The sequence below is a fragment of the Ptiloglossa arizonensis genome, chromosome 7 (genome assembly GCF_051014685.1).
Source record: "Ptiloglossa arizonensis isolate GNS036 chromosome 7, iyPtiAriz1_principal, whole genome shotgun sequence".
NCBI classification, from domain to species: Eukaryota; Metazoa; Arthropoda; class Insecta; order Hymenoptera; family Colletidae; genus Ptiloglossa; species Ptiloglossa arizonensis.
This window is the reverse complement of record NC_135054.1, coordinates 19,619,796-19,680,743: the sequence shown is the minus strand read 5'-3', so window position 1 is coordinate 19,680,743 and position 60,948 is coordinate 19,619,796. Positions and strand designations below refer to the sequence as shown.

Genomic DNA, 60,948 nt, shown 5'->3' with positions numbered 1-60,948 from the left:
AACGATGGTGTCCCTAAACGAGTCACTTTAGATATTATCTCGCAAACGGCCAACTAATTTCGCAAATGTCTTGGAAAGCGAACTAGAAAACTAGGAAATACTCTCTTGCTTCGATAATTATCCTACGCCGTTTACCATGATTTAGAGACTCCACGGAGGAGGCGTTTCTGTCAGTGGAAAAATAAGCGTTCCGAACAAACCGTCGAATCGGCTATTAAACGACTTGTAAAAATTTACGATCGCCGCTGCGTCGATCTTAATTCGTACCGAGAACTTTCCCAATTGAGCCAATTAGCCAATTGCGATAATTAACGCGGCGCACGATGAGATGCGAGTTCGAGCTGGAATTCCGGTTTCTTCCCGGGTAGTGCACGGGACGTTGTTCGATGCTTCGCGGAATAAAATTGAAACTTCGTTGAAAAAAGTGAAACGAGAGGAAAATAGTATTCTCCGAATTGCAGGAATTTTTTTAATCGATCTTCCTGGAACGAACAAATTTTTAAGCGCTTCGAAACAAGTACACGTCCCGAGACCTCGATAGTTGCACGGAAATCGGGCCCAATGTATCCGCAAGTATCGAGGTTAGTACCGTTTCCTCGTTAACGAGGCATCCCACGAATCGGATACGAGTTCGAATAAATAAAAATATCTTCAAATTGTTATCCGCTGGTTCGAGGCTCGGGAAAGGGTCGAAGAGAAGGATCATTTCGAAAAGAACACTCGCTGCTGTACGTTCAATATAATGAAATTTTATTTTTCATCGTATTTCATTCAAAAATAAAATTATTCGTAAAAAAAGATTCTTCCGCTCTCGTCGGTAGACAATACATATATATGTATATGTATACATACATACATACATACATACATACATACATACATACATATATATACACACATACATATATATACATATATATATATATATATATATATAATATTACATTATAATAGCAATATTTACTCTCATGTATAGGGTTATATATAACTCTATATATGCTGCGCTTATCGTCGTTTCGTTATCACTGTACCAACTATATATATATATACACATATATATACATATACATATACATACACGCGTATTACATATATACGTATACATATACATAGATAGATACTCTAATGGGGTTTTCACTTACTGACTAAATCACATTGTGGTTTTCTTTACTTTCATACGTTTTCTGTGCCACCGCTTTTCTCGCTCGTTTCCTAACTGGCATTTATACTTTTATATTCATTTAATCGTAACAACGAGAATTCGATCACTTTTTCGCAATTTATATCGTCGTCTTGGCCGCTAAACGGTCCGGGTGTACAATTACACGTTCGACGATTCGTTCGTTCCACTCGTGCGCACAATTTTCTCAGTTTTCAAAGAAAACGAATTAGACAATAGGGAAAGTGAAAGAGAGACAAAGAAAGACGCGCGAGTGGTCGTCCGAATCGTCGACGTTTGCGGTTTTATTACTTCGCGAAGAAGGCACGCAGTACGTGATGGCCGATTCGCGAGACAAATTTGTGTCCCTCGACTCCTAATTTCCATTCGACTTCGGTCGCGGTCCCATCACGAAAAATGGAAAAAGACAATCGCGCAACAGAGACGACGAAAAGGGGAACAGAAACTTCCGCGCGAACTTTCAAAAAGTCCACGCGGACCCCTTCTCACCGTCTCGTTGAAAAAAAAAAAAAAAAAAAACACCCGAGCGAACTCTTCCATCGAGGGAACGGCGACATGGGGGACGATGGTGGTGTGTGATCGTTGCGATGAATTTTCGAAGAGAAAAAAAAAAATACAAAACAAAACGAAGCACGAGAAAACAACGCACGCTTAACTTATTAAGAGAAAATAAATTACAAGGTTAAAAATTGTCAAGTTATGTGTGCCGAAAGTCGCGCGTGAATAGTCACGAAGGCGTAGGGAACCGGGGGTTGCAGAAATTATTTCGATTTGCCAGGCGCGTTCGGAGTTTCCCTCCGATTCGAAACTACTCGGAAGAAGAAGAAGAAAAGAAGATGAAAGAAAGAAAGAAAGAAAGAAAGAAAAAGTAGCGACTCGAAAAAGCTCGTTCTTTTGCGCGTGAAAGAGTGAACGAGATAGAAACATCGTTTCAACGACCTCGTAATACGTGTGTTATCTAAAATATATAATATATATATTTATATATATATAAACGAATTTTCTTTTCCTTCCTCGAATTGCAATCTCCCGATGGCAAATCTCGCGAGTTCGCCCTATATTGTACGCCACTTACGATTAAACCTACACCTCGTGCTGAACGAGTTCGTGACCAACGGAACCCGGAGTATCGCAACGATTCGCGGAATTTCTAGAGGTTTTTTTTTTAATTCTTTATTTTATTTATTTCTTTCGTTTTTCGTTACGTTTCTAGATCTTTCCTTTTCCTTTCGTTCCGAAGGAACGAGAGAGATCGTACGGGTCGTTTCCTCGTCGAGAACTGGACTATCGTTAACCAAAGCTCCGACTATTCGTGGCACGTTATCGGTCGCGCGCACCGTGAATTCAGATTCTTCGAAGCCGAGCGTTACGTAACGCGTGTTTAACAACACGCGCCGCAACGAAAAGAGGAAAAACCTCGCGGGCGACGATTTCGATGGAATCCTTGCGAAAAGTTCCATTATCTCGACGAGAGAAAAGTGTACGGTGATTATTGCTCGTGAACGTGTACTCGAAAGAGAGAAAATAAAAAAGAAAAAAAAAAACACACCGCGAACGTTGGATTATTATTGCGGATACACGATCGCCCATCGAATTGGGCCCGAAGCGTTGCGACACTCCGAGAGGGAAAACCTTTTCTTTTTCATCAGCGATTCCTTGCGTAATGGCACAACGTAGGTAACGCTGCGCGATTCTGTTACCACGTGCTCTCGTCGCGATCGTGAGAAGGAGAACAAAAAAAAAAAAAAAAAAACAAAAAAAAATATGAAAACCTCTTGGAAAGTGTTTCACACGCTTTCCGGTTTTTCCGTTTCACTTTTAGCGGCGAACGATCGATTCTCTCTTCTTCGGTTCGCGTTACACGTTCCCTACGAATACAGTGTGTTCGCCGCCACCGCCGCCGCCCGTGGTAACACAATCGATGCCTGTGCACTTGTGTGTATATTTTATGCAGATCCGCGCGTAGCACGCGGTGCGCATAATTTACGAGGGCATACTGGACAAGACTAGATGCACATATGACGAAACAAAAGAGGCTCCACGGCAACCGTTCGGATGCCGCGGAACCGTGGTGGACGCGACTCGTTACACACCAGTCTCCGGCTTAAAAGCTAAAAAGGAAAGATTCTCGGGGCTTTGCTTCGCGGAGAGTTGTGCAGCCTGGATACGACGCGTTGAACAATTCTTAAGTGTTCGATCCTACGGGTGGTACCGTTACGGTAACGATCGTCTCGCGAACGATCGAGGATCGTTTGTTTCTTTTTGTTTTTTTCTTTCCCCCGAACAATTCGCAACCGTGGATCGTGAACAGCGGGGAGGAGCGTCGAATCCAAACGCGACAAGAAGATGGTCTCTGACGGTGATTTCAACGCCGGCAACTACTCCCGACACCTATTCTATTTGTACAGCCTTAAAACAATGGTAGTACTCTCTTAAACAGTGGGGTTAAACGATCGAGGTCGAGAAATCGTCGGTCGAAGGTATCGAAGAATCCCGTAAGCTCGCGGTTCTTCAATCGTGGAAACGAAAAACAAACAAACAAAACTGAATAATCCGCATAGAATTATCGTGCCCGATCGCGGACACGGTGTACACGCGTCAAAATTTTTTTACAGCACCGTGGTTTACCGCTACCATAACAACGATCGGCGTATCGTCTCCGATTTTCGCGTATACGCACCAAAGATTCCGATCGTAGAAAGCACTACGTTTTTCATTTTCTTTTACCTCTCTTTGTTATTCTTTCCGTTACTTACACGTACGTTCGACACATTCGTCCCTCCCAATGGAACGAAAAAAAAAAAAAAAAAAGAACGAATCCTTACAGACTATTAATTGTTACTCTGCGCGTGAATACGTATATAGCGTTATATACATCCTACGAATCTTCGAAAGAAGCTTATTTTGATTGAATAAAATCGACGTTTATTCAGAATGAAGAGAGAGAGAGAGAAAAGCGCGCGCGATCGCTCCTAAAGATGCGCGTCGCGGGAGTATAAAAAGTTCGCCGAAAAAAGAAGAAGAAAAAAAAAGAAGAAGAAGGAAAAAAAAAACTTCTCCGATCGCGTGATTGCCACGAAATCCCGGACCATACGAGGATCGTTCTCGATCGCTCGAGAATTGAAACTCCTAAGAAGAGAAACGGAAAGCGATTCGGAAGATTCCGCGGTAACGACAAGTTAGTCGGGGTCCTACTCGCTAGGTAAGCGCGCACGCGCGCTCGTTAGAAAAAAAAAACGACGCAAAAACCGATCGCACAATCTCCGTGGATCGAGTACAAAGAACGCAAAGAGGTATTGTTCTCCGATGCGGAGGGAAACTCGAGTAGGGAACGGAGAATCGCGGCGCGAACGAGAATTGTTTAAAAAAAAAAAAAACAAATGAAAAGACAAGGGCGAACAGAGGACGGCGATCGAGAATCGGAGAGAAAAAGAACCCGCGTGTCGGGACTCGATGAACCGTGGTCTCGTCGCCAATGTCCGAGTTTCCCTGGTCGATTCTAATAAATGTGGAAAATTTCTATCGCCGGGAGATTCGAATCTCCCGCCGTTACTCGCGGTTCTCCAAAATGGCCGCGCGGCGCGAGGTCCCTCTCTTTCTTCTCCGTCAAGTCCCACCCACTCTCCTTTTTCTCCATCAGCGGTCGCCTCTTCCTCGCGTCCCCACTCCGCTCGTCCTCTCTCCGGTAGGCAGCAGAGTGTACCGCTCGAAGCTCCCCTTCTCCTTTCTCCGCGGCGCAGCCCGCGGCGGCCGCTCACGGCCGCTCACGGCCGTGAGCGTTCGTTCGTTCGTGCAGCAGCGGTTGGCCGTTTCACGTGCGTACGAGCGAAAGAACCGCGCGCCGAGATGCGGACGATAATCTCTCATAATCGTCGTCGTCGTCCCGTGTCCGTTCGGGGAATCGAGTCTGTCCCCCGGTGCGGCACACCAAGGCACTCCCTTTCTTATCACGGCGTGTAACACTTCACCGTCCCCTTTCTCCCGCAAACAACGAAGAAAACGGAGCAACGAAAACGACGTATCTTGGTGGGCGTAAACGGCCCAACGGTGGTTCCCATGGAAGCTTCCTCCGGCCGTGGTACCGTCACCGTATTCACAGAAGCTGCACGGCCAGTCACCAGACGAAACACGCGTCAGAGAGTCTCGTCCGGGCCGTCGGCTCAGAATTGACCGGATACGGCCATGATCTGGCAACCCGAATGCACGTGGTCCATCACCTGCTCCTTCAGCCGGCACACGTGCTCCTTCAGCCTGTGCACCACGGCGCTGAGCTCGGTGTTCTCGCCCTTGAGCAGCTTAACCTTGTCCTCGAGCCTGGAAATCCGCTCGAGCTTGCGCCTGCGGCACTTGGACGCCGCGACACGGTTCCTTTGACGTTTCCTCTCCAGCTTGATTCTCTCCTGGTTCTCCATGTCGATCGGTGACATCGGCGGAGAACTGGAGACGCTGGGGACCGTTTGCGGCTCGTCCTTGATCTGTACCAAACCCTGGCTCACCGATGATTCCGTGCTCTGCACGCTGCTCGGTGGCTCCAATGTCGTATAGGTTGCCCCATGAATGCTTCCCGGCTCCTGGGAGCTGTCCGAGTGGTGAAGCTCGTTCAGAGCATCGACGAAACCACGAGCGTAGAGTTCCTGGGCTTCGGTGACCCCCTTCGGGAACAAAATCTGCGTGGGCGTTGGTAAATTCGTCACGAGGGTCTCCTGTTGAGAGATGATAAACTTCTCCAGTTCGGGCGAGCCGAGCTTCAGCATGTTTAAGTCTGGCGAGCTCAAAATAGGTGTCATGTTGTTCAACGCCGGTGGCAGTGGCCCCAGACGCGGCCTCTTCGCTTGCGGGCCCTGTCTCTGACATCCGTTCAGGTCTAACGTGAGATTACGTTTCAGCTGGCCCACGTTGTTCTCGCGATTCACGACCCCGTAGACGCTCGTCTCCTCGTAGAACGTCTGCTCCATCGTCGAACTCCGCACCATCGATGCCGCCGGACTGACTGCCTGCCTGCCAATCGAAAGTCCTTTACTTGTCTCGTGTACGAAAGGACCGTCGCGCGACTGGAGCAGTTTGCTGCTGACTCCGCCGTCGCTCGTTGCACCGTAGTTAGAAGAGCGCGATGATCGGTTACGTTCGATGATCGATCGCACCGTCGTTTCGTTCCCGTACGTCCGTTTTTCCACCGTGCACACCCGTCTCTACTTTTTCACCGTGGTTACATAACCGTGCAGTTCGGTTCGGAATTATTCACTGACCGCGGCTCCTTTTTGCGTCACGGCTCCTCCGGATCGTCCGTTTCCCGTCACCAGATGCGAGCTCTTCGATCCGCACTCGGGACAACGTTCACGTATCACCTCGTTCGTTCGCGGCACTCGCGGCGTATGTTATCGCGCCTCGCGATATCGGTCCGAAACTTGAGACGCAAAAGGTGTGTTTCGTCCGCTTACTACGCGGCTACGAAACGCGTCGCGAGAAATGCGAGCCTCGTCCGTCTGACTCCGTTTCAGCGGCCGACGGTGACACGAGGACCGACCTGATTCAACTGTCAACACAACAATGACTCACGACACGCAATCCGACAAACGTGATGTTCTGCGCGTGTGCACCTCTAGAACAGTCTGCAACAGTACGTCGAACACGGATGTCACTCAGCCGCACGGCACGATGTCTCGACAACTTGTGAACACCCAACTAAATGTACTGCCTTATATCCCGTGACTCACGTCCACTAAAAATAGCTTCGTCGCCATCGGCGCATCGACCGATTGGCCGACGGTGTCGTCATTGGGCGACACCCATTGGCCGGACAATCGGCACTACTAGGAAATGGCCGACGCATGCGCAACGGCGCAATCTTGTTCCCGTGGAGGGAGAGTTTGAACGCCGGTGCGCGCGTTAAAGAGGCGACAACTTTTACTTGTTGAAATTCGCTTGTTATTTTCGAGCCCCGTTAATAACGGCGCTCTATAATGCGCGTAAATAATACGATCGCCACCGAACGCAAAATTCGCGAAAATATCGCTGTTGCGCACACCGTCCGAGATTTAACACTCGGTCCGAATTGCAGCGCGTTAGTTCGCTTCTGCTTTTCATTTTTCTTTTTTTCTTTTAAATTCACCTTTCCACTCCCACGCCCGTTGATGTTTTTACGTTTTCGCAGCGCGCGCCCCGCGACAACCTCGTTTCGCGTTACGCGTTTCAAAACGTCGAAATTTATAAACCGACGCAACGTTTCGGTTCTTATTTAAGCGGCGATACTTCATACGAAGGAAATCGAACAAAAAATACGAAAGAGAATTAATAAATCGATCGATCTATGCTTCGGTATCCGGGCTGAAATTATATTATACTTGCGCGTGCGAATGCGCTAATGCTAACATCCATTACGTAAACCCGTATCAACGAGCTATAAAGTCAATACACAAATCATGATTGTTTCGCGCTATCTCGCGTTCGCCGCACGATGCTTGTAATTGACTGCTTGCATCTTGGACAAAGTGTTCCGCAATCTTAATTGATGGCAGTTCGTTGGAATTTTACAATTCGATTTCAAAAATTCAACACGTGCTTGAATAAATTTCGAGTTCGAAAACATTCGTCGCTTTGTAATACATATTTCAATATCGTAAATATAAAACTAAATTACTTTGGAACGTTTCACGGAAAATGGAAACTCAATTGTTGTTAAATGCTTGTTTACGTTCAAGTTGTTTTATTTTTCTATCCATGTGTATTTGAGGGATTATTTTCAAATGTTTTTCTCGTTGTCGAAAAATACGTTTCGGTCGATTTAAGATAAATTGCTTTATTATCGTGAACAGGAAATTTACCTTGTTTACAGGTACATAGAAAATCGGTAATATAAATGCTACTTACCGATAGGATAATTCTACTGTTTGTCTGAGCTTTATGTCCGGCCGGCTGGTTCAGGTAAAATGTTTGTTTCCGCGTGCACCCGGTTTCTCATTAATCTTCGGGTAACATGTTTACCAATTATGAAATCAGCTGCAGCTCAAAAGCATCGGTATTAATCGATTGTGACTCTGTTTCTCTAGTCGAAAAAATATTTCGTAATTCGTGCAAAGGGGAATATATGACAAACTGATAGAGGAAAGTAGGATAGTTTACGAAGAAAAATTTTTTAAACAATCTACAATCTACGATGCTGCGTGTATTTTTAAATATTTATTTTTATTTTCATTTGTTGATTAGAAATCGAACAAACAACCAGAAAATACAATACGAATACAAGAAAAATTTCGTAACGTGTATCTGCCGTGAAAAATAATCGTTGACATCAAGTTTAAACTTTAAGAAACAGAAAGTTCCGCGTGCGTACGCCCACACATTGCGATTATGACCAGGTAGCGGTTCAATTAATTTACAGTGGCAAATTACTTCCCTCATTGACCACCGTGTCGCACCGAAGTATCGCATTTTTTTAAAGTCACGTGACATCGTTAAATCGTGAGTAACATTTTTTTTTATTTCTATTTCAATGTCATCGGTTTGCACAAAATTGTGCAATTCTATGAAAAATATCGAACTCGCAACTGAAAATCGAACGTAACAATCCAGTTGTAATTTGAAGAAAACAAATTTATTTCGAAAAATTTGTTTTTATCAAATTGTTAACGTTAATTATTTCTTACAATTAAAGAAATAAATAACAGACAAAATAATTCCTTCTTCTTGAGTATTTTTCTTTTAATAATAACGTTAAACGATTGCATTGTGAAATAAGAAATGAAATAGCGTACGGAAAACCTCCAAACCATCGTTGTTTCTTATTATAGACTTTCCTAAAATTTTATATTCATATTTTTATATTTTTATAAAATTTTATATTTTAATCGTTTTAGGCTCGCATCTATAGTATCGTTCGTAATTGTTCCAACGTATCTGCTTGTTACAAGTTTAAAAAATAATCGTACGATTGGATACAGGTTGGAATAAATTACTATTTGGATAACAACGAACGCTACTGCTCGATATCCTTTGTTAAACAGTACGTTCGATCGAATAATTTGTATGTCAATTGCTTTCGAAAGAACATATTGAATAGATAAACCAAACGAACAAAATCACGCGTCGGTTGCTTGCCTGTGTGGGCGAGGCATTGCCAGCTGCTTTTCCCATCACGAAATTAAACAAACATAATTAATTTCCGTCTCTACACCGGTTGCTTTATAGACATACTAGCTTTCAGTCTGGAAATAAGGAAGGTTAAATCCATTATACATAACACTTCTTGCTCGAGACATAACTTTTTATTTACGCGCTACAGCGACCTCTCTGAACGCGACCAATAAGACTGATCAATTTTCAAATCGTTCTATCGATCGTTAAGTGTCTTAAGAATGGTGATTATTCGTTAAAGTCGTTCAAGTATATAAAATATTCGGATGGCTAGAATTTCAAACCGAGAGAAGTTGTTGAGCCAAGTTTCGTGCTGATTCATTTAATCAATAGTTCGAGTAACTCGAATAATCGTGCTATTCGAATTCATTTGAAATACTTCAAACTTTCGAGGTACTCGAAAAGAGCGCCAGCTTTCGTTCATATTATATTATATATGATCATTATTTTAATACTTCAAATTACTTGATTTACATTGAATAACATTCAAAACTGTTAATAAACGTCTGTATTCTTATCTTTGTGTAAAGAATTGCAGACTCGTTTAAAAATAAAATGCACTAAAAATATAAACTCTCGCGATTACGTTCTGACCTTCTTCACCGAGCGCGTTTGAACGAATAACGATTTATTTCGATTTGACTATCGAAATCAGCAGAAATTGTGAACTTTATAATATATATATATATATTATAAATTATCGATGAACAACGCTTAATCAACAAAATAATATATTTTGGACGATTCGGAAAAGAAATCATGAAGCGTTAGTTTTGAATTGCAAAATAATGATTAATAAATACGAAAAAATATTTCTCTATCGAAGAGGATAAAAACTGAGGTAATTAAATACATTGTAAATGAAATTCTATTTTCAAATGTATGAACATAAATGAATATCAACAATGATCTAAACGTATGAATAAACTTTAAATTTGTATTTTATATAATTACTGTTGATAAATTTTATTATATCATATAGTATTAATTTAGCCGTATACGATAATATAGTAAAAGAGTAAAACATTTTTAAATATTTAATATTTATTTCTTGCAACATTAGATAATGGTACAAAAAGTACAACTTACAAACAACTCTACAAGGAAGCCAAATTATCGAAGGCATAGTGATTTTCTGTAAATAATTAAGAGTGATTGATCTAACAAAGGTGTGCGTAGCAATGGAAGCAGAACGATTTAAAATGTAAACGATTGATGTGCAATTAAATTATTTTAATTTCTATCCTTTTCAAAAGATTATTCAACAAATTTATCATACGCATCAATACTTATTTACATCGTCGTGGCAGAAATAAATCCGTCGATACTCAAGAAACGAATAATAAAGTACACTATTACGTATACAATAATATGTTTTGTTATTCGTATCTCGAATATCGACGAATATCATATATTTATATTAACGATTTCTTCGTAATTTCCTGAAACAAAATTTAATTACAATTTTTTATATAATTACACACAATGTGTATTAAATCTTAAAGAGAATCTTAGAAAAAAATATTTACTTTTTTAAATTGGGTTCCTGAAAATTTACCGGAGCTCTTCTCCGTCTGGGACGATTTAAAATGTGAATGCTGTTTGTACTTTCACTACTGCTGTCAGAATCGCTAAAATTTTCCGCACGCGAAGAAACAGGACTTCTGCAAATATGTTTCAAAATTATAATCTATATATCTACATAATATGTTGATACAGGTCTATTGTACGTACAGCGATTGGTTGCAATCGTGAGAAATCTCTTCGAGAGAGGGTGTCCTCGACTTGACATCAGAATCGTTCAATTTTTGCAATACTACTTTAACAGAACTTGGGTCTTTACTACGAGGCTTATCCTTCTTCTTTTGGTTACTAATCTTATTTAATGTTGGTGTAGCATCAATAAATTCGGTACAATTGTTTACAGATACCCTCTTTACTTTTCTCTTCCGTGATAAAAATTCCGACCCATTTTTAAATGGTGTTAGATCCTTATTGTCGTAATCATTATTCGTAAGTAGTGGCAGTTTTACTGTGGATTGATTAAACGTCGATTCGTCCAGACTATTATTCGAAATAGATGGAATGGGACAAATTTGGGATATCTTTCGAAGAGTAGTGGTTACTTCTGGTTCCGGCTCGGCTGGAACTATTGGTTTTAGTGCAGACTCTTCTAAAACGGGTAACTTCAAATCGTTTATGTCAAAATGCATATTACGCGGTTGCCGTACAAACATCAGAGTGAAATCATCGTCGTCGTCTTCACTTTCAAAGTAATCTCGTCTTTGCGTAACGAAATTTTCTAAATTCATCGTAGATTCTCTCTCAATTTTATGTCCATTTCCAATTGCATCCTTTAAAGCTGTTGATATAGACGTATTGCACAACATCTCATCATTTGCATTCTGCTGATTAACTGTGCTTTCATTTTTATGTGTTTCTTTATCTTTTTTGTAATTGTGCGCTTGATCCTTATGTTTGTTTAACATTGGCAATGGAGAAATTAATTCCATACATTCTTCGTTATCCGACACATCACTCACGTCTGTTGCTTTTACAGTTATACACATGCTATCATTGGTAGAAACATTTACATCATCAGTCTTCTTCTTATTTATGAAACAAGGCACAGTTTGAAAATTGTTGAACATCCAACTTGGTCCTTCAAGAGGATCTTCCCAACTTGATGTACAATTTTGTACTTCATTAGAATGTCTTTCCGTTTGTTCATTCGTACTATCTAATTCATTATCAACCTGTTTATTCTCATTTTCAACAGTCTTATCATTGCTATCTTCTAGAGCATCAGAGGGTGGTGTTTCTGGTATTGTAATATTTTCTTGAGAATCTTCTTGATTTACATTGTTACTATTTTCTGAACTAAGAATTCTTTGATCATTTCGATTTTCTGTTAACTACAAAAACATAAACCTTATTAAATTATGGAAAATATTATACAAGGAGGAAAAAGCTGATTGAAAACACAAACCATGCGAATGTTAATACTCTGAGAATTTTGCAGTAACTTTGACACGTCGTTAAGTTTCACTCTGGGACTTCCTATATATTCGAAATTTTCAATACTAGATCGAGTGTTGTTACTCCCAGAAAGTCTACCTGACTTTTGTCTTGAACGTCTCCCTGATATTTTTCCAGAATGTCTGCTCCTTCTTCTGCTTAACCTTCGTTCATTTTCCTCTATAAATAAATGTTAAAATCACATAACTAATTTATACCAAATATATCAATACAGTGTGTCATATTAATACAATATACCATTACTTCTTGGGGAACTAATAGTTAGTCTCTGAGGCATTCTACATGTATGATCATTATCCTATAACATTCAATATAATTTTATTCAGCAAAATGTATAATTTAAATTTGAAATTTAAAAAAAAAATACATACATATCTGTGTTGTGTCACAGGAACAACAGAAGACATTGGACTGTTTAAATTTTGATTTCTGGGTGATGTTGTTGCTGCCTCTTCTATTATACTTAAGTTGGATGGATTATTAATATGTTGTACATTAATTCTACTTAAATTAACTGTGGGTTTTGTTATTGTGTGCCCGCTCACCATAGGCTTTACCACTCCTTTAGTTGGAGATTTTGTAGACAATCTCCTATGGGAATCCCTTCCTAAAATAATATTCTAAGCTATTAAAATATAACTATAATAATAGCAACAGAAATACATAAAAAAATCTTACTTCCAGCAGAACTACAAGACATTCGTAAATTTATAGTAGAAGACCTTGCATATTCTTGACACGATGAAATTGTATTGGTCAAATAACCAGTCACTGTTACCAACATTTTAAGCATTTCTTTTGCATTCTTCAAAATATTTACTATTGCATCCTAAATATATATATATATATATATGTACATACATTTATGCAATGATTATTGTAGTCATATATTATTGTTACATTTATACAAATTTTACTTACATCGCGCTTATTACATGCCAAACCTAAATCTTGAACCTCTGCCCTTAACGCAACATTTTGTGAAAATAAAAACTGGCTCTCTTGTTTCTCTTTAGATAATGCTTTTGCCAATGAATTGTTATTATTTTTTAATTTTTCGCATACTGTAATGAATTGAATTTTATGTTATTAGTTTTAAAGAGAGTGTTAATTATATCACAAATTATACTATTATAAAAACTCACATGGTTTGTAAGATTTATTTCTAGGAAAGTTTCTTAAACATTGTGATCTTTTAATGAGCACTGTAGCTCTTTTAATTTTACGATGTTTCTGTATTTGAGGCATTTTCCATTGATTATCTTTCCTAAAAGAGAAGAGATAGTTATTGTACTACGTATAGTTACAATAAGAACAAAATAAAACAAATATTAGAAGAAAAATTATCTCGTGGATGCTTTGTAATCAGTTATGATTTTTAACAAATATTAATTTAGTCTACATACGAAAAAGATGGAGCTATGGAAACAGTATGAAATAAGTTAAAGATACCCAGAAACAAATTGTGTCGTTTGAAATCTCTACAAAGCATAAAAGTTAATACTAAAGTGAATGAAAACGTGCGACACTAATGTATACGGTTTTATACCTGTTAATACGATAAGGTTTCCCTAGATCTTCCAATTTGTAAAAATGTTACTGAAAATCTATTCTTACTTGTTTAGTGCAATGATAATTTATTTATTGTGCTTCAAACTTGTGTAATCGTATCACTTATACCGTTCCAAATGGAAAAATACATTCCTACCATTATAAAAGCATGAACTTCATAATCAGAGCCTGGATTGAACGCTCTCGCTAAAAAACGGGGTCACAACTTGTTTCTGTGGTCTAGGCATAAATGGCGCTGATGTTGTCTTTACAACCTGCCATCTGTTGTCTTTGGCAAACTTTGGCAACAGAACAAGCGGACGATGTTAACGTTTTTAAAAAATTCATTCATTATTCCTACACTATTATTATTATACTATTTATTATTACTATACTATTATTATCACCTAATACTTAATTTATTAGTTATCAAATTGTGAATATTAAATTTTATTAAGTATTCATTATCTATTCGTATAAATAATGTCATTGTTAAAAAATGATAGCAGCCTTTTAAACAATTGGACTTGTTGCTGGTTACTTGTAATCTCGTGTATGGAAATACTTATGTTGGGACTATCTAGTTCATGGCTCAAACACCGATGGCGCTGTAAAACACATCATTAAAACTCGGAGATATATCTACCTCTGTCTACCACTGGTAACACCCGAAGTATCAGTCCACGTCAGTCTATATGACTTCTGTAACATAACCCTAAATTTGCAATCCAGTATCCAGTCTTGCCAATGAATAAGACGTTTGCTTACATGTCAATTTTTGTGTACATCCCTTAACGTAAACAAGGTATTTGAAAAATCTTTTCGTGTTTTGTTACTTTTATGACTTTACCATCTAATGTAATTTCTACGGACATAAGACACATATTATAAATCCAATATATTTTAAATATGTAATGAATGTGTGTGCATCCATTGTTTGTAGAATAGTAATACAAAATGAATTGGACTTTGTGGCTGTTTATAATCGGATCTTTCGGCTGTAAATATATACATGCTCAGGTACAAAGAGTTCCACCAGGTGTGTCACCTCAACATTATCAACAAGTAAGTTTTATCTTCAAGATGGTTAAACATATGGTTACTAGTATTGTTCAAATTTCTTCAGTTTTTTGTGGAACAGTATCGGGATATATTGAAATAGTATTTTAGATTGCATAAAATTGATGTTTTTAATGGTTGTTTAAGTCATGGACCAGTATATATTCAATTTCTTTTAGCCTCCTCAACCAATACATCATATACCACAACAAATTCCGCAACAACAGGTAGATTTATATAGTAGTACAAGAGATTTACTACTGCTTAACTATTAATTATAACTTAAAATGTAATATACCACATTATATTGCATTGCACATTATGCACGTTTGAATGAAACCATAATATCATTTTCTATTAGATTATTACATATTTTCATTAAAAAATATATAAAGTTTCAGCAAGCACCAGGACAGTTGCCTATTCATCAGGTTCCAGCTCAACAAGTACCTGTACAACAACATATGCCAATGCATCAAGTACCGCCTCAACAAAGACAAGGTCATGAACATCCACAACAATTACTTAATCCTGCCAACATAGTTCAGGAGAAAGCGTACGTTAAAATGACTTAAATATATTCTAAACTTATGTACTTTAAAGTTTCTATTATTTAAAAAATATTTCAAAATTGTTTTCTCTGTATAGCCATATTGCCGAGCATATGGAAGTACCATTAGATACTAGTAAAATGACAGACCAGGAATTGCAGTTTCATTATTTCAAAATGCATGATGCAGACAACAATAATCAATTAGATGGTTGTGAACTTATAAAGTCGCTAATTCATTGGCATGGTATGTATTTACCAATCGCTTATTAATTAAAACATAATTTTTAATACTGTGACAAGTGTATGTGTAAGTATTATTTTATATTCAGAACATGGTGAGAATAAGATGGGTGATCCCAATCCTAAGGAAAAATTATTCAACGATGAGGAGCTGGTTGTTTTAATAGATCCAATACTTTCTACAGATGATACTGATAATGATGGGTATATCAATTACGCAGAATTTATACAAGCACAGCGAAATGCAGCAGCTACCAGCCGTCAGTAATTGCATACAGCAGTGTAATGTGACATGTAATTAAACAATATTTTAATTTTGTTTCGAACAAACATACAGTTCCATTTATAAACATCTCACAATTTTCACTTGTTACAGTATAAGTAATGATACTGACATCACTATTTACATATATCAAAATTATTTTAATTCTACTCTTTTTTTTTAAATAAAAATAAATTAAATACATTTTTTAATAATTATATATAAAATCATTTGTTTCATAAAATACGAACAAATTTATTTTTTGTATTTCTAATTACAATTTTTTCTGACATACATTATTTGTGCCTGAAAAAATTGTACTGTAATATATATATATATATATATATATATACACACACACACACACACACATATATAGGAAAGATAAGTGGAATAATTATTGAATAAAGCAATTATTAACATTTGTAATTGATAAGTGGTATGTTAAGGGTATTCTAAAAAAAATCCTGTCTCTTAATTTACTCCAGTAAAGTTTACTATACATGTGCTATACATTAAAAGTAACTGACCGTTAAATAATGCAAGACTGGGAGTTTAGTAACAAATAATTACTTTTTAAGATAAAAACTTGTAATAAATCAATTAAATTGTAGAAGCATTTTAAAATATCTTTCTTCGAATAAAGCTGCAAAACCCTTTCTAAAGTTTTAGATAAATTATTGATTTGGTACTGTTAATAAGAATAAAATATTTGTGTATGCATAATACAATTGAAATAGCAGTTTCAAAATAATCTGAACACTTCCATTATTTTATCCATATTTCACAAAAATTACTGGATGAAATAGAGCTTCATAATATTGTGGCCTTTAAAAGTAAAACATTATCAAGTATCCAAAATCTTGCATATATAATACAAATAAAATATTATAAGAATTTTATGTTTGCACTGTGTCTAATAGATTAAATTTATATGGATTAAATTTTTTAACTAGAAACAATCATATAAAGTAAACGTTATTTGTCATATAATCATACCACCACAAACTAAAATATAATAGAAAGTGCTTGGTATAATGATTCTGTTATTCAGAAATATCAACTATATGTATTATATGGTTGTAAAAAAATGATATATAAATATAGTTTTATTACAAATTTTCCATTTCTTTTTTGTAAGCAAGGCCGTGTAAATTATACACGTATTTATATTTCCTTATATCAAGACAAGATCTTTATTGTGCCAAAACCTACTTAAATTATAATGTGGAATTTTTATATTGAATATTATATTACATGTTACGCTATTCAAAAATGTTTAAATTTATATTTCTGTTTGTATTGTCAACATGTTTTAAACTCGACTCTAATGTACAAATGAAAATATCAATTTGAAAAATGTAAATTATTCAAACAAGAATTGATTTTATGAAATATTTTAATATTTTTTATGAATGTATAAATTTAACAGAATATATAAATTTTATAGTACATTCACAAATTCACTACAATTATGCTTACATAAAATATATTGTATTTAGAATAACACCTTTGGTAAATACGAAATATCATCTATATCAAGTATAAATCGAAATACTTCTTCCAAATCATATTAAAATCAAATTACTACAATGAGAGCATTTTTTATTACGTTATTGTTTAAAGTAGTATGAAAATATTATTAAACTCCATTGGCTAAACAAATTCGTACTTACTTAAAGGTACATTCCATTAACTAAATAATCCGCATCATGAGCGTATGGTCCATGACGTCTTCCACGTCTTCGAACTACTCGTAAACGGCAAGTTATTAATGTAGCTGTAATAGCTGTTATTGTTAGTCCTAAAGCCAATGATATAACTGCTCCTCTAGGTCTTAAAACTTCATTTTCATTTGCTTGTTTCAAATGTTCTGCCATTAAAGTATTCCTTCCATGCTCTCTGCTATGATCTTTAATAACTATTAAACTTTTATGCTCTGTATTAAAGAAATATTTATATAAAATAATCATAAATAAATTTCTAAAAAGAAGTAATATTAATTAACATACCATTTGGCTCTTTTACTAGAATGTGATTAAATTTTGCAACTTCGTTTTTTAATGTATTTTGTTTGATATTATTTTGATTAATTTCTTTTTCATGAACTGCGATTTTTTCTCCTTGCTGAGTAACTTTGCTAATTTCTTTTGTTTTCATTGGTACATCTGTTTGTTCATGTGATACCTGAATTCATTCACTGTATCAATAGTACAATACAATTTTTCAAATTATTAGATAGAAATAAACTTACATCGCAAGGAGGTGTTGTTGTACTAACAACCCTTTTTTCTGCTTCATTAATCTGTTTGTGTGGTATGTTTGGTATTGGAGATGGAGAAGGAAAAACTTGAGTATTTTGCCATGGACCTCTATTTGGTGGTACAAAATGTGACGTATATGGATGCCTTAAATCTAAATATGCATCACTGGCAGAAAATTATTAATAATTTGAATTATATTAGAAATTTGATATTTCGTTTATTATTTAATGTTACTGTATTGAAATATCTTACGTGTCTCCTTCTTTTTCTCCTATAACACTAGATCCTTTGTGATTGAAAATATGTGATTGATCCTCTGAAAATAGGAAATGCAATGTACTTACTATTGACAATACATATATTTATTTGTAATCATAGTTACAGATTACTTACGTTCATAAGGATTTAAATTGCTTTGTTCATGAAAAGAGTTAACAGGATTGTAAACGTCTTTGTTTTGTTCATACATGGATTGATAATCCCATTGATATCCAGGGGCAAAATTTTTATGTACCTGAGGTACTTCCACTTGTTGTGCCGGATATAAAAGAGGCTGTTGTTGTGGAATAATTTGATGAGCTAAATTAGATAGTTCCCATGGTTTAGGATTAACTTCTGGGACACGAGCATACAATGGAGCAAGGGATTTGTGTTGATCAATCATTTGCTGATATTTTATAATATTAACAGGTAGAAGTGGTGGAGGTGGTTGAGGTCCTTGTATCATAGAAGGAGTAATTGTAGATTTTTCTGTAGGACATATAAGATCTGCTGCTTCATCAGATCCATCTGCACATTGAGGAATACCATCACACACGTTATATACTGCTATGCAATCTCCAGATGAACGGCATTCGTATTGATTGCGACTACAAGCTAATGTATAAAATAATGTTAGTACTTCTGTACTTTATAATATTATATGATTATCGAATTAGTAAATACCTTGCTTAACAGGTGGTGGTGTTGTTAATAATAATTTTGGTGTCAAAGTTGGAGTTAATTTTATAGGATGTTCTGTGAAAGAATATTCTGCTTGTGCTGGGTCTGCCAATTTCCTACACACAAAACATTTGACCATTTAATTACATTCAAAATATTAATACGATTACTTACCTAAGAGATTTTAATTCATGTTCTTGTTGGGAAATTCGAATTTCTTCTTCCAATTGTGTATTGCTTTGTGTATCGTAATTGGTACGCACTGCACTACTGTAATTAGCATGACTAGTGAATTTACATTTAAAATCATGTAGAGGCCCACATTGAAAAAGATAACAATTTCCAGGTTTCTATATGACATACAATCAATTTATCATTATTGAAATGTAAATAATAAAATAATTAACTTAAAATATTAAAATAGACGTACCTTTTCCTCAAAAATAAATACGTCGCAACCCTCCGTATCACAGCAAAATTTTAGACATTCGTCCTTCGAAACAACATCATTTTCGTTTAAATACTTGGCTCCCATGTCACGGGATTCGTTCGTTCGAATAATTTTATCTCTGTGAATATCAAAGCTGTCGAGACACATTTGATAATTGCTTCTAATGCCGATCCGTTTTTCATTTTTTTTCGTTAGCGTTTTACCGGTTACACAATAAAAGATCGTAAAAAAATGGAAAAAGATTCGCAATGCTCCGTAAAACATCATGCTCTACGATTTACAAGAAAGCCGCGCATGCTTTCCGGAGTTCCGAGTTTAATCAATAACTATACACGTTATCTTATTAACACGTTGACTACCGCGTGTGTTTCCAATGAAATCTCCGTCAGGCTACGAATACCGCTGCATCAAACGTGAGAATTTTATTGAGAAAACACATAATTCCGAAAGAAGCATTAGACGCGCATGCAAACTTTGTTACGCGAATAAAAGACGTCGAACGGACCGATCAAATGTTCGAGACGATTTAAAGAAAACAACAACTTATTGTCCAAATTGTCCTGACCGACCTCAACTTTGTACAGAATTCTTTCAAGTTTTACATTCTAAATAATTTTTCAAAATAAACCATCTTCCAGTAGTACCTAAGACAATCCGAAAATGCACTTAATGCAGTAGAAAAAGTACAAAGATATTAAGATAGGGTTAAAAATATTATAAATAATATATATTAAACTTTACAAAATATATTCTAAACTTTCCAAACAATAACAAATTCTACCTTTTAATTAAAAATACATCTTACATCAGATCCTAAAGTATTGCGTAAATAAATTTAACAAACGTTGAAAACGTTTATTTTTTGGGATTATTAGATTTTGAAATTTTTCGATAGAAAATATTTACACATTGCTCGATGACCTTGAACAACCAAAATCTTTTACCCCAATATATGTAGCAATACCTCAAAAGATGTTTCCTTTTTAACCTTGACATTTGTTACATAAAGGATACCTTCACTGTATAACTACTCAAAGATAACTCGATCTCTCAGGCATAATTTACATTGAAATTAAAATGAGATTGTTACAGATAACTTATTTTTCACATCCCATACACGTAAATCGTACAATTCTCTCTCTCTCTCTCTCTTACATTTTCTCACACATCCTTACACTAATTCCTTCCAATCACGCACACCATTCACTCTACTACTCATTCTGTTTTTATTTATTAACATCGCTTTTGTTCATAATAGCCTTTCAGGTATTGTACATGTAATCTAATAAAATCTGGTTCTTGTTCGGACCATCGCGTCAGATTTTTGAATGCTTTTTTCATATCTTCTTCGTTGGGTAGTGTATCTGATTTCGATAACGATGACGACTCATCTTCGGAGAAATTGTTTTCCGCTTCCGCGCATCTTGATAAAAATTCATTGACGCTTTCTTCACATACTTGTTCCCCAGTGATTACGCCAATGATGTCCTGCAAATTAGGTTCCAATGGATCCCCTGGCTCTTCTTTTATTGTACTTTCTTCGGGGATATGCTTAATGACTTTTTTCCACGCATTTCGGATATTCGTAACACTTATTTCTGTCCATGCATCGTACAATAAATCAATGCAGTCTTTAAGATCGTAGTCGAAATAAAATTCTCGTGCCCCACCAGGAAAACTCAATACACGGTGCAACATTTTGTGACGAAAGGATTTTTTCGTGCTTTCAATTACCCCCTGGTTCATGGGTTGAAGGGAACGAGGAACATTAGGGGGTAAGAGTATGATTTGAAACTGATTATCCTGCTGGAATTCTTCAGCTAATTGTAGATGGTGCCGATAGTTATCTAAGAGCAGGAAAACTTTCCCGCAGGTACCAGTCTCCAATTGACGTGTCCTCACAGCTGGTATAAAATGGTTTCGATACCAGTCGGTAAATATTTCTTGGTCCATCCAAGCTCGTGATTGCGCTTTGAAAACCACGGGCAAATTATCTTTGATGTGTTTCAACTCCTTTGGATTTTTTAATTTATGAATAAATAAAGGTGAAAGCTTGTGACTTCCTGTAGCATTTACACATAAGCCTACGGTTACTCGATCCTCTTCTAATTTTGTTCCTTCGATCTTTTTCTGCCCGCTATGTGTCAAAATTTTCGTAGGAAGAGCTTTCCACAAAAGTGCAGTCACATCCATGTTGTAAATGTTCTTGTACTCAATTCCTTCTTGCTCTATTCGTCGAGCGAAATCCTCTACAAATTGTTGCGCGGTTACCGCATCCGCATCTTCTTTTTTATTGGCGTTGTTTAATAAACGAATTCCATGACGATTTTTGAACTTCCATAGCCAGCCTTTACTTGCTTTGAAGATAGGCTTCGATGGTCCTCCGCATTCTCTGTTAAATTCTATTGCTTTTTCCAGCAACAATAAATTCGTGATCGGCTTCCCAAGTGCTTTTCGTTCTAAATACCACATGTACATTCGGTTGTCCAATTCTTCGTTTGCCGGTTTCCTTATATTTTTTCGTTTCCTCATTTCGACCCCTTGTTTTGCAAATTGATACACAGCTGCTGCATTTTGTCGAATGCGGCGAATAGTGGTGGGGTGAACATCATATTTAGCAGCTAATCTTCTGGCAGATGCACCACTTTTTAGTTGTTGCACAATTTCAAATCTCTGTTGTATCGAGAATGCAGATTTGTTATTTCTTCTGCTAGTCGCCATCTTCGTAGTAAACTCTTGGCGCACGCCGACCGAATAACAGTTGATGTCCAAAGGCTCGTTAAAGAATGTCCGGTTTCCTTTCATGCAAGTCTTTTATACAGTAGTGCCCCGAAAGATGTCGCCTGCGAGACCCCCAACTTGCTCATCGCTATCCCCACCAATTCTAGCAACTGTTAGGAACGAGCGACCCTTCGGACTACTAGCAGCCGGCGCGCGAAAACGATAAGGTACGCACGCGCTAAACGAATCATCCACTAATTAAAAAATGAAATTTATATACTTTATACTTTACCTTTATGAAAGTATTTTTATCGTATCAACGAAATTTTCCCGATGAAAATGAGATCAAATTCGACGTTTGACTTGCAAAGCAAGATAGTACAATTTCATATTGTATATATACCTTTGAGAGTCGGTTAAGTAAAATTAAATAAATCAGACTCTCGGGTATTTTGCAACTCTCTATACGTTTTTACCATTGAATCTTTCGTTTCTATTGTTGCGCAATTAGAATTTAAACGGATTCATTATTCGTGATCTAGTGTCAGAAAATAAATATAATAAGGACTCGTTAGTTGCTTGCGATCCGGGTTTGGCGGCACACAAATATTGATAATTGAAATTACGATGATTTCTTAGGGTAAGAGTAAATGAAAGAAAAAGTAATCTCCCATCACATGTTCAATGGTCAACAAGTCGTTTCTCTGATGTCTGAAATATGATGAAATTTGGTTAATTTCTATTTTGTATCGATACAGGAGGTCTTAACAAATTGGCGAGATCTTCCTAAAGAAAATAAGTCACAATCCAAGTATTTTGCACTAGATAGTAATGTACTCTACCGTTACAATGTTTTCATTTGCAAATATTAAGACGGCTGTAAAAAAATAATGGTTCGTATGTATGTGCAAAATGATTAAAATCACTATTTTTACAAAATAGGATTGTATTTGTAAATTCTGAATTATTATTTGTAAATTGATTGTATTTATCTATATTATTCTATTTTTTGAGTAGAAACTCTTTCTTTTACTTCTCTAATTCACGGAGGTTCATTGAGATAAAATAAAATTGTACAAATTTCATTTTTCATACATTGAAACGATGACTCATCGTCTGCGGACTCCAAGTGTCAAGTGCAGGTGGCCTGAAGGGTCGCTCGCTCGAATCAATTCCAACAAGTGGTGGGGATAACTCGAGCGCAACTAACGAGTGCGTTCAGCACGCAACTAACGAGTTCCTACAGTAATACGTATTTCATTGGTTCACTAGCTCGGCAAGCCATGACAAGCTGCCCAGATGCTGTGAATGTGAAGGTCGGTCACAACTCGAGATAAGGTTGATTCTTGGAACATAAAGGTGCGTCCAGACTTGTCGAATAACAATCTGCGCTGTCTAATACGATGTTTTTTCTTGAGTGTTTCATTATTTTTGTTAGAATAGTATTCGAAATTATCCCGCGATAACGAATATCACGTGACAATTTCTCAATTGCCACCTTTTCTTTTTTCTCAATTCCGATCCAATTGTCCAGATTTCATTTCCGGTAAACTTTGTAGTCTACTTCAATAAGGATTTTCTTTGCATCAATGAACAGTAGATTTAATCATTTTCATACATCTAAGCGATAAAATAAAAATGTTATTATTTTTTATACATTAATAACTTTAATGACAAACCTTAAAAAATGTTTATCAGCTGTTTCGAGTAGCGAACATTTTTCAGAATATTATTAGGCATTATTTTAAATAATAAGAAAAAGTGTTATAAAAATGGTACGGTTTGAATGTAACCATAATATGATAGCAGTAGTGTTTTTGTAGATAGAGGTCTAGAGAAGATTTGAAGACCACCTTGGTTATTTTTAATAGAATCTTAAGTTTTCTATAGCAGTATTTAATAGAGTAATTAATTTTGTGAATACAATTATTAAGTACTTAAAACTAATATATTCAAATCGTAATCTTTAAACTTACATTCTGTCATTGAGGATAAATAGTACTAGAGTAGATAATTGTATCTTAACACTGCTTTAAAAGCTGATAGAACAGCTACAAAGAATATAAATGAATTACAAAGTTTGCTCTTAGAGTTGCATTTTGTAATTATTTAACAGAAGTATTGGTTAATGAAATGGTTTAAAATAAGGATGTACAAATGGATTAAAAGATACATGCATACATGATAATTTTCACTATTTATTATTTCTTTAATATATCAACTAGAGTTTTGTATACACTTTTGTAGCCTAAGTACAATAACAGAAAATATTTTATTGATTCATACAATTCTTATTTTTACCAATAAAATTTCTTATTTGTTATTTATGGAATGGTTCTGTGTTTAGATATGTAACATTTGTATAATGTGTAATGTGTAATTCAAATTTTTAATTTTTAGAAAGTTTTTTCTCATAAGTTTAAACAATCATTAAATTTTATTGCTAATACATATCATGATTAATTATGTTACATTCACAAATTGTTTGAACCTTTGCAAAATTCTCGTTTAAAATTAAATTAATTCATTAGAGATATTAAAATTGAAAAGATGTTACACATCTAAGACACACTTGCGGCTTAATGTAATATACGTCACACGTTTATTCTATATTAATTACACGCAGTGTATAAAATTAGCAGAACTGTATAAATCATCTGCTTGATACAGAATTGCAGAGCTAACAACTATTTCAAAAATTAATATTTTTTATGGAATGATCAATTGTAAACATTGTAAAAATATACAATTGCACTTACTTCACTATACAGGTTTGCCTCATTCAAATGGTGCTTTTATTTGACTCATATCTAACGTGCAATACAATATCTAAATTTTTGAAAGTATAAAAAATTACAAATTACAGTTTGATAAATAGATAATTATAAAGACAGTATATAACTTTTTATAGACAGTTGGATGTATAGAATCAATATATATGAAAATTAGTTTATTATTGAACTTACAATTTTATTAAAAATGTTTTGCAAATTTGTAATAAATTCTACTGAAAAAAACAGTAACATATATCATTTTAAATTAAACACTAATTCAATTGTTTCATATGTACCCACTTTTATATTTTAACTAAGTTAGAAACTGATTCTTAAGTTGCACAGAAAACTTGATTTTCAAATTCAATAATAATATAACTATATCAAAGAATAAAAGAATCACACTTTTTATTTTTTAATATAAATTTTTTAACTGTAAATATTTGAATCAGTGCAATCTTATATTAATTTATATTAATGGAAGTCAACAATTGAATTCATTAAAAATCCATTGTTCATCTAAATGAAGCATATATTAAATATAATTTGATTTCTTGAGAATATCTTGATTTCTTATATTTGCATAATGAACTAGTTACATTGAAATGAAAAAACTTTAAATATTCAAATTTTGTTAATTATTATAATGGTGGATAAAAATGCCATATTTGTAATTTTGTTGCATTTGTTTTGCATAACTAAAGTATTTAAAAATTCTTAAGTTTATTTGAAAGCACAGCACACATGTCACCAGATAGATACAATTCTTCATCATATAATTATCAGCATTTATAAAAAACTTTCAGATTTTTTCCTCTACAGAATGTACATGTGATATATTTTTATATTATGTTAAATGTGCATAAGTAGTATTATGCATGTTTGAACTTCAATGTATATAAATTCCTTAAAATTTAGGCACATAGAACACACATTGATATCATAGAACATGTGCATAACAAAGTTTCAATTATGAGAGCATTTATCACCATTATACATAAATGGTTAATTACTTTCTACATATGTGAATATTCAAGGAACATATCTGTGAAAGTGATTTTTATGTAGAAATTGCATTGAAAGATATGTAAATAACATAAATCTGATTCAAAAATGTACAAAAAGATATATTATGTTCTTTAAACACCTGTACATTTTTAATTATATGTTCCCATAATTGTAACATATGTTATGCACATTCCGTACAAGAACATTAGAAATACGCACAAGAACTGAATGCGCATAATATGTATAGTTTCATTTAATCTTATATACAACACGATACGACAAATACTGTTAGGTGTATCTTAAGGCACTCGTGCGAATAAAATATGAAATAGTTGAAACAAACTTATGAAACAAAACATGAAGTGGAATAACAATCAATAGACTTATGTATATAGATATATATATTTCTCCTATTTGGTTGAATTTCACAATAGAACTAGATCTTTCATTTCGATAAAGTGACTTTCACTGTATTTTTATTCTTTAGAATATAAACCAGAAAAAAGAAAACTATGAAGCGATTGTCAATATAGTCTATCAACCCTGTACTAACACCTGTTTTAGCCTCTTAACAGGGAATATATCTATTCCTTTTTTTTCTATTTCCAGGAACTTATTCTTTAAGGATCTTTCCTACTCCCAGTACATATTGTATCAATATAATAATAAGAAAAACAGTGATAACATTTAAAACAATTAAAAACTTAATTATTTTATGAACAGTAACTCATTAGGCACATTTAAATAGTTTAAATCAAACATAAACATGTGACAGGGGGGAATTAAACAGGTATCACTGTATTATGTGTAAATTTTCCCATGAGCTATGAGATGTTACTGTTGAGCTACGTGGTAGTATTCTTACAAAATAGAAATGACAAAACTGTTATATTTAATGGCAAAATTAGAAACAAATTTTTTTATTTTTTATGTTAAAAAAAAAATGCATAGAAATAAAAATTCATGCACATAATATGAAAATATAGTGTTATATTATTTAGATACTAGTAATATATAATATTTCGCATAATAATACAAATTTAATATGGAATCAGAGTAATTGAAATAATTCTTTCTCATAAAATTTGTATATTCTGAAGTTTGTAACAGTAACTCAATATTTTCTTGTCATACTTTTCCATTAAATTAATTTTAAAAACTTTAACATCTCATAGTTCATTCGTTTTATCTAATAACATACAATATAGATATCTTTTACATTGACTATCCCTGCTTAAAATATATAATTTTATACAAATATAACTGTATATATTTTTAGGTCTGTTTAACGTTGCAAGAGTACATATCTTTTTTAAAACAATAATAATAAATATATATACATATATATGTATATACATATATATTTATACATATATATATGTATATTTATACATCATATATATAAGTCTTTTCACAATATAAATAAAAATTTATAACGAGCACATTCATTTATTATATTACTCATAACTTCATTTGTACAAATAAAAGACCGTGCAGTCTTCGAAAACTATAAATAATCTAACATGTACTTTGTAGCTAAAATCTTTGGCTAAATATCTAACTACTCAAAATAATTTTTTTTCAAGTAACTTTTAACAATTAACATCAATCAACAACGCATTTCTGCAAAGTTCATAGATGTTAATCTTTCTTTGTAATTGTACAATGGTAATGTTATTACAAGTAGTAATAATTATATTATGAACATGTACAATTCAACTGAGATTGAAAGTGTCACAGATTTCTTCATTTTCTGCTTTTTACAGTACTTTATTTTTAGAGGTACTCACATTATTTGTTCCACTATAGGCGATCACAGGAAACGTATGTACGCAGCCAAAATAATTTGCAGTGACTGGTGCTATCACTCTCTTGGTTTACAATCCTGTTGTGTATGTTCTACATATTTTGCAATATCCTGAAATACATAATTAGTAAAATAGGTGTCCAGAATAAGTATTTTCTTATGAGCTAAAGAAATAATAAATTTTAAACAATCTGTTAGTGAAATACTTTCATTAGTAGAATGTTATTTATCATACCTGAACAGCAATTTGTAAAGGCGTTAATTCTCCTATGGAACAATCTTTGCGAATGACGTTTGCTGGCAGAAGTCTTGGACAAGGTTTGCCAGTGAATAAAATAAAAAGAGTATGAATACTTTTACGCTGTGTTAATTCCATATAACGGTGTTGATATCCAGCTAAATGCCGTCGATGTCGCGACGTTGTAGGGAACCATCTCTCGCATAAATTACAGTACCTTCTATGTTTCTTTGTTGCCTGCAACATAATATCAAAATGTTTAATTTTATTCAAAAAATGTAATTTAATCTTTTCAATTATGTAAAGTGAAAAAGAATCTCTACCTTCTCATGATAAGCTAATTGTGTTATAATGTCAGCAATGGTCATCTCACAGTCTTTATAGGAATGTTCCTCATCCTCTTCTACTTTCTCAATTGGAGTTATTACTTTACTCTTCATATCTTTTGCATCTTCTGCTGAATTTTCAACTTCTTCTTGGTTTGTTATAACAGGTGGAGATCTAGAACTATCTCTATCTGAACTGGAATCAAAATTTAAAGCAAATTCTGGCACTAATAATGGCATATTGTCTTCTTTTATTTTCGTTTCACTTGTACTTTCATTATCTCTCTGATTTTGAATACTACTAGTTGTTTTTTTTTCAGATATTTCTTCATGAAACTTTTCTATAGCATGTACACTACTTTGTTTGTTAGATAGGTAAAAACTATCTGCTGCTTTATTTGAAGATTCTTCAACTGTTGTAATTCGACCATATTGTTTAGTAGCTTTTAAAGAAATTGTAGTTGCCTTTGGTACACAAGTATATCCACATGTAGAAGCTGTAGAACATTCCGTGGCATAAAGTACTCTATCTTGCAAATCATTTGATTTCAACCTTTTTTCTACATAGGATAATTTATCTTCTTTGGAATGTTTTTCTTCAACTTTCACAATGTTTAATCTATGTATTGACTTGTATTCGTTTTCTGTGCTTTTAGATTTGCTATATATTTTCATGTTTTCGTTATTGTTGCTACACTGCACAGTTTCAGACTTACAATAGGATTTTTCAAGATCTTTAAAATTGAAACTTAAACCTTGTTTTTTTTCTGCTACTGTTTTGGGCCTTGATATTCTCTGTTCTGTATTTTCATTTACAGATCGAGTTAAACATTTCTTTAGTGTTTCCTTAGCAGCTAGTACTTCCTTAACTAACAAGTCATTGCAATAAAAATAGTCATTTGATTTCTTTTCTAAACTTTGCATCTTGTTTTGGTCGAAAGTATTTTGTGAAGAATATTGAAGGTCACTAAAATATGCTTTTGTTGATTCTTCATTAATATACCTTCTAGAATATGATGGATGATCACATTTTTCAATGTTCACAGAATTTAATTCGTTAATTTTCGGTACAAGTATATCTGAACGTTGTATGTTATTTTTATCAATAAGTTCTAATTCCAATTCCAATTGAGTTGGTACTGCATCTTTTATATATAACCTATTTGTACTTTCAAATTCACGGTTTTTTGATTCGTTTTCACTACTATCAGGTGACGCTGGTAAAAGTTCTATAGTGGTTTGACTTTCATCTGAAGAGTCAACTTTAATTATAGAATTCTCGGTATCGTCAAAATTACGCGAACGCACAATACCAGATCCTAGAAGTTTGTCTTCTATGCAAGATGTACTTTCCTTGGTCCCCAATGATGAGTATTCTTTTTTCTCAACTACCAGATCATTGTCTTTGTTCGTCAAAAGATTTTTAAAAGAATTCTCTGTTGTATTTTTGGATTTAATTGGTCTTTCTGTCTCATTCTCACTTTCATTATTCAGACTGTGACTCATTTTTTTACTCTGAGAAAATAGTCTTTTCTTACTTTTCCTCTTCAAATTTTTGTTCTCACTGTCAACTACTTTGAGATTTGATACTTCATTAATATTCAGTAATTTATGTTTATTGTCATCTGAATTAATATTAATGAAATCAGTAACTAATTTTGTATCTACTTTCATGTAATCAGGATCAGACAATCTTCTCTGTTTACACTTAACAGGAGACAAACTTGATGCTGAATTAGATCTACATAGTTTTACTTTATTATCGTGTCTTGAATCTTTATTATTAATATCATCTTCAATGTGTAAAGGTGTATTAGACATTGCATTTATCATAGTTTTATCTTTCAATATGGTTTTTGATTGCTTTAAATCCATTACCATATGGTCCAGAACTTGGAGTCTTTGTAGCTTAACTTTTGGTTGCCACTTTGATGTTTCAATAGCTAACGTCTTTTTACTTTTACTAATTTCACATTTGAATTCTGTGCCGATCTGTGTTCTTTTTATTATAACCTTGGGAATTTTTCCAGTCATACACTGTGGATACTTTCTTCTTATTTCATTCTCATTAGTTTTGGATTTATCATACTTTACAGAGTGCCTTGCATCTTCTTCTCTTGTTCTTCTAGTTCTCTTAAAAGGTATTTTTGAAATGCACGTATCTTTTCCTCTGGTTCTTTCTGGTGATAAAGACTTGTCTTCTTCTTGCATTCTTAACTTCAATTTTGGTATTTTCTCAGTGTCATTAGCTACTGACTCCTGTATAGTTTTGTTGTCATCATCAGAGTCAGTAACTTCTGTTTCTGAACTACCTTCTGTTTCAAATTTCATTGTCAAAGTCTTACTTTCATGTGTTTTACTTTTTTTAATTTTCATTTTTGAAACATTCTGTTTAATAGCTTTTCGTTTCAAGTATAATTTCAAGTCCTTGGAAGATATATCCTCCAATTTTATTTTCACTTTCGGTACTTTGCTTGCAAAATTAGTACATTTTAATGTATAGAGTTCAGAATCACTGTTATCCATATCCATGCTGGTATCATTGGGCTCTGAAAAAAGATTCTGTATTCTTTCAGATTTAGGTCTGTCCAAAATTTCAACAGTAGGGGTTATTGAACGAGATCTGCTTTTCATGATTATCATTTTTGGTATTTTTTGACGTACATCGGTCAATAGTTTTGCATCATATCTATTGGTAAGATTCTCAGATTCTGTATAGTCAAATGAACATTCTGATTTTGAACTTAATGTATCAGTTTTCTTTATGACAAGCTTGGGTATTACTTTTATGTCTACATTGTTTTTTGATGAGTGACCTGAACTATAAGATTCGAGAGAAGATAATTGACACTGCTTTTCTTCCTGTTCATTTTCTACAGTTAGATTTTTGCTACAGTGAGTACTCTTAGCTGAAGAATCTTTGATAGTGCAGTACATACTTGAAAGAGGAATTTTACTTTCTACTGAAGAATCTTGACTAAGATTACTTTCATGTTCACTTTGGAGATTATTGGGAGCATTTACATGTAAATGCTTTATTAAATTATCAGGTGATAGCACTGAATAATCTATTGAAGTTTCCTTTATATTTGGTAGAACTTCCATCGCCGCTTCGTCTCCATGAAATACAATCGAGTCTTCGATGATACTGTCATTTTCAATATGAATTGTATTCTTGGAAAGGTTTGCAAAAATCAATTCATCATACTTTTCAACCATTCCAATGTCAATTTGATCAGAATTCATGTTTACTTTTTTATCATTCTCTAATACCTCAACAGATATATATTCTGAATTTTGTTGATCAGGTGTTATATCTTTCTGCACTATTTGAGATTCAAATTCCTCTTGGTTTACACAAGTATCAACAGTTACTTCTGAGCTGTTTCTCAGTGAATCATTGTTTTCATATTTCAAAAGTTTAATGTTTTCTTTTGTGTTCTTATTTGTACTTTCTTCATTCAAAGTTAGTACTTTTTTAATAATTCGGTTACTTTCTTGTTCACAGTCTGAAATGTTTTTTGCAGAGTTTACAAATTTTTCATCATTTGTTTTACTAATATCCTTTTTAGAGACTAATATCTCTATCATTTCAATAGGTGTATTTTTTAATTCTTCTGGCTCTAAAGAAGCTTCTGACTTTTGCTGAATTATGTTATCGACATCTGGATGAAGTTCCAAGAATTCATTTGTTTCAGTAAAATTTACTTGATTAAATTTTCTAATCTGATTAGTTTCCAAAATTTCATTAGTTTCTGCATGGTTTATATTCTCAAAAATATCTTTAGTTTCCAAAAAAGAAGTTTGGTTATCCAATATCTCTAAATTATTTTCTTTTTTTTGTTCTTTAATATGCACAGCATTTTTTGAAACGTGTATTTTATCATTTTCTTTCCCTTCAACAGAATATGAACTGGCTATTTGTTCATTCTCATTCAATAAAGTCACTTCTTCTAGGAACCTTGAATCTGATAATTTATCTGTGGTATTTATAGCTTCTCCATGATTGCCAAAGACATTAGAATTTCCAATTACACTAGGACTTGGACTAGTACATTTATTATTTGAAATTTTATCTTTGCTCAACTGAAGGCTTTCTGAAGTAAAATCATTGGATTTAATTAATGGAGATTCATTTAGATCGGGTTTAATATTTTCATCTGTATTCCCATAGTTTGAATGTAAAATGACTGAAGTATGTGCTTCTGGAAAAAAAATATTGCTCAAATTATTATCTGTAGTCTGATAGATTTTGTTGTCCTTGTCACTATTACAGGCATGAGAGTGTGTCTCTTCCAAATGTTTGTCTTTACCTTTGCATGAATGGACATCAGATGTAGTACTTTCCTTGTCTTTATTTTCCAGATCTAAGTCATCTGTAACTGATTCACTCTTATGCGAATTAAGAGTAATTATAGTAGCTTTATTCTGAATATTGTGATTCTTTTTGTGATTACTTGTTTCAGTAATACGATACTTATTGTGGTCTATAATTTCCTCATCAGAATCACTGCTACTGTATATCTTGGACACAACAGCATTGTTATTTTTAATGCTGTGTATGTAGTTCTTATATTTAACATGATTTCTCCCACAAAAGTCATCTGAATAGTTCTTTTTACGTTCATATAAACATTTCATGTTCTTAAACTCATGTTTTTTCTTGTCGCTAAAATTATGATGTCGCTTTTTCTTGTATAACTTACGAAACTTTGAATTGTAATAACTATTCCAAGTATCAGTATAGTGAGACTTTCGTGTAGAAGGACATCCATCCCGTTTACGAGTCTCTAACATTAATTCATGATGTGTAAATCTTCGATTAGGACTGTAAGATATCTTTCCATCTTTGGTAGTGTATACAGGAACTGTATGCAAATCCTCCAATTTATCTATGCTTGAAAAAATAGGATTTATGTACCCACTGGTACTTTGGAACATGTCACAGTCTTCAAAAATGGGATTTATCTTTGGCTTCTTCCACTTTCCCATGTAAGTTTCATCCAACTCACCAACTTCGTTCACACATGCATGAAGATGATCAAAATTTACACCTGAACACTTCTTGTAATCTAGTTTATCGAAACTAAAGTTTAGAGTGCTCAAGGAGTTTAACGATTTCGCACTTAACTTTACAAGATTAAGTTCTGGTAGTTTTTTTACATTTTTGACATGGGATACACTGGCTATTTCCTTTTCCTCGGTTTTCTTTAATGCTTCTATCGCAATTTGTGAAGAAGTCTCTACTAAACTAGAATTTTCTTTTTGTATTTTAGCTATATGATCATCTTTTGCATGCATGGAACTATCTTCTTCCTCAAATATATTTTTTGCCTTAATTAATATATTATTTGCATCAACTATGGCAGTATTAGGTATTGCACATTTTGACTTATTCATATCAGTATCAAGAGAATAATTAGTACCTTCAATTATTTCTGATTTTGATGTATCCTTACACTGTACATTATTGTGTAATAATTTATTAAAACCCTGACTTTCTGAAGTCAAATTACACGACCCCTTGGAAATAATAGATATTAAAGCATCTTCATTTGCTTTCAATGAATTTTTTCCACTGTTTTTAAGAGTGGTACTCACATTTGTATCTGCAACTGATGTTGCTGCATTGCTTTCAGTATTATTTGCTTCCCTGTCAAAAATGTTCAAATTATTCACTGTTTCCTGCTCTTTAGAATGCAGCCGATGCTGACAGTCCAACACATTATTAGAACAAGCAACAACAGGATATGAAAATGAATCTTCAATTTCATATGTGTTCTGATCATCTGCTGCTCTGAAATTTTCATACAAGCGTTTGTTTTGCTTCTGTTCCTTCGAATTTCGTTCTGTACGCGAAAAATTTATCTCAATTTTTATGCCATCCAGAGAATCCTTAACGTGCTCCTGACTATTGTCTCTTAAGACCATCTCTTTCCCAAGCTCACTATCTTTAATCTTAAAGTTTACATTCGCAACTTGAATTCCGAAGTCGGAGTTAACGTTCTTAACAAAATTCTTTGAATACATGTGTTTATTTATATCCACTTTTTCTGGCGTTTCCACATTCTCAGGACTTAGATTAACGAGAGACGACACATTTTGCTTTAGACTTACTTTGTGTACTGTTAATAGTTCATTGTTTTGTTTAACTTGTGAACATTCCATTTTATCGTTCTTATGATAAATTGTATTATCATCTACCTTTTGCAATTTTTCCTCTATATTTTTATCTTGCTGCAATTTATCTTTCTCTCTTCTATACTCATTTAACAGACGTATTTCATCTGTGGTGAACCTAACGTTTCCATCTATAGTTTCCAGATTCTTGTGCTGTAATTCGGATTTCTTAGAATTTTGAGAATGGACATTTTCAGGCAAAGTGGGAATAAGTTTGCTAGAAATATGTTTCTTAAGTTCTACTTCTTCAGAAAGCTCTTTGGTATTGGTTTCTCTTAATTGAAATTCAGGTGATTTCTCGCAGTAAACATTTATATTTTTCTCTGTGGTGCCGTGTGATTTCTGATGACTTAAAATAACATTATCTTTTATCACAGTAACAGAATAATTTTTGTATTGAGAAGTCATATGGCACACAGAATGTTCCTCACCTCTTGATGATTTTGAATCATCGCCAGTAAATCTTTTGATGTCTGAATGTTTTGATTGTGTTACATGTTCTACATCCCTTTTCTTAGTTGTTATTAATTTATCTGCATTTCTATCTACACATTTATCTTCCCAACCTACGGATTCCTTTATTTTTTTCCTTGTATTCAAATCAACTTTTGATAACGTTGGATTGATGGTATTAATAGACATATTCAAATTTTTTATTTTCTGTCTTCTAGATAGCTCTTTTTCATGTTTAGATGCTTGGGTTTCATCACCAGACTCTGTAAGACTTGTCAAATTTGCATTAGAAGCAGTTGAAATCGCGGTATGGACAATATTATCTACATCTGCAGTAGAGTCACTGCTTTGAATTACAGATTTCATTGAATCTGTTGATCTTCTTGTGCCTTTATGTTTACCTTCTTGCTCAGAGTTAGGAGACTCACATTCTGAATTCTTTTCACTTTCTACTGCCTCTTGTTGAACCTCTAGTTTATATGCAATGGATGTTAAAGCAGCGCGCGTATCTGAAACTCTTCTATCGTTTTCATTACCATCTATTAAGAAAACTTTCTTCCTAACCAAATTGGTACCAAGACACTTGACCTGCTTATCTTTAACAATTTCAGCAGATTTTGTTTTAGAGTTACTTTCAGAGAAATCAAAATTACTAAGAGTTATTTCTTGCTCATGAGAACTAGTAGTGTCACTGTTCTTGTAATGATTTTCTTTCTGGAACTCCAATTCTAGCGTATTAAGAGATCTATTCTTAAGTTTATCTCCACTGCTCAATTGCCCATATGGTTCCATTTTAACTGGAGACTGTGTGAAACTAATTACTGGGCTGTTTTGCATTACCTCTATTGGATTTGTAGATATAGATAGGTCTTCAATGTTTTGCGATGATTCCTCACTATCAGAATGAATAGGAGTGTTTAAAGTTGTGGAGATTGGTGTACACTCAGATGTTGGTAAATCTGGTAAGCTTATATCATCAGGATTATGGGATTCTTCACTGGCGAAACTGTTTTGTTTTTTTAAATCTAGATTGTCAGTAACATCCAGATTACTTTTTCCTGTTCCTGATAAAACTCTTAGTTCTTGATTGTTTATAGATGCAGTATCTGTTTGAATTGTTTCAGAAATTCTAGAATCCTGAATATTTGTATTCTTGTTCACATTACCAAGAGATGTATTGTAGTTAGTAGACAATGCACAGGTTTCATTTTTCTCCTGCTGTTCAGTATTCTTAAGAGCTATTGCTTTTGTTTCAATATTAGTTGTTTCTCTAAAGAACGTTTTTTGCTTTTCTAAAGTTTGTATAACCTGGTCGTTAGATGCTCCTAATATGTTACTTATTTCTAAATTATCTACTATGTGTATTGTGGGTATCTCATCAGGACCATTGCTTATACAATGTATAATGCTCCCAGGTTTTACCACACCTTCTTCTATCGTCCGTTTAGTAGTTTTGGCAATTTCAGTACTTTCCGAGGGCGAATACGATATTGTTAAACAATCTTGAGTTGTTATCATGTTTTCATCAGCCTCTTTCTTATTGTCTATCGTCGTTTCGCTCGAATCAAAACTGTTTCTTCTGGACGCCTCTATATTTTGTGGAATTTTCGATGAAAGATCTACGTTCTCATAGCTTACGACTACAACTGGAGTGGTTTCACTTAAAACGGTATCTTGCAAATTTGACGTCGGTCCCTCTTCGTCGTCAGTCTCGTCCCAATTAGCCAAAAATTGTCGAACATCAAGGTCTGGTTTATTAGCAAATTGTTTAGAAGCTTTTTGCTGCATCGTTTTGTTATCAGCATTGGTGGTATTTAGGGTATCAAATCTATGCCTCTCACTTGTTTGTACTTTCAATTGATTTTGATTGAAGTCCTTATGTATTGAAAACTGACTTTGCTTTTGAAAGTTCTCTGCACATGAGGAAGGAACATGTTCACTTTGTGAAGGAATCATTAACTGTCCTGACTGCTGTGCTTGCTGACACTTTTCATTAGTTATAGCAACAGCTAGATCCTTTTTTTGTTTCTCCATATTTTCTGATGATTGTTCTGTAGATGGTGGATGTTGCAATTTAGAGAAACCATCTGCAAGAAAATTTGAGTTTATTAATATACCATTTTGATCAAATTGTAAGTTAATCGGTGGTACTGCAGTATTAACTGGTGTTGCAACACGTGAAGTTTGTTGAACAGGGTTTTGGTAACCAGTTAATTGCTGTAATTTCAATATTTCTCTGTACCTCAGAATGCATTCTTTGTATTTTGGATGTGATTGATATCCAGGTACTCTACTCAATTCCCGAAGATGATTTTCCATTGAAAATTTTTGCATTGCAATTTTATGTTGGTATGCTTGTTGCTGAGCAGAAGAATTGTGCATATAAGTACCTGGCATTCTATTTATTACTGTAGCATTGTCAGTAGTTTCTTGACATTCATGAGAGATTTCTGTCGGAATGTTTCTTGTATATTGTGAACTAAAGTAAGGATTCTGAGAAGACGTCATGTTTCCATTAACATTTAAAGTAGGCACTCCTTTAGGTAGCATACTCCCATTTTGATATTGAAATTGTTTATTATTAAATTTTTGTTGAGCAATAAAATTTTGTTCTTGATGCTTCAGCATTCCTGAATTTGACATATTCATATTATTAGTCTTGGGATGTTCTTTGACAGGATAAGGGTACTTTTGATGTTCAGTAGAATAATTATAATTTTGCATAGGATAATTATGAAACATCCCTGAAGATGTTGAATAGTTTCTATGTGTTAATTGATCTTTATGATATTTGTAATCAGCAAAGTTTCTTCTATGATCTACAGCAGTCGCATTTGACAATACAGATCCCATTGTTTCTTTACCTTCAAGATTATCTTTCCTAAAATTACAATTATTCCCAAAGTGTCTGTTTTCTATTTGGTAGCCAGATGGATGTACATTATCTCTATATGATGTATTATTTTGATAGGATCCAAATTTTTCCCATTGTTGATAATTAATGTTAGGATCAGAATTACAGCACAGTCCTTTGCAAGACATAAAGGAGGAAGGTCCAGATTTCCCTGGGGGTACTGAACCAATATTAGTATTCCTTGGTCCCATGTTTCCAGGTCCTGAGCCTGGTCCAGATCCTGATCCAGGTAAAGGGCCGTGTCTAGGACCAGGACCAAATATAGGCCCAGGACCACTTCCATTTACAAGATTAGTTCCAGGTCCTGGTCCTGAATTAGTTCTGGTTCCAGACCCAGGTGCAGGCCCAGTTGATGCATTTAGATTGCAACTTGGCCCACTTAAGTGACCAATAGGTCTGTTAAAAGGCACCTGATTGTTTCTATATCCTATTTCATCATTTATAGTTCCAATCGTAGTATTTCTAGGATCCACAGAAGCGTTTAAGTTATCTAACATAGGATTTCTTGTATTTGGAGAACCATAATGGCCAATGCAGTTTTGCATTTGCACCATGGATGCAAGAGGGCTGTTGTTAGAAAGATTTGGACCACTCGAAACATTGTTATATGATTGGAAATTTCTCGAATTGAAATTAGATTCAGTATGATGCTTATTGAGACCCTCAGAGCTTAGACTAAGTGCATTCAATGTTGGTGGACTAACACCAGGAATGAATGTCAAATGACCAGAGTTCACATTTTGAGTAGTAGGTGTAACTTCATTCGTCTGCGAGGCATTAAATTGGTGCCAATCTGGCATATTCCCACTGTAGTTCATTGTACATTGTTTGATTACAGATTTACTATATTTATCTCATTCCCTTTATTCACAGAAATAGTTGCACTAGAGGCAGGAACAGAACCTGTGAAAACAAATTAAGCACTTTTATCAAAATATAGTTACGAGTAATTGTATATTTATTTCCAAAATTAAATTAAAATTATCTTGCCTAGCAATTTTTGAAATTATTAGGCATCTATGTGTCTAATTTGTTTATGCTCTATCATTTAGATGTACCTTTAATATTTTATTAATACAAACATACAAACAATTATACAGATAAACATAGGTACAGTTTTATTTGAAATAAATACATTCGAAATCCTACATTGTTTTAAATACTATTTCCAGTAGTAAATGCCAAAGTGAATTCAAATGAAACAGTTTCATTTCAATATCGAACAAATAAAATACAAACAATACAAGGAAATGTAATATTTCAATAATTAAAGATATATTACCTACATTCTTGTTTACATATGATGGATATCTTATAGCCTACCATATTGATATGATATAAAGTGAGACACTAGCTTAAGCACTTGATATCTCTGTTTAAAATGCAAAACAGACTTTTCAAATTGGTAGTCCATAATAAATTACTATTTTAAATTTGTATCCAACTCTGATTTATAATCTAGTTTTCATGACATTTAATTCATTTTCTATTTAAATAAAACCAATTTATTTTTTATGTTTTCATCTTATATATAAAATATTATTTTATTTGCACTCACTTTAACATTCACTGTTTAGAATAGAATTTAGATACACTTCTGTTTCAAATTTTATTCAATTCTGCTCCACTTGGACCTAAATAACAGTTATCAATGGCAGATTTTATCGTTCAAAGAATCTCTCTTCAACAAATTTTCTTCCTCCAGTCTATACAAGTTTGTTATTTCACATAAAACAATTCGAACGGGAACACCTACTTTTCATACGACACACCTGTCATCAAAAACGTACCTCACTATTTGGACCTTGAAGGTGCAAAGGTTGATAAAGTTCACATATTTTAAGGAAAATGTTGCATTAACATTTGATTCTTTGCAACGCGATCAAAAATACTAGTAAACACGTAAAGTCACAACCATGAGGCACGCAGATTTTCATCGTTTAACTTATTTATCGCACGAAAATTGAAAAAAATCAAGCCAAGTCTTACCTGCACGTTAATGCAATTCACAATACATACGCCATATTGGACACGACTGCTAGACAGACATCACGCGTCTTCTGGAACCAGGTAGCTTAGCTACGTTCCATATAATCTCGCGTTCGATCGTATCGACCATGTTTTCCACATTTCCCGTGGAAAACTTCAAATATTTCTTGGTGTATTTTCGCGTTACCTAAATGATCGGTCGTCAGTAGAGGATGTCTAAAATGTCCCTATCTAATTTAGTGAAATTTAGTAATCGTCAAGTGAACCACATTACGACATTATCAGAAAATGGATACATAATTTAAAAGCTTTAAAAATAAAACTTTAGAAATCTTAATTAACGATTTTTAAACGTGCTTTATTAGTATTTTCGAAATCTCAAATCTCTTAGTTGCATTATGGAACACATGTACATGCATTTCAAGAGTTATTTTCTAAACTATGTATATATCTTTCTCTTTATGTAAATTATGCAGCATTTAAATACGAATATTTATTGTTCATAAACAAATACAAGATTTCATAAATTCGGTAAATTTTATATCGAGAAATTATTTCTCTTCTACAAGATTTTTCTTTAATACAGAAAAATGATTGCCAAGGACAAACGTGAATCGATTATCGATCGCGGAATATCAGTTCTATTAAACCAACAATTAAAAATTAGAAAATTTTCGATAAAATTTTAAGAATTTGTTCTTCGTGGAATATGTGTCAATATACGACTCAGCATCCATGAAATTATTTTATCTCTCTACAAGAAAAATGATATTCTTACAACCTAAATTTTATGTAAAAATTGTAGCTTCTATACACATCGTGTAAATTATAAGAATTAAACCAATATTAAAATAATATATCTAATAAACAATTATTACTTTCTATGTTTTAAAACTTTACACATTTAAGAAATATTTCGCGATGTTTACTCGCGAGGAACAATAATTCTTCGTTGCGAATAATATCGAGCTAATAACTGCATATTTAAAATAGTTTCTTAAGATATAAGAATAAATAGAATATTGTAACGTAGAACATTTTTGTAACGCGTATAAAAGTCTAAATATTTTTATGAAACGTAAGAATACGAATGCAACTCTGATTGCGTATAGCTTTCTTTTTTTCCCTTTTTTCCTTCTATTCCTTTTACATGATCCTCAGTTATGAAGCAAAAAAAAGAGATTTCCAAATGTTGTTCGATCTTACCTTCTTTAGTATATAATATACATATGTATTACTGAATAGAGGTCCGAGAATAAATGGGAAAGTTCTATTAAATTGTGTAGTAACTGTAACTTTGAAAATATTCTTAGTTTGATGTTGTTAACGCTTTTCATGTTTCTTCTTTGAAAATCAATGAGAGTTATTACAATATTTTCTAACACTGATAAGTTTCAGACCGCAAATGATATACATATGGTTACTACTTTTACCGACCCCGGTGATTCAGTTGAATGTAGTTCTTTGACTCACCGTTCTAAAACGAAGTGGTCGTTCTATAATTACTAATATTTTACGAAGTCGATATTTCAGATCCTATAACATCAACTCTCGTAAGATGAAATGTTCCTTCTATGTTTCGCACAGTGATACTGACATAAGCCTATGAGTGGTCTTTGTTGTCTTGAAAGAAAAAAGAAAAATTATTTAGAAATAAATTTAATACAAAGGTTAAATCACAAATGCCCACAGACGAGGTATATACCTCTTCGGCGATTAAATCATTATTTGTTGAATACATATATTTCGATACATGTATCTTGTACGTGGTAACATGCATGAGTCGTTATGAAATGACAATATTTTGATAATTTCCTCGTAATATTTATAAAGTTTAAGATAGTTTATCGGTTTAATAATTAAAGTATTTTATATCAAATATGTATCAAAGCGTTTTGAAAATGAATTTTGATACTTGTAAACAATATTTTGCCTATTTTATTTAAATAATATATACACAAATATATTAAAATGATATAATGTATTTTATAAATAATAACCTGTTCATTACATTGCCTATTATAAAGCTTATATAGCATCATGTAGAATTGTATTCACGTGATAACCGGAATCATACAGGATTTTGTGAATTTTCTCTCACGCGACACAAATCTGTGTTCAAGATCTATATAATTTTGTGAAAATAGAAATTCATTTGATATAGTTGTAAAACGTATTTAGTTTACTCCAGTTGCCTGCAGTTGTCTGCACTGTACCGGTCATATATGTGTATGAGTGTGTACTCCCTTCTCTGTTGCATACAGTGCTCGTGAAGTTTTGTTTTCATTCGTAGTTCCTCAGGTGTAACGCAAGGGAGAACGTTGACATGCCGTTGCAAGTTCACGACGTTCAAGTAATATTTCAAAACAGCATATAATTCCTTGTATAAATCGAACATTTAACTATGGTTTGCATTTTAATAAATTCAAATATTGTTTAATCTCTTGTCATGTTTTCTTTTCGAGATCGCATTATGTTACTGTCGATCCAATGACACTCGTAATTAACATCGTTATTTTAATATTTTTTCTTGAATACTAGTTTCTGCTAGGATAGTACTATGAATTTTAAATAATGAAAAATATTTATTTTTGTATGGTGGGTAATTTATATTTAATGATGTTTTGTACATTTAGCAAAATGTGGTGGAGCCTATGCAAGTCGATGCTCCTACAGAGGACAATGACAATGCAGAGGAAGTACCATATATTGTGGAAAATCCAACATTGGTATGTATAACATAGTGTTTTAAGGAGTAACAACATTTGTATATTTTTTCTTTTTTTCTTTCTCTAGGATTTGGAAGTATATGCTAACAGCTACACAGGTCTTGCCAAGCTATATAGGCTTATATACATAGCTGATCATTGTCCAATGTTAAGGATAGAAGCATTGAAGATGGCTATCTCCTATGTCATGACAACATATAATGTTTCTCTTTATGTGATATTACATAAAAACCTAGCAGAAGCTCTAGGCACACCTGGATTACCAGATGTTGCAGCACAATCAACGTCTCAAGACATGTTAACTGTGAACTACACTTGGATTGAATCTCGGTCTAAAAAGGCTGCTCTGAAATTAGAAAAATTCGATACAGACTTAAAGAACTACAGAAGTAATTCGATTAAAGAAAGTATCAGAAGAGGTCACGATGATTTAGGTGATCATTATCTTGATTGTGGAGATCTTGTTCATGCCTTAAAATGTTACTCCAGAGCACGTGATTATTGCACTAGTGGCAAGCATGTTGTTAATATGTGTTTAAATGTTATCAAAGTTTCCGTATATTTGCAAAATTGGACTCACGTATTGAGTTATGTTACAAAGGCTGAAAGTACACCTGATTTTTCTGATGCTCATGGTAAAGAAAACAATCAGTCTATAGTTACGAAGTTAAAAGTCGCAGCTGGTTTGGCAGAATTGGCAACAAGAAAATACAAAATGGCTGCAAAACACTTTCTGCAAGCATCTTTAGATCATTTTGATTGTTCAGAATTACTATCTCCTGGAAATGTAGCTCTTTATGGAGGACTTTGTGCTTTAGCCACGTTTGATAGGCATGAATTACAGAAACAAGTAATTTTTAGCAATTCTTTCAAATTGTTTCTAGAATTGGAACCACAATTAAGGGATATTGTTTTTAAATTTTATGAATCTAAGTATGCATCATGTTTGAAATTGCTAGATGAAATAAAGGATAATATACTCTTGGACATGTACATAGCACAACACGTTAATGCGTTGTATACGCAAATTCGGAATAGAGCATTAATACAATATTTCAGCCCATACTTAAGCGCAGACATGAGACGTATGGCAACTGCTTTTAATAGAACAGTCTCAGAGTTAGAAGATGAACTTATGCATTTAATTCTTGATGGTCAAATTCAAGCTCGTATTGATTCCCACAACAAGGTGATTATCTTTAATTACTATCAGTATTCACGTTTTTATATCAAAGTACCGTTTTTGAATACTTTGTTGTACATTTTCAGATTTTATATGCAAAGGATGTTGATCAACGCAGTACAACGTTTGAAAAGTCTATGAATGTGTGTAAGGAATATCAGAGACGTACTCGTATGTTAATTTTAAGGGCTGCTGTGTTGAAACAACAAATACAAGTTAAGGTAATTGAATAATTTTCTTTCTCATATCATCTACTATTTATATTTAGCATATATATCTTTTTATATTTTTGCAGAGTCCTCAACGTGATAGTACTCAAGGAGGAGAGATGTCACTTACGTGGAAACAATAGTTCAATAATGGTAAGAAATTGAACTGTGACTTATGCTAACCTTTTGGTTGATAAATTTGTTTATGCAAACGAATTGTCATGGTCAGTAAAGTATGAAAAAGTACTTCAATACCATATTGGATATGTTATTAATATATTTAAAATACTGATATCGAAAATTGATTTTCAATAAATATGAATGTATATATCACGATATATTATAAGCAGAAAGTTAGTAGTTTCAAAATGATGTTAATAACATATATGAACAAATCTTTGATAACATGATGTACGCTAGCAACTTTATGTCAATAAATATATAAATTCTGTTTTTCATGTATATCTATACTTATTCCTTAGTACTATTTAATAGATGGTAAAACAATTACATAATCAATTTGTAATTAATTAATCAATTTTATATAAAATCATATTTATGTAGAAGTTTCTTGTTCCTGTTAAAATTTAAAAACATGTTTAAAGAGAGATACTCTTTATTAAGAAAACTGTTTTTTTGTGATTTTTTTATTAAATTCTAAAGTCATTATTTCATATTTTGTATAAAAAATATTGTATAAACAGTGTATAATTGTTGTACATTAAAATTTACAATTTTATGCAGATCTAGTAAAGACAATGAAATGTTTCTCTTTCATACACTCTGAAAGATATTTAATGTCATGGCAACAAACCTGTATGTTACTTTATAAGTCTATTTTGTATAGATCATATAAATCCATATATTAGCAAACGTCAAAATAGTGTAGTTATAAAAGCTCGAACCTTAGAATAACTTATAATGGTAAACAAATATTTTTGTTTTAAAAGTATAATTTTATTTAAATCTATGTTCTTATTAAACTAGTATTTTGCACGTGTAAATTATACTTTATAATTTTCATATTTCTGTATTTGCGACACATAGCTAAGAAAAACGATTACCGGAATATAATATATGCGGTATTGCTTTTTGAATAGAATTCTTAAGCGGAATGCATTGATCGAGGTATTAGTTTCTAAATAAACTCGCGCGTATTATGCCTATATTCATTTCAACATTTATTGCGCGCCACTTGTGTCAACGTTGTAAAATATACATAAAAATATTTTTTGTTACTTAAAGCGAAAGGAAATCTATAATTAGATTTATCAAATTTTTGTTCATGATTATTTGAATATTCAATGTCCCAGCAGTGAAATACGACAACTAAGTAATTACTTTTAGTAAAGTATTTTAGTAAAAAACATTAAAATAAAAAACAGCTACTTTTCAAAACGGAAAGAAGTTGACTACGTGAACAACGTTCGTAAATCTATAATTGCATTTTAACGATATACATATATATATTTATTGGGAGGACTCCGTTACAAATTTTCTTCTTGAGTCTGAAAAAGTTATCCATGTGTTATTAAATTCTTTAAATTTCAATCAATAGTTTTATTAATTAATATCTCATACCTTTGTTAATCAATATATTAAATATGTTATATTTAATATTGTATACAAACATAATTTTAAACTATATTAAGTGGAAGTTAATCATATATATTTGAACGTAAGCTACTCTACTTATTTATTTCATTCATCAATTATTATCGTAGTATTTATAAACATTGTACAAAAGTTGAATGGTTTAATTACAGTAATATACAGGCCTTTTAGTTATTATTCTATATAAGAAATGAAGTAGTTAACTTAAATGTGACTAATTAGGAAAATTAAGACAATCAGGGATTTTGTACAGCAAGTCTTATTACCTTTATTGAGCCATCATTAATCAGTGAAAATTCTATATACAAACTTGCAATTTTCGTTAACTTTTAAATTATGATTTTAAACATCAATTTCTAAACCAGAATTTTAAAGAACTCATTACCTAAAATTACACTTCAAATAAATGCAAATAAAATCAATATACTCTTTCCAATTTCGACTACTATAAATTTGTTTAATCACTGTAATTAAATGTGCGTAATATTTTACGATGCATTTTTATAGTAGAAAATTTTTATATGAAAATATAATATAATGCAAAAGTTCATATTATAAAAAATATATAAAAATGTAATCAAAGTATGGCACATCCTCAGAAATCGAGTAATTTGTTACGAATCTATATTAATTATAAAACTGATTCTATAGATAACAAATTTTAATAATGTGCGACATGGCGACAGCGATAATTTGTGCAGAAATGAAATTAATATTTTTTATAATACTATAAATAAAAATTATAGGCTGCATTAAATGCGCCTCGTTTTGTATACCTTCAAAGCGGCTGTAACGCCAAAGGTAACGAGAATTCCAAAACCGAACGCTAAAAGATGAGGAATGTACTTAATTCCTGGTATATCCGGTCGTTTTGCCATCAAATTTTTTAATAGAGATAATTTCTTGTCGGAGTACGGTGGGTAACGACATCTGTAATATTCAGTTATTCCGTTACAAAGGATTTAAGAACAATTACAAATAAATTCAGAAAAGATTACTTACGATGCCAATGTTTCTGCAACTTTGTTGTAATCTTTAATAAGGCAGCCTTTTTTATGCACAAATGTATCATAAGTATACTTTCCATGATAATGTCCTATACCAGAAGATCCAACTCCACCAAATGGCAAAGTATCCACTGAAGGAACAAATTTTTATGTGTATTTGTTATTTTATTCTTGTTTCATATAGTACAAAATTTCATGCAGGACTTTTTTACACAAGATTATTTACATAATCTAAGATATAGACTGTAGTATGTACAATATAGGATACATAGGTAAAATAAAGAAGCAAAAGCATTATTGCAAAGTTATACAAAAAGCAAACATAACATGTAAACTATATAGTAAGCTGCAGAAATTATTATAAAAATGAAACTGGAAAAGGAATATTTATTAGTAGAGAGTTATGAAACATGTCAAAATAAAAAATAAAAAACGTTTACATGTAAACAGGTACACAAAAATTACAACTTAGTATCTATATATTTAATTTAAAAATTTCTCTATCAGTGAAAACTAAAGATTATAAAAAACGAAAAGATAAGTACCTGTTATTTGCATTATTACGTCATTGACGCAAACGCTACCACTGCTTATATTATCAACTAAATATGATATACCTTTTTCTTCTGAAGTAAATATATAAAACGCTAATGGCTTCTCCCTGTGCAAAATATATGTAATACTATGCAAATTATTCAAATAACTAAATGACAATTTATTTGTGATCAACTATAATTCAATCTTAAAGGGAAAATATATTTTTGTAAATTTGCAGGAACAAGAGAAACTTTTTATCAAGAAAGGTATATTTTTGGTAAACAGATTTGTTTACTTATATAAACATTTGATTGTGTGGCATTCTATACAAATGAATTTGAATTCAATTGTGAAATTGGAAACTATTATATATACAAAGTAAAATAAAATATCAACCACTCCACTATTCTTCTACCAACCACCATCATTCCATTTTGTAAGCACCACACGTGTTAATTTTTAATTACTATGTGCACTAATGTAAATTGATAATGCAATAGAACACCTACCACACCCACCTAAATTTCATTCAACAATCTAATTCCATACAAACATTGTAGAATAATTGTGGGAAAAGAAACTTCAAATACTTTCAAAAACTTCATGCCATAGTATAAGGATATATGTACATAGAAGTAATAGATGTTAAAATTCAAACATATTTTTAGTCAAACGGAAAATAATGCATATCATTAATCCAGTGCATATTTTATGCATTAGAGAAAAAAACTGACAAAAATATGAACAGGCAATACTAATTATAATACCACTATTTACTAAGAAGATAAATTGTGAGAAGATTTGTTTAGTATTTCTACATTAGCATGTTATTTACAAAGTATTGCCTAATACTCTGACTCACCAGAAAATTGCATTATCGTTTCATTAACTGCTACATTTCCACTATGAGTCTGATTTATTATTAATTCTTGAACTTCCTTGTCCTTTGTAAATATATACAGTACAAGTGGGATATCTCTATATATAAGAAATTAATTACTTTTGTTTGTAAATAGACAAGTATGTATTGCAATTTTGCAAAGAAAAAATAACAAAAGAATTAATGCATCTAAAACAAATCATTTCCAAAATTGAAATAAATATGTATTGAAAAGTACATATTTAAAAGTATGTATTTTCATACATTTTTCTCTACTGAAAAAAGTAAATTTATTTTATACACAAATTCATTTCGTTTATTTTATACACAAAACAATAATTATAAAGAAACAAATACTATACTCTGCAATTTATGTAATCTTGGAGAATTAAATACAGGTTTTTCTAAAATTTACATTGTCAATATGTATTCATAGAAATTCAGTTATGATTCATACCGAAAACTGTACAATATAATGAAACAATTACATAATTTGTGATTAAAGTTTATATTTCAGAATATTTTCCCTTCATTATTAAGAGTATGAACAAATTTCATATGTACTTACCGGCTGTTTATGAATTTAATTGCTTCAAAAGTACTATCCACGTTTAAGAGGGGTAATATCGGGCCAAATATTTCATTTTGCATGATGGGATCTGTAGGTTTAACATCGACAAGTATAGTTGGTGAAATAAATTTTTCAGTAGGATCACAATGTCCTCCCACTGCTATTTTACCATTTCCACTTAAATATTTTACAAGTCGCCTGTAAAAATGTCATTAAAATTGTACAACGAAGAGTTATATGAAAATGTAAAACACTTATAAGGGAAAAGAGTATATTACGAAATTGTACTTACTGGTAGTGATTGTCATTAATTATGCGCCCTAAGTCTGGACTTTCCTTAGGATTATCACCATACCATTCTTTTAAAACTAATTCTGCTTGTTTTACAAATTTATCTCTCACTCCAGGAGTACAGAGTACGTAGTCAGGTGCAATGCAGGTTTGACCAACATTAATACATTTACCCCAAAGTATTCTTTTTACAGCTATGTTCAGATCTGCTGTGGGATCTATATATACTGGGCTGTAAATTACCATAATTTGTTTATGTTACATTTTCGTAAATGAATAAATTTATAGAATTAAATGTAACACCTTTTGCCACCAAGTTCTAACGTAACAGGTGTCAAAAACTTATTTGCTGCTTGATGAATAATTTTTCCAATTGCATTGGAACCTGTATAAAATATATAATCAAATCTTTGTTTGAGCAATTCTGTTGTTTCAACGACACCTCCTAACACTACATGGAAACAATCCTATAAAAAAAAATAAAACACAAATTTTAAAACATATGTAAGAGATAACTATATTTTTGGTTGCAAAACCTACTGTATCCAAATATTTTGGAATAATTCTTGACAGAAGTTGTGATGTAGCACTGGATACTTCCGATGGCTTAAGAATAACACAATTTCCAGCAGCAATTGCACCTAGCATAGGAATTAAACACAATTGCATAGGATAATTCCATGGTCCTATAATAAGAACTACACCGTATGGATCATTCCGAATTTCAACCCTATCGAAAAAATTGACCATTGCTTTTGGTGGCTGAAACATATGTGTACTTTTGAAATATCATATTTGCATTGCCATATACAGTAACTTTTACATTCTACAGTTGTATACAAAATAAATATAAAGTAAACCTTTTCAACAGCTGCCCATTTTTTAATATTCATAAGCATATGTTTGATATCTCCTTCTATAACTTGTATTTCCATAGCAAGAGATTCGAATTTAGACTAAACATAAGAACACATATAACATATACATATAATATGCGAAAAATATCTTAAAAGTATAACAAATGAAATACTATACCCTGCCTAAGTCAGAAGTTAAAGCAGTTAAAATTTGTGTTTTATATTCCTCTATCATAAGAAGCATTTGTTTCAACTGTTTTATCCTCCATTCCAATAGTTTTGTTTTACCACTATAAAAAGCATTTCGTGTTTTCTCAACGAGCTGAAAAGAATTATGGATTTAGGTACACATTATGATATATAACATAAAATATAATTGCAATATGACTGTCTAGTAGTTTTTACTTTAACTAATTGTAGTTACCAATACAGAAAACAATTTTAGAAGAATAGTATACTTACGCTTGCATAATCTGTCATTTTTTTATTAGATTGTGCTGAAATAAAAAAAACATATATGAGCAATTGATCTAATATATATATATATATAGTACAGTAATATATAAATACAATAATTATTATGTTTATTGCTAATTTTTTAAACTTGCTTGGTGAAATATTAAGTTATTAACATAAATAATAGTAATACAAGTGCTAAGTAAATATGGAAAGAAATTTTGTACTTTTGAAGACAAATAAATACAGAATAAAACAAATACAGTTATATTTCCGAACAGAAATAGAAACGTTTAATTTGATTAGGTGTCTCAGTAAACATTGAATAGTTATTACCATTAAGGATAACATAAAAATGTACTGCATAATTAATTTTATATTGTCATTCTTTATAGATATGAATTTCATTCATTTGTCTATACAATCAATTTAATTTAATTAATTTTTAATTGACTGGTGCAAAATTTTTAACAAAAATATTGACAATACATCTTCATATATACAATATATAGAGCAGAATAGTGTTAAAATTACGTAGAAGTAAATAATATTCTTCGTGTTTATTTTTAATATTCTCAGAAAAATATCTGATATTTAAAAAGAATTTTCAATATTTTGTTTGATCATTTACCTAACATTGTAGAATACTATACAATAAAATTCAATTAGTTAGATAGTAGGGTGTTCCAAAAATCTCTATCTCTTTTGGTGAAACATGATAAAATTTTATAAATCGTGTCTATAGATAAATAATTTGTGAATTGTTGTACAAAATTCCAATCAATTTTAGTTTCTAGTATATAATTATATAAACATTTAATAGTAGAGACAAAACATTGAATTTACTCAGTCTTCAAAAAAGATAAAAAATTATCTGTTAAGAATATATATGTAGAGTAAGATAATACTATAGATCTTGTATTTGTTGTTTAATTGTGTTCGCATAAAAACTAATTAATGTTGCCAACTTCCAATACTTCGCATCCAAAGCCCAAAAGCAGTATTCCAAAAAATTAACATGAATTACGGAGCTTTTACATTTTTAGTGATGCAATTTTAATAGGATTATACGATGTATTTAAAAACAAATGACGCACAGATAGATTGTACTACATATCATACTATCTTTAATACGTAGTATGTACGATATTCATATCATACGATAGAAGTGCAGTTTTAAGTAAAATAAAAGATTTGTACTTTTATACTATACTTTAAAAAAATGTACATATATTTCTTAATAATTGCAGATTACGAGAAAATAAAACATACATTTATGATAGACAATTACTTGTCATTGTAAAATAAAAAAGTTGTTAATTCAAATACAAGAAAAAAATTAACAATTATTTTTATCAATAATCATGTACAAGAAGGATATTAAAAATTGATGTAGATAATGTTAATTTTTTCTTAAAATTCATCTATGTACATGTAAATGTAAAAAATATAAAAAATTCGAAACAGTTGGCAACACTATCTACTTGTACTGACGATATAAGTATACATACATACAATATACCTCTTATTCCAGAGAATGACAGGAGAAGACTGAAAAGGAATTCTTCAAATAGAAATGTTGCAATCTGGTTTACTTTGTACACAGCTTAAAAGATAAGGAAGATATGTATATTTTCTGTTTCATTACAGATGGCAGCACTATATGGATTAGACTTTTATATCGTTAAAAGATTCTTTTGGTAAGGATGTATTATACACGATAATGTCGCACATATATCGCATATATATATACATATCGCAGACGAAATAAAAAAAAAATATTTTATGTTACAGAAATTGGTGTCACACGAGCTGAAATACCGACTTTGTTGTAAAACATCAGTATCTATAGAGGGATCTCATCGTTGAAGAACGACGGTCGAAAAACCATATTCAATTCAATTCTAAATCTGTTATATATTCTTGTAAAAGAAAAAAATTTGTTTGATTTAACAATACTTAAATATATGCTCATTGTAACAATAACATGTGAAACATCGGTTTCGGAATAGAAATTCATTGAAACCGTCAGCCTTCTCAGATTTCGTAATATCCTAATTACTATTTCTTGTAATTATCAACAATTTTCATCAGACAATAATTGAAATAATTATTAAGAATTTCTCTTGTGTAAATAATGGTTCGAAAGATTATTTTGCTGAAATATTCTTTGTTCGTGAAGCAATTTTTCGGTTAGATCGAACAGAAAATTGAACAAACTGTAAATCCATGACGTTACACTCCTTTGAGAGCATGTATAAACATTCCACAACCGAAAAAAATGTTCTCTACCTCTGGAGGATCTATGACGAACAGATGTCTCGACTTTGGGCTTATCTCCTGGCTATTCTTGGACTATGGAACTTTGGAATTCTATATTCTATGGAACCAACCGACCCAATTCTAGATACCAGTCGATCCTTCTGATTGCATTTGACCGATGCTGATCACTGATTACCGTTAGTCAGTATCGATGAACATTTTTCCGTTTCTAATTGAACTATTTCCTCTTGTTTATTTCATTTTCTTTTTCACTTTATCCCTACGCAAGTGTATTTAACAAGTAATTGTATTTTTATTTTTATTTTCATTGTTACGAATATTTTTTTAAGTATATTATATCGAACGATGGTAATGTTTAACGGGCCACTCTTTTCGGCGGTGTCGGCCATCTTTTTCTTCAATAGGGCTCACCAAGAGGAAACGGAACCGCTATTTTCCCAATTTCGTTTAAATTTTTATAATGTAACTGCTCGACAAAACTGAACGAGAAGATCGAAGGAACTTTGATTCCTTCCATCTCCCTCTGAGTCTTCGCTCGCAGCAACCTCCACGTAACGAGACCCGGTAATCGATATTATTCGTGACAAAGGATTTTTGCTCGTCGTGCGTAAAAGCGAGTTAATTGGCTGCCAAGTTAGAATAGTTTCTTAAGGTATACGAATAAATAGATACACTGAGAATAAGCGAGAAAGAAATACATAGCGCCCTGGGTAGGGATGTTCGATCTAGAATATTGTAAAAAAATGCTGCATCCGCTACGATGAATTATCCAATGAGAAAAATTAAAGTGTTTCATACGTTACAATAAATAGCAACACAAGAAACTCGTACGATGCATAAAAATGTGTTTTAATAAAAATTGAAGATATTCGTGGAACTCTGATCTGTGTGAAAATTGTATCTAGTGCTTAATACGAATCTGTGAAAATATTTACAAACCACGAGTTACATACATTCACTTTGTTATTGCTAAAAAAAATGCTAGAAAAATAGGCGAAGAAGAATACTTGCAAAAACAATTTCGAATGTTTCGAAATTCGTACCAATGAAATTGTCAAATAGATTTGACGATGGTTCCACGGTAATTCTGACCGGATCGTTCGAACGTTGCATTTTTGGTATTGTTATCATTTTCTGAAATTCTGAGGCTCGACTTTTTTTTTTTAATTCAAAATTTCTAAAAATTAGAGACCAGAAATAGGGTTAGGATCGTTGCTGGCGCGTTTCACGCTCCCCTGCAAATTATACATAAGTCGAGATCAAAGCGATTTTTAAGGGCCCATACTCCCTCGTACCGATGGCCAATTAAAAATTAGGAAATTGTAGCGGATTTTCAGTATAATATTTTACAGAAATTTTGCATTAATATTTGAAAATTTTGTCGTCGGATTTCCATTAGCGTTACGTCCTTCTTTGATACTTACTTTTCTTTTTTACCGTATTAGACCAATTCCAAGTATAGCACAATATGATGCCTTTGAAACGAAAATTTATGTCGCACGAGTATTGCACACTCGGTATATAGTACTTTGCTTTTTAACGACACTAATGATCACCTAGCTCTCGTTGATTCTTGCACGAAGGTAAACACGCAACTAATTTAAAAGAGGTTTTTCAGTTAGTTTTTATAGCCATCACTTGCTATAGTCAACTTCTTTCCGCCTACCAGAATTCTTGACAATAGTGAGCGGTGTAACCTGCTATGTAATATTCATTAGACAGAATAAGTACAGTGGTTAAAGTGTGCGGAGTGGCCATTTTGTTTTGCTTTTTTTTTTTTTAAAGAATGACATTAATTTACAATTTATCTTATTATTTGTGTCATACGGAGACAAATTCGTACATGGTTCTGGACAACTGCATTCGAACAAATGTTTTGTAATATTACGAATTGTTATTTAACTGATAACGAATTGATAAAATTTCGTACGGATAAGAAAATAAATTATCTTGGTAGATTTCAACCGATGCAGAGATTTTATAATACCCTAGAACGTGAACTAATCGAAACTCGAATCGAATTTGCGAATATAAAACGACTGAAATACTACAAAAAGTTACTATAAAAAAATTGATTAATCTTGAATTTCAAACAACCGTTAAAATAAACATTCGTAGAGTATCTATTTGTTCTTTTACCCATTGTAACACAACAACCAGTGTATTTTCAATTTCACGATGGTACAGTAAGTAATCCCAATATGTTTCCCCAATGTGTCATTATTTTAAAAATGAATAAAATAATATCATCGCTCATAATTTTAATCTATTTATCGAAGACAGCGCGTATAGTCGAATATGCGAAATTTAATCGTTTTTCTGAAATCGACAAACCAGGGACACATTGTTCGTATTATTGTTACACGGTGTCACGTTAAAAGTTTTTTAATTGTGCGTTACTTACTCGATTCAATGTTGTTCGACAACTCTGGCTGCATATCGATTCGAAACTCCTTTGGACCTGTGTGTTCCGTATCCGCTTCTGTCGGCGACGACTTTTGGTTTTCTTCTGGCACGTCAAGTATTACTTCCGCCTATAAATATAATACGACAATTGACTGCCATACTCTGGACAGATGACTGTTAAGTCTGAGGTGACCGAGATCAAACGTTTCAACTACCACATTTTGTAGCTTTCCTTCGATTATAAAAGTCGTTTAATGGAATGAGAAGATCTCATTAGTATCCGATAAAAAAGATACTAATTTTGCAGCAATAGAAGAATTTGTCCTCTGGAATAAAAACGAGTCGATCGAAATAAATGATTATTGTTTCGAAGCTTATCTGGTGACCCAATAAATAAGATACCGATTTTCGAACGATGAATAGTCTAAACTCATTTTATAAACGAGTTTATTGAAGCGAGTCTGAGTCGGAGAATTATTGCCACCACGATGAAATACATTATTTTATTCGGATCGTTGAATATTAAGAAACACGATCGATTCAAACGAGAATGAAAGATAATAGGGTAGACAAAAGTCTTGGAAAGAGGACGTGGTATTGCATTATAAATTAAAAACAACTTTTTTCACCAATAACTTCTTATTGATTTGTCGAGATTGAATATGGTATTATTCTCAGGACAGTGTAACTTCGTTACTTGTGTAGGCTTACCGATATTTAACTTACATAGTTACAGTTTTTATTCTATTCAATAAGAAGCGTTTATATAATTTAATTTACTCTGCTTCGACAAAGGACGTTGATTTTTGCACACCGTGTACTTTTAGTTTGAATATGTGCACACTGTTCGTAGGACGTACACTAAAAGATAACATTGAAAATGATAAGATCGACGACCTGTTTAAATTCACTAAAGAAACAAAGATTGTCGATCGAATAATACGACAATGCTTTAACATTTTCGCTGGTAATAATGAAGGAGTTGACGAGACGTTGATCCATATTTAAAAACAAAAAGAAAAAAAAATTCATTGTTTTCACAACCAATTCCGGTAATTATCTGTTGCATTATGCAAACAAAATTCACGGAGAATTGAGGTGTCTGTGCAAAATATAAAGTGTCGTATAATTGCTGGTACAAACGGAACGTTGGTGATTCTATATGAAAAACTGAATAAAAAATGTAGAATAAAAATGTTGTTTTGCTTATTAAATTTCTACGAACATTTTCTAATGTATTATTTTGTAGTTTCAATTTTTCCTTTTAATTGTTCATCGTTAGTTATGTTTCTAGAATGCACCATAGATTTAACAAAACTCCGTAAGTAAAATTCAATATTGAATCGGTTTAAACGTTTTAGTTTTCGTTTAAAAAATTTCTCACTTCACGACTGAAATGCATTGCCATCAGATGCAACACCCGATGCAAGAATCGTGTCCGTGTATTCTCGATTGCTGTTTGTACTATGATAGAAACTAAAAGATTGGTAATACGATAGAAACTGAAAGTTCGATTTGATAAACGTAAGAGAAGAGTAAGAATAATACAAAAAAGCGTAACATCGACACTGTTCACACACGTAGCAAGTAACACAGCAATGTTTTTAAAATACGCGATAGTAAAAATAACCTACAGAGAAATCTATCGAGTTGAATCTTAATCGCGTACTTGATAAACTTCCAAAGCCATTTTTCTTGAAAACGAAGCCTCGTACGAACAAATTTTATTCTACATTTTTTATTCAGTTTTTTCGTGTAGAATGTTGTTCCCGTTTTTATCACCCGTGACACGACACTCTTTATATAAACATCCATCACTTTGTGATATATTATTTATTTACCGTACAGTGGTGACACTGGTAATGATTTTCCATGTAATTAAATGGTAAACAAATCCCGAATCGTGAGTATCTTGAATACGATATTCGTGTTCGTGTTGACGAAAATATGGAGAGACTGGTAGATATAGTTATGGTGTTTCCAAGACTTCCCTTTCTCCAAGGGGAAATGAACGAGCAAAAGTAGACACACTAGTTTACTATATTGTTGAAAATCGTTACGTGGACGGAACGGAGTCATTTGGCGAATATGTGTATTTATATTTTCGAAAGTAGCCTAAGTCAATATGTTTAACCTTAAAACGTTCTTTCGTTCGACTAAACACTCGAGGTATTTGAGTGAAAAATATCCCGAACGGAACACATGTTTTTAACTTTATAACACAATGTCTTCGACAATGGAAAGAGAAACAAGTTTCTTATGGAAATAATAAGTATTACGAATACTTGTTTGTAAAAGTATCTGGAATAGCGACCGTTGACTATCGAGAAAAATATAGTTCGTCTTTCGAGTTATATTGTCACAATTATAATTCTTTCGTTTTATTTACTTACGATAAAGCCACATTCCGTTCTTAACAATTTTACGAAGTACTGCACGGAAGTTAGCGATGTTCTCGATATTAAGCGACGGGTCGAAAAAGACCCGAGCAACCCACAGCGCTCGTTGCGTACATTGTTTTCTATTTCACTGTAACGTAGATCGATGCAACACCCGGAGAACGATAAACGAAATATTTCCAGTATTTACTACCCAACCGCTGTCATAGTGACTCGCATAAATGAGTTGACATCATCTTGGTAGTAATGTTTCTGCTAAGAAAATACACCGAGAAGAGCCAGAAGCTGTCCCAAGGATTTCGTTGCGATAAATGCAAATAATGTGATCGCGCGAAAGTTCCTCTTGCAAAATGTTTTCAATCAGGTGGTAAAGAGATTTCAATGGCTGGATAGAGAAGTACGTTCGATCGTGATCCACGGCACCTCGTTGCGATTGAATCGTGCACTCACCATTTCGATCACTGGAGATCACGTGCTCTTGCGACGAATCTCGGAACGGCAGAGAGAGAAAGAGAAGAAACAAAAAGAAATCGAAATTATAAGAACGCGCGTGACGAAAAAGAAACCACTGTGCGGTCGATCGTTAGACGAGTCTCGACGCAGATCGCGCTGTCTGGATATCGAACGACGATTGAATCGATTTCAGAAGCGACCGAAACGGAAGTAGCTATAGGGGGGACGAAGGGGAAGGGGGCAAGTTCATCGTAACGTATGCATCGAGTCAAAAATGTCGAGGTCGGGTTTATTTGCATAATGGCAGCGAGTGTTTGTCTTCAGTTACACTTTTATTTAACAATGCAGTCACCGCCAGGAAAATTTCGGACACTCTTCCACCATCCGCGAAACAAGTCAACCCTTTTTCTCGAGTGCGCGAACGTTCTTTCTGAAAATATTTAGCGTCGATTGGTTGTTGACTATCGTATATTAAAATTATAATATGTTTGCTTTTGAACATTTATCGTCGTGGACTCGACGATATCGATTAACGCGTCCCTGGTGTCCAGTAATGTGTATACGAACGAAAAAAAAAAGTACCTCGCAATTTTGCTTAAAGAACATCGCATATTACCCGAGAAATTAAACCGAGTTTAATTTAAATATCGTTCTGAGACGATTATGTTGTAATTTAAATAATAGCGCAGTCCGTGCTCGTAGCACAATGCTAACATCGATGAGAATTTCAATTGTAAGCAAACTCACCGAGAATGGTTCGCAATTAACATAGAAATCTGTGTCGAATTACGCAACACGTTAGAGTTACTGCACAAAGAAGCGAAGTAGATAATAGGTACGTGGTGCAGTCGCAAAATTAGGTGGACACCATAGACCGGAACGTTTCTTCGTCTTCTTGCGGTGGTTTCACCACACTTCCGTTTCCTTCGTTCGTTCCTTCCTTCCTTTGTCGTTTCGCTGAAATTTTCCGGGATACCGTGCTCCATTGACTTTCTTCGAACTTTCTCTTCTCGACGAGATGTATCCAGCCTTTCTAGCGTGTGTATCAATTATCGTACGTAAACCGATATCGCGTAATCGAGAAAGTTTAGGTAGATACGTAATCTCCGTCAATGTTATTCAACCCCGTTGAAACACTTGGCGAACTCACGATTTTTAACACTAAAACCACCGACCGTGAACGTATTACTATGTGTATCGGATCGCATACGTATTTTCCAAGTTAGATGAGAAAAGGACAAATTAATTTACGCGTAGACCATTGGTTGTCTATTTTGATCATTGTCCACGAATATTGTAGGCAAAGATACCAATTATTCGTTAATAATTGAGTAATTTTAAACAAAAGTTTCATCGACAAGTCAAATTGACCATTTTAGTAGTTTCAGTGTTGAAACATCATCGTTTTTCACATTATTTGAATTATTGTCCGGAAAGGAAAAGAAAAATATTATCGAGAAATATTAAAAAATTCAAGTTTGATGGACAACGAACAAAAAGGAAATGTTTCCATTAAAATGTTGACTGGCACTGTTTTGGAAATAGCTTCAATTGTAAGTGTACTGGGTCTTCACGAACTATACTTCTGGTAAATCTGCAATGACGATCGAACGATGTCGATTAATCCTTATTATAACGTAAGATTACGATGCAAAATTCGCTCGTGTCGCTGAGCAGGTTTCCAATTAAATTACATAAGATTAACCGTCAGCAAGAAAATTTGTTTACCATTTCTTGCCGATGTCTTGATAGTTTTAATAAGCGGATATGCTTGATTAGGGTTTACGATCGTGCATAAACGACATAATTACTTCACGAATGGATCATCGTTATATTTCTCTCAATTTTACCGTTACTTCGAGCTTCGTTTCATTATTACGTAATTTTGAATAGCTTTAGTTCGACGTTACCGTTCTTTTTGTTTAAAGTTTGTCTTGTTTCCGGGGAAGAATCGATTGTGCCGTCGTATTTTTTCCATTGGACGTGAAATCCTTGCACCACGTCAGAAAACTGCAACTTTTAAGTACAAGGTTGAAACATCGTATTATGACGAAAATCGATGCTGGCAGAAATTGTAATTTTCATAAGAATTGCAAATGAACGTACAATGTGTTCTAGTTCTAGAAGTCGAACGTTTAATCTTCTTATGTGCCTCGACCGAACTGTCAATTTAAATAGTCAAAGATTTCTTCGTCACCTTCACTTGTCGAGGGGAACGTTTTAGTTCAAGGTCGTTCCAAGGACACTTTACAGTACCGTGTAAAACAACTTTGAAAAGAAAGCTCCCATAAAATGAATTTTCACAGTTTGACAAATGCGTATCGAGCAGAACTTATTTTACAAACAAATTCTCTATCAGTATAAAAGAGAAAACAGTTCTCAAATCGAGTTTCGTGAACGTTTAATTAAAAAAGAGGATCGTTTTAACGCAATGAAATTGTGGACACTGTTTCAAGGTGGAAATAACACGAACACGTCGATCTCTGTGAAAAATAAATTATCTTTATTTACAGCGATTACGTAACGTACGGTATGAAAGGGTTATCGACATCGTTAACAAGTTTTATTTATCGCGTAGCATTACTTATACAGTAACGTCTCGTTGTACGATCGCCAACTCGGATCTTGACAGAGCTTTGCGACACTAATGTTGTATAAAAACTTGTATATTTCTCCTGTTGTACCTTCACGAGAGTACTGTCAATGAATCGACGAAATTCTCCCGATAAAAATGAGTCCAAACACGACAATCTTTGATCAGTCAGGGGTCCTCGTAGACTAAACTATATTTTAGTAATTCTAAACTATATTACGTAATTCTTTTCATCGGTCAACTTCTCAATCGCGCACAGTACCTACTCTCAACCGATCGTAACTTACCCATATTTGATCTTACTTTTATCGTAAAAAATCTCATTAAAGCGTTGCAAATATTTTGATAAGAATAAAACGAAAGCGTACAAAAAAATTCATTTTTTATTAAATCGGTCTT

General features: G+C 33.0%; 8 protein-coding genes across 33 annotated transcripts in view; 2 read left to right on the top strand and 6 right to left on the bottom strand.

Annotated features, from left to right (window-relative positions):
* Positions 1-894: 894 nt before the first annotated feature.
* Jra (Jun-related antigen) lies at positions 895-6,836 on the bottom strand. The gene has a single exon (XM_076316003.1). It carries the CDS (start codon positions 6,151-6,153, stop codon positions 5,341-5,343), a length of 813 nt encoding a protein of 270 aa, XP_076172118.1. The 5' UTR covers positions 6,154-6,836; the 3' UTR covers positions 895-5,340.
* Positions 6,837-10,347: 3,511 nt separating this feature from the next.
* Positions 10,348-14,095, bottom strand: LOC143148831 (uncharacterized). 3 transcript variants are annotated; one of them, XM_076315557.1, is made up of 10 exons: positions 13,967-14,095; positions 13,495-13,616; positions 13,271-13,413; positions 13,028-13,178; positions 12,721-12,956; positions 12,587-12,647; positions 12,300-12,508; positions 11,045-12,225; positions 10,840-10,974; positions 10,348-10,752 (listed from the first exon to the last, which is right to left on the bottom strand). In XM_076315557.1, exons 2-10 carry the CDS (start codon positions 13,595-13,597, stop codon positions 10,731-10,733), a joined length of 2,241 nt encoding a protein of 746 aa, XP_076171672.1. In that variant the 5' UTR covers positions 13,598-13,616; positions 13,967-14,095; the 3' UTR covers positions 10,348-10,730. The 3 variants fall into 3 exon arrangements, with proteins under 3 accessions (XP_076171672.1, XP_076171671.1, XP_076171673.1); XM_076315556.1 differs by having other exon boundaries at positions 13,899-14,057; XM_076315558.1 differs by having other exon boundaries at positions 12,593-12,647; positions 13,899-14,057.
* Positions 14,096-14,548: 453 nt separating this feature from the next.
* LOC143148834 (lymphotoxin beta receptor inhibitor) lies at positions 14,549-19,234 on the top strand. 9 transcript variants are annotated; one of them, XR_012992617.1, is made up of 8 exons: positions 14,549-14,705; positions 14,844-14,965; positions 15,139-15,186; positions 15,355-15,515; positions 15,608-15,756; positions 15,842-16,046; positions 18,657-18,968; positions 19,035-19,234. XR_012992617.1 is itself a non-coding variant. In XM_076315565.1 (7 exons), the coding sequence occupies exons 2-6, from the start codon at positions 14,858-14,860 to the stop codon at positions 16,018-16,020; spliced, it is 645 nt and encodes a 214-aa protein (XP_076171680.1). In that variant the 5' UTR covers positions 14,549-14,705; positions 14,844-14,857; the 3' UTR covers positions 16,021-16,046; positions 19,035-19,234. The 9 variants fall into 9 exon arrangements, 8 of the variants coding, with proteins under 8 accessions (XP_076171680.1, XP_076171681.1, XP_076171683.1 ...); XM_076315565.1 differs by lacking the exon at positions 18,657-18,968; XM_076315566.1 differs by lacking the exon at positions 18,657-18,968 and having other exon boundaries at positions 18,969-19,234.
* Positions 17,479-19,970, bottom strand: LOC143148832 (uncharacterized). Its single transcript, XM_076315559.1, has 8 exons — positions 19,651-19,970; positions 19,395-19,570; positions 19,224-19,336; positions 18,672-19,154; positions 18,531-18,594; positions 18,269-18,443; positions 18,027-18,201; positions 17,479-17,953 (listed from the first exon to the last, which is right to left on the bottom strand). The coding sequence occupies exons 1-8, from the start codon at positions 19,936-19,938 to the stop codon at positions 17,691-17,693; spliced, it is 1,737 nt and encodes a 578-aa protein (XP_076171674.1). The 5' UTR covers positions 19,939-19,970; the 3' UTR covers positions 17,479-17,690.
* A 3,667-nt stretch (positions 19,971-23,637) lies between these two features.
* Csn1b (COP9 signalosome subunit 1b) lies at positions 23,638-44,660 on the top strand. 3 transcript variants are annotated; one of them, XM_076315563.1, is made up of 5 exons: positions 23,638-23,751; positions 42,718-42,810; positions 42,878-43,999; positions 44,080-44,214; positions 44,289-44,660. In XM_076315563.1, exons 2-5 carry the CDS (start codon positions 42,736-42,738, stop codon positions 44,343-44,345), a joined length of 1,389 nt encoding a protein of 462 aa, XP_076171678.1. In that variant the 5' UTR covers positions 23,638-23,751; positions 42,718-42,735; the 3' UTR covers positions 44,346-44,660. The 3 variants fall into 3 exon arrangements, with proteins under 3 accessions (XP_076171678.1, XP_076171676.1, XP_076171677.1); XM_076315561.1 differs by lacking the exon at positions 23,638-23,751 and adding an exon at positions 42,289-42,434; XM_076315562.1 differs by lacking the exon at positions 23,638-23,751 and adding an exon at positions 42,448-42,488.
* Positions 27,619-40,259, bottom strand: LOC143149240 (uncharacterized). 3 transcript variants are annotated; one of them, XM_076316442.1, is made up of 5 exons: positions 40,082-40,259; positions 32,859-38,995; positions 28,543-32,750; positions 28,217-28,456; positions 27,619-28,092 (listed from the first exon to the last, which is right to left on the bottom strand). In XM_076316442.1, exons 2-5 carry the CDS (start codon positions 38,908-38,910, stop codon positions 28,039-28,041), a joined length of 10,554 nt encoding a protein of 3,517 aa, XP_076172557.1. In that variant the 5' UTR covers positions 38,911-38,995; positions 40,082-40,259; the 3' UTR covers positions 27,619-28,038. The 3 variants fall into 3 exon arrangements, with proteins under 3 accessions (XP_076172557.1, XP_076172558.1, XP_076172556.1); XM_076316443.1 differs by having other exon boundaries at positions 28,543-32,747; XM_076316441.1 differs by having other exon boundaries at positions 28,543-38,995.
* Positions 44,661-45,623: 963 nt separating the features above from the next.
* Aldh-iii (Aldehyde dehydrogenase type III) lies at positions 45,624-59,501 on the bottom strand. 11 transcript variants are annotated; one of them, XM_076316970.1, is made up of 13 exons: positions 57,954-58,217; positions 55,103-55,232; positions 50,422-50,456; positions 50,138-50,281; positions 49,963-50,058; positions 49,643-49,864; positions 49,406-49,569; positions 49,104-49,334; positions 48,809-49,009; positions 48,223-48,338; positions 46,819-46,954; positions 46,593-46,746; positions 45,624-45,710 (listed from the first exon to the last, which is right to left on the bottom strand). In XM_076316970.1, exons 1-13 carry the CDS (start codon positions 57,954-57,956, stop codon positions 45,690-45,692), a joined length of 1,653 nt encoding a protein of 550 aa, XP_076173085.1. In that variant the 5' UTR covers positions 57,957-58,217; the 3' UTR covers positions 45,624-45,689. The 11 variants fall into 11 exon arrangements, 9 of the variants coding, with proteins under 9 accessions (XP_076173085.1, XP_076173084.1, XP_076173086.1 ...); XM_076316969.1 differs by lacking the exons at positions 45,624-45,710; positions 48,223-48,338 and adding an exon at positions 47,369-47,484 and having other exon boundaries at positions 46,289-46,746; positions 57,954-58,351; XM_076316971.1 differs by lacking the exons at positions 45,624-45,710; positions 55,103-55,232; positions 57,954-58,217 and adding exons at positions 53,742-53,933; positions 54,123-54,326 and having other exon boundaries at positions 46,292-46,746.
* A 1,413-nt stretch (positions 59,502-60,914) lies between these two features.
* Positions 60,915-60,948, bottom strand: part of LOC143149526 (glycerol kinase 5) — a 7,596-nt gene continuing 7,562 nt past the window's right edge. For both annotated transcript variants that reach the window (XM_076316978.1, XM_076316979.1), the window contains exon 12: positions 60,915-60,948. This exon is cut by the window's right edge and continues 404 nt beyond it. The gene's annotated coding sequence lies outside the window, so the exon portion shown is untranslated.

Excerpts from the sequence above, each read along its gene's own strand:
- Jra (XM_076316003.1), bottom strand. The coding sequence starts at position 6,153 with ATGGTGCGGAGTTCGACGATGGAGCAGACGTTCTACGAGGAGACGAGC.
- LOC143148831 (XM_076315557.1), bottom strand. The coding sequence starts at position 13,597 with ATGCCTCAAATACAGAAACATCGTAAAATTAAAAGAGCTACAGTGCTC. Across the intron at positions 13,179-13,270 it reads TGGCATGTAATAAGCGCGAT|GATGCAATAGTAAATATTTT; the intron begins GTAAGTAAAATT and ends ATATATATTTAG. Across the intron at positions 12,648-12,720 it reads CTGTGACACAACACAGATAT|GATAATGATCATACATGTAG; the intron begins GTATGTATTTTT and ends TGAATGTTATAG.
- LOC143148834 (XM_076315565.1), top strand. The coding sequence starts at position 14,858 with ATGAATTGGACTTTGTGGCTGTTTATAATCGGATCTTTCGGCTGTAAA. Across the intron at positions 14,966-15,138 it reads CACCTCAACATTATCAACAA|CCTCCTCAACCAATACATCA; the intron begins GTAAGTTTTATC and ends AATTTCTTTTAG. Across the intron at positions 15,516-15,607 it reads AACATAGTTCAGGAGAAAGC|CCATATTGCCGAGCATATGG; the intron begins GTACGTTAAAAT and ends TTCTCTGTATAG.
- LOC143148832 (XM_076315559.1), bottom strand. The coding sequence starts at position 19,938 with ATGATGTTTTACGGAGCATTGCGAATCTTTTTCCATTTTTTTACGATC. Across the intron at positions 18,595-18,671 it reads CAATTTAAATCCTTATGAAC|AGGATCAATCACATATTTTC; the intron begins GTAAGTAATCTG and ends TCCTATTTTCAG. Across the intron at positions 18,202-18,268 it reads CAACAACACCTCCTTGCGAT|GTATCACATGAACAAACAGA; the intron begins GTAAGTTTATTT and ends GAATGAATTCAG.
- LOC143149240 (XM_076316441.1), bottom strand. The coding sequence starts at position 38,910 with ATGAACTACAGTGGGAATATGCCAGATTGGCACCAATTTAATGCCTCG. Across the intron at positions 28,457-28,542 it reads AATTAGCTTATCATGAGAAG|GCAACAAAGAAACATAGAAG; the intron begins GTAGAGATTCTT and ends ATTATGTTGCAG. Across the intron at positions 28,093-28,216 it reads CTTTACAAATTGCTGTTCAG|GATATTGCAAAATATGTAGA; the intron begins GTATGATAAATA and ends TATGTATTTCAG.
- Csn1b (XM_076315561.1), top strand. The coding sequence starts at position 42,408 with ATGCCGTTGCAAGTTCACGACGTTCAA. Across the intron at positions 44,000-44,079 it reads GTATTGATTCCCACAACAAG|ATTTTATATGCAAAGGATGT; the intron begins GTGATTATCTTT and ends GTACATTTTCAG. Across the intron at positions 44,215-44,288 it reads AACAACAAATACAAGTTAAG|AGTCCTCAACGTGATAGTAC; the intron begins GTAATTGAATAA and ends ATATTTTTGCAG.
- Aldh-iii (XM_076316968.1), bottom strand. Across the intron at positions 50,059-50,137 it reads TAACTTCTGACTTAGGCAGG|TCTAAATTCGAATCTCTTGC; the intron begins GTATAGTATTTC and ends TCTTATGTTTAG. Across the intron at positions 46,955-48,222 it reads AACGATAATGCAATTTTCTG|TGGATACTTTGCCATTTGGT; the intron begins GTGAGTCAGAGT and ends TTGTTCCTTCAG.